Source organism: Pyxicephalus adspersus, chromosome 2 (assembly GCF_032062135.1).
Source record: "Pyxicephalus adspersus chromosome 2, UCB_Pads_2.0, whole genome shotgun sequence".
In the NCBI taxonomy this organism is placed as follows: Eukaryota; Metazoa; Chordata; class Amphibia; order Anura; family Pyxicephalidae; genus Pyxicephalus; species Pyxicephalus adspersus.
Window position 1 is genome coordinate 33,189,960 of NC_092859.1, and position 72,089 is coordinate 33,262,048.

The following is a 72,089-nucleotide window of genomic DNA, read 5'->3' on the forward strand; positions in this document are numbered from 1 at the left end:
GATCCACACCTACAACAAACATCAGGTTCAGAGGGAAACACAAAGTGTAATTTAGCAGGAGTCCTGTACCATGTGTAAGGATTTTATACCCTGTTTCCTGTGAACCGCTATGTATAGAACTTTTATGGCAGAGACGCAGTATCTCTGTTCTTTCTGAGCCTGTGAGAGCTGGGTCCCCAGTTCCCGCTCCCAAACCTGTAAGTAAAGAGGTGAGTGACCTTCCGGCTCAGCATTAAGCATTGAGTATAGGACTGAAAGGGCATGTCAAGAACTTAGTTCACCAACACACATTCGTTCAAACCACATCCCCCTTCCGCCTGCAGCATTTTAAGAAATAAATGGGACAGCTGGGCTGCTTTCCAGAAATCCAACTCAAATGGAAGAGAAGGGTTTCGTAAATCATTCTGTGTGTACCAACATCAAGCTAACAAAGTGCCTAGCTCTCGTCAAACCCTTTTCTCTGGGACCATCAAACCCTCCCCCCAGCATCCCTGGTGCAAAACCTAGATTGTCCAACATCCGTGTGATGGGGCTGGGGTGAGGGGACAAATCCTAGTTCAAAAAATTTCCAACAAATGAGGATGGTGGCCAACAGAGTTGGGTGTTTTTTATTGAAATGTTTACTAGGAGAGCTAATCCAAGGTAATGCATGGAGGGGGACCTTGCTAAAATGCTCTTCCACTTGTACCCAGAGTTTGGAGTCCTGACTGGATCTCCAGTTCACTACCCTTACCAAATGAGCTGCAGCATAGTAAAGTGATAAATTTGGAACCCTGAGTCCTCCTGCATTTTTTTGCATAAATAATGAATGTCTGTTTAGGCGGGGACTCTTTTTGCCCCAGATAAATTTAAAAATCTTAGCATGTGATTGTTTAAGGTAGCTCTGGGGTAGGGCTATAGGTAGTGCCTGAAACAATTAGAGTAATCTTGGTAGAAGGTTCATCTTTACCACTTGTATCCGGCCTAACCAGGGAACGAAAGGGTAGCCCACTGTTCCAATTCCCTGGTCACAGTCTGGAGAAAAGGTATAAAATTAAGTTGGAAAGTCGATTGTAGATTGGTCAGAATTTGAACCCCTAGATACTTAATTGGTCTTAACTTAACGGGTCCTCCCATTTAAACGGCTCTAGACGTTTTGCATTTAGCATTTAGCTATGCTGCAATGTACTAGAGACTGGTAAACTGTTAAGTTAAAAAGTGGGTAAAGCAATCAAGACTAAAAAAAATGCATGGCAGTGTTTGCACTAATACATTGTGTACATTGTGGTCTAACCAAGCTGTTGTTTATCAACCAGGATTCCATGGAACCCTAGGATTGCACCAGAAGTTTCTAGAGGGTCCAAGGCCAATGAGCAATCAACGCCTCTCAAGTCAGTTAAACTGACTACAATCTTTTTGCTGGGGTTTCCTGAGATCTGAAAAATATTTCAAGGTTTCCCTCATGTCAAAAAAGGTCAAGAAAGGTTAATGTTATTACCCAGTCATTCTTGCTCCTATTTCCGTTCCCATAAGTTTCCCATATCTTATAATGACAGGGATTCAGTGCCCTGATCCTAGAGTAGAGCACTGGAACACTCATGCTAGCTCTCAGCACTGGATCTATAATGGCACTGTTGGGCAAACTGATCTACTGGTCTGATTATAGGCAGACGAGCATACAATGAAAACCAAATTTTAGAAGGGTTTTTTTTTTTATTGCAAACAATACATAGAGGAGGGTCATATTGCCATAGACCACAAATTCTTATGGGGGGGGCATCTTAGTGCTCTTGACTATATTACTTTTGGTGGAGGCTATCATCTCAACCCCCCCCCCAACCATTGGGGAGGATTTCTTTCTATTGACACTGCTAATGACCAATGTAAGGTCGCTACATTACATACTGCAAACCATTGAACAGAGTTGTTTGTTAAATAGGCCTGGCCTTTATATGTTATTGACCACAATAAGCTGATACATTAGTGGGGTATTAGAAACTAAAGTTTTCAGGAAACTGACAATAAAATAATTATTTTAGGACTGCAAGCTGCTGACATGACTCCACCAGGTATAGAACTGTGTTAACATATTGATAAATACAGGATGATGCACATCTAAGTCTGAGAGCTCCTGCAGTGCAACTACAAGTCCCAGTATGCCGTGCCTGCATTGCCACAGTTCATATCACAGCTTTGTATGGCACAGAACACATTTTATTACCATTATGAACCAAACACCTAGGCCACATTCCTGCAGTCAATTGATATCTGTGAAACCCCCAGGGTCACATGTCACCAGTGCCTGGCTGCCACAGGGTTAATGATAGCTTTTTCTGAATACTGTAATGTAAAACCGGGTCCAGAAAGGAGACTGGAGCCTGACAAAAGATTGTTGGAAGCCAATAATACCACACTGCCTTCCTATAAACAATTCTAACAAAGCTCTGTGCTTGCCATCTGTTTTGTATCATTCGGATTAATGTTTGCAATCCATATTAGAACAATGGGCTTTCTAAACTGCACACTTTGTAGTTTTTTTTCCCCTCTTTCTTATTTTGCAGAAACTTGTAATAACTGACATTGTTTGTGCAAAAAATACCAAACTCATGCATTTATTCTGTCACTGGAAGTGACATTTCCTCTGAAGTGTATATGTTTTGGACACAAGTTAAAAAGACAGTCCACTCATAAGTGATATTAAAGGAGCCATTCCAGACAATAAATGAAGCTATTTAGTCAACTGATAATGCCTTTACAACAAGCATTACCAATTACTAAATCTGTTAAATTCCCTGTAACCAGAATCCAGGGAGCACCTCACAGGGTCACTGGGAGTATCTGTTTTTGCCATTTTTAAACCTTCAAGATACATTTGAATCTTATCAGTGACTATATGTTAGATTTCAGCAAAGTCTGTAAGAATAAAGAGCTTAGAAATGCTTATTATATGGATCATGTGTTTTTGGAATTCTGACTGAAGTGCACCTTTTGTTGTCCCCCTCTTCTTGTATCTAAAGTCTAATGCTCCTTCAGTTAAAAAAGATGTAATAGGGAGTATACCCTTTCTTATTGGTCCCATAGGCTTTTTTTATAGTCATTTAGGTATTTACAAGAGAGTATTGCAGAATTTGGTTGGCTCAGTTTTAAGTCAGCACAATGTAAATAAATTTGTAAATCAACTTTTCTCCATCCCACTGACCATCTTTATTCATGACTATTCCCATGAAGCCCGCCCTCTTCTCCACTTGTGTAGCCATCCCCTTGCCAGTGTTATCACATTCAATGAAGGAGAAGTAATCCTGTATTACATGAGTATACATGAGAAAGTCAAGGACCTGCACACATTTTAGGGGTAAGCCAGCTGCCAGAATTATTCCTCAATTTTAAATTCCACTAGACTAAATGAGTGTTAGACCCTATGTATGGGCTAAGGGCAGCCAAACTTGTCCTGGTGGCATCATCCTGGCACATGATTGTTCTCTAAGCTGCTAATAGTAAAAATAATCATCAGGGAAAGATCTACCTGTTAGCAAGTTTTTAAAACAGCTTAGGTCCACTAGAACTCAAAAAGGCAGAATCTTATCCGTTATTTGGAATGTTCTGCAAAAAAAAAAAAAACATATTGAGAAAAGCAACAAAAGGAAACAATTATATTGCTAAAAACTAAATTAAAGCTCATGCAATAACTGTTTCGCTTAGACTGCCATGGGGCAAAATAGATCATTTCAGTTTCACACACTTGAGCAAGTGAGCTCCCGCATTATTACATAAAGCTCTTTGAAATATCAGCAAAATTAAAACCATTGCATGCGACATTGAAAATACATTGTTTCCGTTAATTGCTGCGTGGCTCTGCGGTGGAAAGAGACATTTTCCATTCTGCTAGCAAACGCTAAGGGGCTAAATGAATGAAAAGAGTTCTTGGATAAATTGTATCCTTGATTTTCTTAACAAAGGGCTGCTGAAAGCAAGTCGCCCTCCTAAGCCCACAGACTATTTTAAGACACTACTGCAAATGACAAATGTTAGCGTAAAAACAAATAGCTTTTGTCTGATGGGCGCTCTGGCGATGGCATGGGTGACATTTTTGTGAATATGTGGTCAGAATTATAAATGCTTCCCTACTCTCAATGATGTGTAGATGACATTTCACATTTCACATACTGAGTGCGATGGCTGCTTTAATATCAAAGCAGAATAACTTGAGTTCAGGACATAAAAAGAAAAAAAAGTTTAAATACAGCACTGGGAAATTGACATTACAAAATGTACCGTAACTATAGATTTGAACTATACACAAGTATGTTAATAGTCAGATAAAAGGGGGTATTTTTTTCTTTTTGGTTAAGCTTTATTATTTTAGCTTTTCCCTATTTTCTGATTGTATTAAATATAGAAATGTGTTTTTTAAACCACTGGAGGGATCAAACAGTGACTGTGCAATTATTCTTCTTCTCTCTCTCACCCTGGCTCAACAATTATGTAGCACTGAAAAGAAAGAAGCCAATCTTTTGTTTGTTATGAGCAAATATGTCTGTCATTGTAAAAATAAATATTAACAAATCATAGTCCTAAACAGTAACAATTAAAATTAAGGCTCGCTCTGTCAAGCTAATTTCTTTTATATATTTATCTAATGTGTTATTGGAAAGAATGTAAAATCCGTTTATTAGGAAGGATTGCATTAGATACGTCTCTTCCTCCTCAGCCGCCTCTGGCACTGCGTCAGGACTCTTGGTTTCAGGTTTCTAGTTCTTAGTAACAACTCCAGCCAAATCAATACACTCAATATCAAAACCATCTTGACACAGTTTGATTGTAGGGGATACTACGTTATGGCAAAACCTTAAGGATCCACCTCTATCTTGCATTCTAAAATTGATACTAAGTTAAGGTTGATAAAAAAAATGCAACTGGATGACCAAGCAGTTCTAGTACAGAATATTTGTGTTACAAAACATATTATGATCTTCAAACTTTTCCAGAAAAAAAAAAAATTCTCAGCTTGGTAATGCTACAAAATGACCATATGCCTTAATGAATAATACTGTCTTGAAACTCAGTCAGCATACAAAAAAATTCAACTAAGCCATACTTGAAAAAGAAGATTGTACAAACTACCTTTGGACAAGCCACAGAACTTCAATTTCTAAGATATATTTTTCTAAAATCCACATGGAAATTGACATTTTCAAAAGTGTTGATCCCCTGTGAGTATTGCACCGTAGCTCTACGCAGTTCCTCCTGCTGACCCCCGTGTCACTATTGTCCTCTATATTTAGTGAAGGTTAGAGAGAAGAGCGAAGAGTGTTTTGTTGCGTGAGGAAAGGAATGTGCAGACTACTTCATGTACAGGTATAGTTTAGTAGAATTTTTACTGGTGTGGCCTAGCAGAAAGAAAGATCTTTTATTAGCTGATGATGTTTGGTTTCCAACACTGTCATTGGTCTGCCTATTCACTATGTACAGTTCATTTAAATCCACCATTTGGTTTGAGCATTTCCAATCCAGGTAAATTCAAACTAAACACGTGATAAATATACACAATTAATGGCTACAGTAAAGTGCTTATCTGGACAAAACAAACAAATTCAATACACATCTCCATGCTTTTTTTTTTTAGCCCAGACATCCGACACATTTTCACACAGCACATGTATGAATTATTTCAGGGGAAACATATTGGTACATATGCAAGCCTATTTATCAGAGTTTGGCTGACTAGTTTATGTGATATCATTAAGCCATTAAGATTAGGAAAAAAAATTTTTCTGTATCAAAAGACACATTTATTTCATACAGCAAGTAATACAAAACATATTGAACAAGGCTACTTTCAGGATGTTTCAGATTCTGCTACGGCTTTGAACTGTGCAAAACATCTGTCAGAAACATGAGTGGAAAATGGGATTGTTGCAGAACTTCACTCATTATTAGAGCCAAACAAATAAAATATGCAAATGTATATTGTACGTTTAATTTCTCATGTACAAAAAGACTTTGAAGATTGCGTATGGCTGTATATATATATATATATATATATATATATATAAATAACTGTGAGTTTGTCGCATGTTATTACAATGCAAAAGTCTAAGAAACTAAAAATGGTGTAAAAAGAAGATACAAACTATTCTGCACATTACATTTTTTCCACAATTGTAAATCTTTTACCAATAATTTGCCTGTCATATATCAGGCAGTTCCAATCCAATGGAAATGCAAAAACATTAAAAAAAAAACTTTACTGTACTATAGTAAAAAAAAAAATCAGTGTAAACTCAAACAAAACCAGCTTAGAGCTTACATGGTGTCTACATGTTGGCTTGGCAAGAAAAATAAAGGAAAGGAGGTGGGAGGGGTAGGCTGTTAAGTGAATCTGTAACGTTGCCCTGATTGATCATTGTTTAGGATCATTTGATTATTTCCACTTTCTGCAGTAACAGATTACCTTTAAATAAAGTGACCCTTAAGAAAATAAACTTTTTCAAATATTTTCAATTTTTTTAGATGTCACCAATCAGCCTTGTATCTAGAAAGTTGCATGTGGTGTTCACTTTTACTGAATCATTGAAAAATTCAACCCATGTATGATCAACCTTAGTAGTAATGGAAATCTTAAAGAGAATGACATGCATTTTAATAAAGCACTTTAAATCATTGATAAATGTTTTTTTTACATAAAATATTTTTTTTCATCCATTGCTGCAACATTGGTGATTTCCTTCTGCCTTGTCTATATGTACTTCAATTTAAATGCCAGAAACCACAACATTTTTACCACCTACCTACATCGCAAAAGTAAAAGGGCCTTTTTTTTCCCCCGAAAGATTTAACTTGCGCCACAAATGAGTAGGCAGATAAGACTAGTAGTATCAGCAGGCTTGTGTTTTCGGCAAAATACAAAGCCTCTGAACATATAATTGACACCAACATTGGTTAGAAGGAAGGGGAGGAGGATTTCAGAAAGACCTGCAAAGTCCCAAGTAAATACTTTTTAACCTGGAAAACATGTTTGAAAACAGCAGAAATTAGATTTTTTGTATTGTTTTTCATTTGTTTGTTTTATTTGAAGACACGTTTCCACAATTACCCCCATCCCAACACCCTATCTCAAGCAATTTCTGGTGACAATACTATGTTCAGGGACTTTAAAATTAATTCATAAATCATATACTACCCAGACTATAAAAAAAAAAACACATGGGGCATCTATAGGCCCCCTGAACCAGAGTTCAGAATCCTTCCAATTAACTTGAAAATGTAAGCTATATTTTTGTAAAATTTCCATGATATTTTCACAATAATTATTTGCATTATTTCACAAAAATAATTTTCTTAGTTTTACCCATCCATTTAACTTTGCCTTAAAGTGGATCCAGGCCAGATCAGTTCTAAATGGGAACTATCATTTATGGCCCATCCATTCACAAACCGAATTACTGAAAGATTTTCAAATGATAAACAAGCCAGCATAGGTGTGTTGATGCAGACCTCCCCCCTAACTATGGGTCCTCTATTGTTTTGGGAAGGTAGGGACCAGCTTAAGAATGGGTGTTCCCAAATATACTTAGTTAATTTACTTTTTTTGCTCATCCCTATTGACGACCCATAGGTTTAGGTATTTGACAAAGGCAGCAGAGGAGACAAAGGGCCTGATTTATTAAAGCTCTGTAATGCATTTCTTCAAAATCATTTGCTATGATGGATATATCTTGATTTTTTATATAACTTCCATCTCATGCTGTATCCTCTTCTCAGATTTTTATACAAAAAAGTCAATTTTCTTGGGAAAATATGTAACATACTTTACTTATCCAACTCCAATGAACAGAAAGAGTAATGTAAGAAGGAGAAGGCAGGAGAAACTGAACAGGAACTTACTGGCCTGATTCTCATCTCATAGTTAGAACAACCATTCTTTAAGAAAGCTCTGAAAATATTTATTTTCAATAAATAATGTATGTTTTTCAAGAACAAAAAAGAGTTGAATTTAATTTCAAGTAAATTGTTATCATTAAAAAATAAGTTTCCATATCAAAAGCAACAACAGAATGTTTAAGCTTTGAACAGATTTTTAAAAATGTGTAGACTGCTGATCAGGAATAGAAAATCTACCAATTAGTTAAATGCTTGTTTTGGTCTAGAATCCCCAAAAGAGTAAGACTTTTCCCCACCTTTCTCCTCACATACCCAACAAACCGTGCTCTCCTTTTCCCTCTGAAGCTCGGGTTGTAGGCTCTCGGTACCCTCACTCACAATGCAGGAATATTGATCCAGCATTGTAGGGGATGACTTTAGAGCCTGCAACCACTGCACAAAGTGTAAAAGAGGCTTTAGGGGTCCAGTGGATTGGCTTTATAGAACCAGTCTCTTGGAAGGGAAGTCTACTGGAGCAAAGAATTAGGTAACAAAATCTCTTCACAATACCCTAGATGTAAACAAGTAGGGTAGTCCTGGTCCCAGAGTTTTCCTGGTGTTGGAACGAGAAGTTGCTATGAACTCACTCAGTGTGACTTTCCCTGGTGAATTCAGGACTATGTACACAAGGTTTCTTTTCAGAACTGCTTCTTCCCTTAAATAAGCCATCAGAACAAAGATGCAGAAAAGCAGCTCAAGAAGTGCTCACATGAATATATGAAAAAACTCACAGATCTCAAACTGATCTAAAAAAAAAAAGCCAAAAAAGCACATAGTAAATGTAGATAACCCTTAATTCTAGTGGAGGTATGTAATAAAATGTATAAATAAAATGTATTCATTAGAAAAATAATTACACACATAATTAAGTACTTTCAAATGCAACAATTGTAATGAACTGAATCTTTTCCTGAATTTACCCTCTTGTAATCTTCTGCAAAGTACTTCTGCCAAGAACATGCTAAAAGTAGGAGAAATATAACTCCTGTTTACTGCTGTTCCTTGTGTCAATGTCCAGTCACATAGGAGGTATGGTAGGTGACAAAGTGTGTTGCTTAACTGCATGCCAACTTGGTTATACTGTCTCTGACATGGCTTAATACATTTCAGGACTGTCAATGACAAAAATATAAATTCTTTGGCAGGTAAAAAAAAAATATCTTTTTTTAGGGTTTTTTTAAGCAGTTCTTTTGTCTTTTAGCAAAATACTTGAATATTACTAGAGAAGAAAAACCCTGGGTTACTACTGGAATTTGTCAATTTTTATATAAAAATAAAAAAAATATATGTGGTTTTACTATATATATATACATATATATATATATATATATACACACACATATATATATATATATATATACCTTTAGGTTACACACTTTATCAGTACAGTTGTCTCTTTAGTTTGTTTCATGGTTTGTGAACTAATGTGGGCTCTATTTATAAAATAGGGAATATAACTTTCTCTCATGCACACCCTGGTTGGAATCAATTACCGCCACTGAAACATATGGATCTGAAAGATTCCGACGAGGAAATGTTTAGGGGAATGTGTGATTCCCAGTTTTATAAATAAAGCCCTTTGTGTTTCCTGTGTTTTTAACAGGTGTAGTAGAACTTTTGCATTTAATATTAATTAGTGTCAGCTACCTAAACATCTGTGTACTAGAGCCTATTCACACACAAGGGCATTACATTAAAGATAAACTCTAGGCACATATAAAAGACATAAATTATTGCAGCTATGTATCTATTATTTCATTGTTAGATTTATTTTTAAAATGCAAGCAGTGAAAGTACCTACGTTTGATTGTGTCTGTTTTTTTAGTCTTTGTCCAATGCACAGACTAGATAATGGAGTAGCAGCACAAGATGCCAGTCAATGCATGTGTTGACAGGGAGCATTCTGGCAGGAGTAGACTTTAGAATGACAGGGAGATGCACTCATCAGTAATTTCTCTTTCACTATCAATTAGTTGTGCTGCATTGTTTCTCTTTTCACTATCCATCAGGTAGCGAAAGGCATAAGACATAAAAATGTTATTTAATAGGAGCAGGAAAAAAAATCAGATGCTAACGGTTTCCTTTTATAAGGCATCTTTTTCTATTCAAATCAGTTGGATCTATTGGATCTATCAAAAAATATCTAATCACCACCCACAAAGAAACATGTTCTTGCTTGTGTTTTCCAATGCATCCAGTGTGATTAAAACCTTGAACAACCACCATGCTTTTGTAGACATCTGTTGCAAAAATGTCAAGGCAGAATTGCAAAATAACCATTTTATGCATATTTAAAAGTACAGTCCAAATGACAATTTCAAATCTAAAAGCCCAGAAATAATATTTTAAGAATATGCTCCTAATATGTACTGAGGCAAATTCAACATCTTATTCTAGGATCATTTTCACATATATGTACTGTTTATTCTTTTTTTCTTCTAAGGTAGTAAAGCTTGGCAGTAACGTGACCCACTTAATAACAAATTTTATCAACAATAGTATTTATCTCGGGCTAAAAATGCACAATTTTTTTAGAAATCACAAATTATAAAAAGTCTATGTAGATAAAACAAAATCTTAAGTATATACAAAGGAGCAAAATAAGTAATGTATAACATCACTGGAATCTTATAATTTGTTTTGCAATGGAACTTGTATTTTCTTTTTACTATTACTTTTTTTTAATTATCAAGTTAAAATATATTGAAATTGAATATAATGTGCATACAATTTATACATCTTTTATATAGTTGAATTTGAAAAGTCTGAAAAGACAGTCACTGGCAAAGAAAATACTGTATGACAAATACTGACATAGAGTTGTTGGGTCAAAGATACTGCTTGCAGTGGAATCAGAAGTGTATTTTTTTAAGAAATGCCCAGACAGAAGGCACAGACCTTTGTATCTGTTTGGAGGGGAGATAAAGCTTATATAAGTTTGCTGAATTTAATAAATAAGAACATCTTATAATATATAAACAATATAAACATTTATATGCTACATGCATATTATATAATTTAAAGTAATAATTTATATAGTGAAAAGTTGAAGTTATGTTCTCCCAATTTTCCTCGATAATGCGCAAACGCAAGATGTGTCTATCCTGATCCACCTCCATCCCACCAGTTTGTTGTTTTCAGAAGTCAATGCCCGGACATAAGTTTGGGATGTTTTACATTGAGAATTCCAGTGTTTGTCATCAATGCCTCGGCATCCATTTTTGACCGGCCTTGCATCCTTACATCGCGTCTCATAAAAATATTGCTTAACCGGTGAATTGCCAGACTTAATTTCCCCCAAAACAGTTACTTGGTGCCCCCGAATGTCAATGGCATTCGACTTGTCTGTTACCCATAAGCTCTCGCTGTCACACACAGAAAATTCTCCCCGGTGACTCCTGTGCTCTGCGTACCTTTTCCTCCTTGACGTCCTGTTCGTTGACAGAGAGTGTCCTACAAAGTCATCCATTAGATACAAGGGTGGAGGTTCCATTGGTAAGTTGCCACTCAACAGAACACGTGGGGAATTATAACGTCTCTGTCGCTGATGCTTAAATAGTTCTGCTTCCAATGAAGCAACAGGAATAAAGTCTGATTTCCCACTTTCGAGGCTGTCTTCAACCATATCTAAATCAAGGATTTCTGCTTTTGGTATTGTATTTTGCTGGTGGCTTCCCTTGTCATTGGCCACCTGCTTGGAAGCTTTATTTTTTACAAGGTCAGCTTGCATGAGTTTTATAAAAAAAGAATTCATTGAGTTTTCGGGCAAATTCCTCTTATCCATGGTGGTAGCGTGAATGCCACAAAGATAAGGAAGAAACATCACACAGAACAGGATGGACATCACCTTATTCACCTGTAAGATCTAAAAGAAAAAGAGATATTTAAAATCAGGATTTAGTTGTATCTTGCCTGGCAATAAAATAGTTCAAATTCAATATTCAAAGTATAAGGCTAGCCTCTTTATTCTGGCTTTCCCACCTATTATGTCACTGTTTTATAACAACCATGCACAAATAAAATCTGAACAACCTCTGGCAACACTGCTCCTCCATAGACACTTTAGAGTGAAAATTATTAACCTATGACAGGACAAGTGAAGAAGAAAAAGAACTAATGCAGCCACACCAATAAAGGATAAAATAGGCCACTATGTTTATTACATCTTTGTTCCCGGGTTTAGATATAGTTTAAGGTTCATTAGGAATGAATTAAATGTAAGCTTAATTGAATTATTTAAATTACATTGGCAGCAAAACCCCTAACATGCAGCTTGTCTGAACTTCACTAGCCATCAGTAATGATTGTTGGGAATAAGATGAAGGCTAAAACTAATTAAAAATCTGGAAAGTAAGTGAACACAGTTTGATGCTTTCCTGGGAAAAGAAAAGATTTGATACAATAATATTAAGTGTGAAAATTAAGACATGACAAATAAACCATGTGTTATTGTAACACAAAAGGATAGTATTCCACAAGTATCATATTTTTCGTTCCCCCAACCCCAAGGCTAAGTTTGGTTCTCATAAACCTGGATAATCCTTTTAATAAACACATTATACTTAAGTATCTCTTTTAGGTGGCTATACCAGAAACAGAGAGATATTTCATGTTGTGGTACATTCTGGCTTTTGTATTCATCTTAAGGTCTAAATTATGGTTTGGAAAAGGAAAAAAACATTCTGCTTTCTGCCACTAAATAGACTGTTCCTGAATCTTTTTTGGCAAGGCATTAGAATATATATAAAGACAAAAGTAAACGTGGTCACTCCTTATGAACACTATCGCCTGGGCAGAAAAAGGGAAAATCCACCACTAAGTTATCATCCACTAAGAGCAATTATTCTGGTGACAGTTGTCTAAGAGGGGATTTCTTTAACCAAAGAGAAATTTACTGTGCAATGTGTTTCACTTGGCTCATGAAGTTACACAGCTGGTGCGAATGGTGGAAGGTCTAGTAGGGGGATTAGACATTTTGTCCTGAATGTGACAGTGACAGTGACAGTGCACATCCACTACATTACAACTACCAAGAGGTAAATGTCTTTAAGCATATGAAAAGTAAATGTGAAATTGTGCCATAGTATTTATGTATAAAGCTAACTTACCATGGTTCTGCTTTTGTTAATAAGCCCCTACAAATGACCTCAGTATAGGAACAATATTTCATGTTTTGTTTCTGTTCTATGGGGAGTGGAGGGGGAAGGACTGAATCTTGGAGAGGGGGCATGTCAGACCAGACCTGTTACATTAGGTGTTGCTCTGAGTCTTATTCTAGTACCTTTTAAACTGCATAGTTATATTTTTATGCCCTGCCACTATAATAAGAAGTTTCACCTTGACCTTAAATGAAATTAAAGGTTGCTAGGGTTGTTAGTACAAAGTCTTTTTGTTTCCATGACTTTTAAAAATGACTAACTTCTTACCAAGGTCTTTTCAAATCAAATATGTACTTATCCTTTTGAAGTATAAAAGTTCCCATAGGTAGCATTAACCAAAAAAGAAATAGATTTCAGTTTTACCACTTCAAATTCCATCTGTGGTTTCTGATGTAAAGTTCCCTAAAACACACATGGCTCATTTCCAAGTATTGTGCAACTCTATGATCCCTGTTTACAATTTAATTTGCTGCCTAAATGGCCTTGGATATTTATGAAACAAAGAGAAACGTTAGCCGGCTTAACGAATGTCAACATTTGCCGCAACTTCAATGACTGAGATAAAATGTGACATTGGAGTTTTGAAATTGTTCAGCTTCCCCAAAGGAGCCAAAGCTTAATATAGCAACCCAGCAATTGCAGATATGAAGATTTTGCAAAACACTCTGGTTCAAATCAGAATACATGATTCTCTTGCCTGCATTGTCCTCATTTCAACTGAGGCCTTCAGTCAAGGCTTTGCCGGTGGTGTTCACATGAGACAGAGGCTTTAGTAATTAGGTCCACAGGGTGTTCTTGGACCAGCTTACAAGGACTGTCATTGAAGTCTGATCACAGATGGGCATGTACAAGACGTGAGACTGCGAGTGCATTATTCTGCAACAGGACAGCTTTGAAAAGTTTCTCAAACTTTGCAAACAAATAAAAAGTGTAGGTCTAGGCAAAAACATATTTCCATATAAACATTTTCTATGCTTTGACTCTGAAATACAATATCCCAATAACCACTAACCTGCTGGACATTCATTTAACTACCTGTATGAGCTGACAACTATGTGCAGCACTGAAATCCCAAACAGTGTTGTCACTCCTATCCAGATTACCTCTGGTCCCCATGGAACTGATCAACGGGTAACTTTTTGTATTTGCAAAATATGGGAAATGTAAAAATATGTTTTTCTTCCCATAGATACACTTTATGATAGTTAAAATCAAAAAATGTGTTCAAGTTGTCTTATCAAACTGCAAATCTTTTGAAATCGTAGTGCAAGGTGGGTTTCCAGCCTTCACGTGTCGTTGCTGCAAGTTGGCTATACATGGGTAAGCATGCACCTTAATCAACTGTGCACACTTGCTGGATCTGGCAGAAACTCACCATCCACCAATACATTTAGTTCCTCTTTAAGGCCTCTGTTGTGTATCACTGCAATGCAAACTCACGAAAAGTTAGGCTTTTACAGGTAAACAACATAAAATATGTTAAATGCATTTAACAAATTAATTATGGAACGAATATTTCTGAAATGAATGGTCTAAATTTTCATTAATGAAAAAAAAACTGACATGGGATTTTGTGCTCAGCATTCCCAGAGATCCTGATGAATGGAGTCACTCCTACAGAAGTTAATGGTGGTGCTGATATATAAAGCAGAATTTTACATCAAGGGTCACTTATAGCTTCAGAGTTGCTTTAGGAAATGTAGACTTTTGAGGTTAGTGTCCCAATAACTGTTGATCCACATGCATTAAAACAATTAGTGGGTGTAGAGTTTTACAAGAATGACTTTGGCTCCCAATCGAGATGTATAGAATGTTCATATAAATCCTGGTTCCACTGTAACAGTTTCCTGTTTAGAAGTAAGAATTAAAGGCTAGCCTGGCTGTATGAGCCTTTTAAAGAGTGAGACGGGTCACTACACCAATAAAGCCCCTGGCTTCCAGTAATGAGATTACCACCACCATTTCCAGTATCCAGGTGCACCAAATGGACATGTAATTAAGACAGCCTTCTAATTGAGACTACAAGTGTTCTGCTGATAAATGGGGAGATCACAGGCATAAAGGGAAAATAAAGGGGTTTTATATGCAGATCTGATCATTCTAATATAAACAAACTGATTACAGTGTAATATTCTGAAGTGTTACATTTTATAAAAAGCATTTCTCTTTCATTATATGTTACATGTAAGCATGGTAATTTGTATGAAACGTAATACTTTCAAGTGTCAGGTATGTAATACTTTACATAAAACTATTATGGATTTATTTAAATGATTGATATACATTTTACAACAGAACAAATAAGTTTATATAATGTAAAATAAATAGGATTACTATAATTTTATTTATTATGATGTTTTTTTATATATCTACTTGGAGTTCAGCTTTATTCTCTATTCTAACTTTTAAACAACTCTGGTCTGCCTTACATACATAGGCAAAATCTTTATATAAAGTTTAGGAAAAGGCAACAACAAGCAATCTAGCACAAGCCTTTCTCCCTATTTGCACTATGCATCACTTTTTTTCGGTGAGTGTCCAATTGCTTCCTATGCTGGCCCAGCTCCTCCCTCCCTATGTAACCTTTTGTGTAGCAGCTGGAGAAGAAAAAAAGGCAATACTTCAGTGTGTAAGTGACAGCTTTAACAGGTAAAAAAAAACTTGTTAAATGTACAAATACTCTTCTGGAAAGGTTGTTTATTAAATAAATGGCCTGTAAAACGATCTATTTTTTGGCCCAACTTGCAGCACATGGTTACCTCAATGTTATCCTTCTGATGGGATCTGACAAGATGAGGGGAATGCAGAGAATCCCAAATCTATCAAGATGATAGATTCTTGTGAGATTTGAGAGCCTCATAATTCCCAAGAATTTGCTGTAAGTATTGGGACTATTGTTTAGACATAATGGGAAAAAGCCAGAGTAAGATATGTCATATTTTTGAAATTTTTCCATTTACAAATATGTTCTTCTGCTGCTCTCATAGCCATTATAGCATATCATATCATATCAGTTTGTGAAGGGGAATGATTCCTTATAATTAAACTGTGCTTGTTAGTACAACGTCATTTTAAAGTGTTTTATGTCAAAGTGTTGTCAGGTGTGCTACTAGCTACACACAGTAGTCACCTACTTGTTAACACAGTTTGGCTCTGGTACATAGTGGCATACCTGACCTCAATGAAGGTTATGTGAATCTGAAAAATGACTTTCCTGTCTAGTTGTCAGCTTGAAAAAATAAAATATAAAATAAAAAAAAATATATAAAATATAGAAAATTCAGAGTTCTTCTTTTGTATGTAAATATACAGAGAGACAAAGGCAAAATAATGGCTGACAGTGGGAGAGAAAAACTTGTGCCATCAACACTTACATAAGCAGGGACTGACCTGATGTCCACCTTCAGCACACAGTGGCCCCTGTAATACGTTTTTCCACCATATATGTCCTCAGTAACTAGACAACTGTCACCCAACCCCGAGGAGTGAGAACAATACTGTGAATATAGGCAACATGGGCCTGACTCCTCAGGGGTGTAATGGCTACCATTATTCATAATCTGATGATACAGAGAGCTGCACCTACATTATCACATCAGCCCTGCTCTCTGCATTATAGAGGACCTTCCGCCTTTCTGCAGTTAGAAGAGGACACAGCGTGCCATGTGGAAGACTGTTATATATACTGTGATATTATAACGAGTGAGAGTATGGGCTGGGCCCAGAATAAAGACATGGACCACTATCACAAAAAAAACACATTATTCTGCTTTGTAAACAAATTAATTTTATACAGCTCTGAATGAAAATCTACTGAGACAGCGCTGTCCTAAAATTCCACTGAGGTAAAACAATTGAAAACAAATAACACATTGTTGACTTTGAAAAAAATAAATGTATATTTTTCTTTTAACTAATGCTCTATTATCTATTTAGAATTATATATGTATATACAGTTTTTTTCACATGATTTTTTCCTCCCACTATTGTACTATTATAGTGCTAACATATTACAGTGCATTTTCACATTTGTCCCTGATTAATACAAAAGCCCCTTCCATAGTCATACAAACACACACTCTCAGACCAGTTGCCTATCAACCTACCAGCATGTTTTTGGGTTGTGGAAACCAGAATACCTGGAGGAAACCCACGCAAACACGGGGAGAACATGTGATAGCACATAAGGCCTGCTTAGTGTCCACCCTCAGTTCCACTGTTTTGTTCCCCTTCACGGCTGCTGTAAAAAGAAAAAAGAAAAACAGACCAGCCTGCAGTTTACTTTATTGGGTACATCAGATCTATCAATCAGGAACAAATAGAAACAGCTGAAACTTGTAACCAAGCAAAGGACAATTTAAAGCAGCGGTCGCCAACCTGTGGCCTGCGAGAAAATTTTGGGGGTCTGCGGCTCTGGTCAGGGAAAGGACCACGCCTGGGGGGACGCACCGGCCAGAGCTGCAGACCACGTCCCCCGTGCAGTTCCTAGGCTCAGGGAAGTGGGCAGGTTGTGTTCCTGCACACAACCCGCCTACCCTTCCATTGCAGGCTCAGATCTGTGGGGCGGGGTTATGTCATAATGGCGTCACACTGGGTGAGGTTCCTCCCCCTTTGAGTGACACCCAGAGTGGAACCGAAAAGGTTGGCGACTGCTGATTTACAGCATATCTAAACCCCCAAACTATTGTCAACAGGACTGGAAATTATGGCAAATCTAAACTTAAACACTTTAACACTTAACTTAAAATCTCCCACTGGATATAGAAAAAAAATGGAGATCTTTCTATTTGAATGGCAAATGGCACGGAAATCTTCCCAATGGGAAGAAAAAAATTCCAAATAAAAATATCCAAAAAATTATATCCAAATTTTAAAAAATGCTGACGTTATATATAGGTTAATCTTCTTCTATTACAATATAAATATCCTAAGGGCCTGTGCCAGAAATGAAATACCTACTATAGTAAATGATAACTAGCTGATACTTTTATCTGAAAACAGGGCAAACATGCCTTACCCCAACACCATATAAAACTATTTTACTATTAAAACACACACACACACTTATGGGCATATTTATGATGCAACCGAATGGCTCTGTATAAACCACCATAGTTTGCTTTATAGTTTTTTTCTTCGTACCAGGTTCAAGACTCTGAAGCTGGTGCAGGTTGACAGACCTCCATGAGGGCCTATGTATTAAAAAAGCCAGTTCCATGTGGCTTTACCTGCTGAAATGTAGCACAAAGAGATCTGTGATTGGAGAATAGCTTGGTTATGTGACCAATAAAAATCACACAATCTCTTCCAATCACTCTGCTTTGCTCCACTGGCAGCAAACCACTGCTCTGAGCAGTGTGAGCAGTGAAGTGAAGTGTAAATGAGAACAGATAATGATATCCATTTTCCTGGATAAAACCAGAGCAAAGAAGCAAAGCAGGGTTTTTTTCGGTTTTATTCTTGTCTGCCCTTCCTCCCACATGACAGTGCTGATGAATGTTGACACACATGATCCTTACACAGGTTGTCTTCTCCTTGCTTCTGCATAAGAATGGAGGAGCAGCCTCCAAGTAAAGAAAAGATAAATATATGTAACTGTGGGGTTACCTTTGAAATTACTTCAAAAAAGCTTTAAAAACACACATACCACACATGGATGTTGTCATCCCATGGCACACCACAACACACTCTACCATATGCATTACTGTACATTGCAGAAATGCTTGTTAAGGCATGTTATACTGCACACTATCACAACACATAGGAGTAAAGCTGGCTTAAAACAAATAGTAGTAGGACGGATTTAGTGTTTTGGATTGAGAAGTGAAAAGGTAAAAGCCCTGACTGGATATACTTTGCTTTTTTGGGGAGATTTTCCTTCTCCTCTCTGGGAGATGCAACGGGATAAATAAGGAAATCTCGCAAAGTAGAGCAATTTTCCTTTTAAACAGTTACCACCGCATCAAGTGCCACCTTATATTTATCCAATATTTAACCCTTATACTCACCCTTTTTTTCACAAAGTGCATTGGAGCTGAGTTCCGTTTATATTAGGGTACCATTCAAAATTATATTTTCTTGCATTTCAGCACTGCATTTTATTATCAGTTCAGATGACAGCTGTCACCAGGACAAGTAAAGGGGTAACTCTCCCCAAAGGTGACAAACGCAACAACAACAGAGGGTCATAATTTACCCAACTATGCAATACCAAAAAGAACAACAGAATTGCCTTTATATGCACCTTATGCTGTATTTACCTTGATCATCTCATTATATGACTTTATTTTTTCATTCTTCGGCCATGATTGGCTGTTTAAAGCAGGAAAACATTGTCAACCTCCAGTATGTCTACACAGAATATAAATCTCTGGGATTGGTATCTGGGTCTGCTTATTGTTGGAATCATGCTAATGTCAACAACATAACTTTGAACAGTCAATTAATACGAATAATCTGAACAATTTATAGTGGATTCCGCTTCATCCAGATTGCTGGTGTGTGTTTTATCCCACAGGAACAAAAATAAATAACTGTGACTATAATAATACATAGTTGAAAACCACAGGAAATCACAAGTAATAGAAACCAGTGGGCCTCGTGTGCAAAATGTAGAGGAAAGTTGTAACCGTGCCTCTCGCTACCAGTCAGATGATGTCAGAACTAACTTGCTCTAGAAATACTGTAGATGAAAACCAAATCTGATTGGTTGGCTAAAGAAAAATGGCCTACAGTTTTTGATACCATTACAGTGATTGAATTTCACCAGCGATGCACCAAAAACCTGCCAGGCTGCATTATCCTTTAGGTATTAACAGCATGCTGTAATAAAATATGGTGATAAGGTTCGCTTTAAATCCCAGTTCTAGGATTTTTTTTGCACTCACAGTAATTATTTTTGTCACCTGATGCCCTTAGTTCAAAGATGTCCTGTGATTGTAGCACACCATTACAATGCTCTGCACTCACTGTCAAAGGTTTATCGGTTGATGGCACATCAACACTGATCTCAGCATCATTGAGGACCACTTGCAACTAAAAAAATATCCCATAAAGAATGGAGTATCTGAAGTTTACATGATCAGCCTGAGAAAAGGGGACAACTAAGCCCTGGCAGGAGGGAGTACTAGAGTGACTATTTAAAGCTCCACCTTTGGGTATAAGGTTGAGAATCACAAAAGTGGCTGATTAGAATAAAAACATTTATATGTTATTAGGTTTTTACTTTTAATTTTTATTTATATATTCAGCTGATTGGCTGTTTTACTTTATGACTGATTTGCAATGGTTGAACTGCAGGGGTGACTGCTCAAAAAATTTTCCAAGACATATGTTGCAGTCTAAACAAATTTTGCAAAACAATTTGAAAAAAAGGTGGTGTTGTGGGTGTGGGGGACCTTTGTGAATGCATTTCACAGCAGGTTGTCATAAGTTGTCCTGACTTCCCCAGAAAATTTGGTGAGAGTACCATATTCATGGGCTTTGTAATTACTTCAAAAATATGAAGGCTTTAAAATTGTACTTTCCTGACTATACCTAGATTTACAAAATAACTTCATGTTCCATTCACTCAAATGGTCAGTGGGTGTTTATTAAATAATTGTTTTCCTAACTATTCAAAGTTGCAAATGGTTGCAAATTGGTGACAAAAAAAAAAAAATTCTCTACTTGCAAAAAATACAATGTTTGTGGTGAGAACATTTTTGCCAAAAATCACCAAAACCATCTCAACTCACCACAATCATACTCATTACTACTGTGGCTCTTTTTCTTACAACCTCTGTGATATGTCACAACCCACTACTTTTGTTTTTACATCTTTAGATCTGGAACCATAAATCTAGTGGTCCTTCTTGGGAGCCAGTTAGACACCTATAAGAATAAAAAATGTGTGAAGATCGTCCAAAGGGAATAACAAAATTTATGCCACTGGGTGGTATTGTAAAGTTTAATTTCTGTATAATGTTCTTCCCATGGTCATGATGTAATTTATGTTTTCTGTTGTTACCAATAAAACAAGAAGGGCTTAGAAAAGTGTCCAACATTGTCTTATAGGGTAAAAGCCATATCTTCAAACAATTTCCAGCAGCCTATGGGCCCAGCTACAGCCAAAAGATTAAACACGTTACAGATAGGGATACAGTTCAGGACTTACAACACAACAGTCTCTGAATGTGGGAAAAGTCAGATAATATATATGATGGCCATTAACAATGGATTTTCACAGTTTTCAGAAATGTAAATTAGTTTTCAAATTGTGCACATATGCATGTTTGAAACTGTTGGAAAACATGGAAGGAGCTCCAGAGCAAGGTGGATATAGGGAGCTGCAAAGTGTGCCACTGCATGAGGGCCCTGGGATTTCTTCAGCCAACAGGTCAGTTCAGCAGGGAAGGTGGGGCAAGTCATTTCTGAACAGGGGCCAAATATTGGTTATGTCTGCCACTGCTACAGAGAGTACATGAGACAATCAATAAAATCTACAGAAATCTACAATAGACTAAACTTATGAAAGGCCATTACGTGCAGGACTATACCTAGGAAATAACAGAACAATAGTGGTAGAGACATTATCTCTCAACTAACAAACAACTAAATATAAATGGGTTTAAAGCCAAAGTTTGTAGGACCCAAATAGAAGATATGACTTATGGAAAACTATTAAGTGGTGGAGATAGTATGCTGTCTATGCAGAAATAGGTGCAATAACCAATCCCATAATATACTGTAATTATTAGTTTTGCCACTAGGTAGCAGTTTTATGTTTAGTGTTGGTGTAGTGTTTATGTTGTAATTTCTGTCTCTCTGTTTCTGTTTACCATAGTAAACTATTGAATAAGATTTATATCTGCAGCAGCTTTTCAATAAGACATAGGGACTAGATTATTCTTTGTATTGCACAGGAAAAATTAAAACACAATTACTGTAATTGCATACTAAAACTAAGAAGACCCATTGAGAAGCAGAGACCCATTGTATAAAAAAAAATCTGACTGTCTCTATATACATATATAATTATAATCTATATTCAGGAACATGTTTTTATTTAAAGTAATTTATACAATAATTTCAATAAAACTGATCACAAACACATTTGCATATTAAAACCATTGTGGATCCTGTTAGAAATGTGATAAATTTCTGATAACAGAAGGGAATAGATCTTTAAATAGCAACAGAATCTTGGCAGGAAGTGTAGTGCGGGATAGTTTATTTCCCTATGATATCATTAATTGTTGGCACACTCGGGAAGTGATAAGAACTATGAAATATGCACTTCTAGAATCTATAATCTGCACGTGGGGATGTGTTCTTTTCTCATATCTTTTTCTGATATTACACATTAACAGTACATGTACAGGATCTTTTGACATGATTTTTAACTTTACAATTCTGAATCTAATGACTGCTTTGTTCTGTCATTGAATCAATCTAATCCCCAAGCTATACAGTGGAAACAACTAAAATGTTCTAAATTAAGAAGCAAAGCATAATAAATAAATACATAATACATATTAATGATTCAATCCTATTGCTCAAAGTACTATTTAAACTGAATCAGACCAATTTATGATGAGTAATGGTTGACACAGATCATCAGATCAGGGATGTTGATCTGGTTTCTTGTGAATAGGGCCTTCAGATCCCTACACCACTTAACATGGAGTTAGCTGAGAGAACCAAAACTGTCTAGGTGATGTTCACTTTTTATTTATTTATTTTTTTGGGGGTTGACATCTCACGAGGTAGGGAATCCCATGCCCCCAATTCACTGTGCCCGCTTCCAATTACCAGGAGCAAGATTAGTTTTTACTAACTCCTCAATAGGGACACATAATTCCCTCTAAAACACCCATAGTGCTCTGGAGATCATTTGTGATGTTTATTTATTAAACTAAAATACTATACAGAACATTTTTTTAAAATAACAAAACAATTTAAAAAACAAACATAAAACAAAATTGTTTGAAAATTACTTGAACCTTTTCTTTTTCGTTAACGAATAGTATTAGCATTTCTTTGATTGATTTGCTTAAATTTGTTATGCCGTTCCTGGTTAAGTATCAATCAATCAAGCACTGCTTTTCTAGTTATACAGGCTGAAATCTCCACACCGTTCCTTCCTTAGAATACATATTTGGTAATTTTCTTTAAGAAGAAAACACAAATCATTTCACTCAATCATAAAACTAGATTAAATGCAATAGCCACATACCCTTGTCTATTGTGGTGGCTTTCCACCCTATTGAAGATAATCTTTACCCCCCTCCCCAACCTGGTGATCTTTCCTCTGACATTGGGCCTGATTTAATAAAGCTCTCCAAGGCTGGAGAGGATACATTTTCATCAGTGAAGTTGAGTGATACAGAAAACTTGGAATGTATTTCTTCAAAGTAATTAGCTATTTTCTAGCAAATGTTTTAAATCCTGGACCAGATCTATTCCAGGTTTGCTGGACCACCCAGCTGTACTGATGAAAGTGTATCCTCTCCAGCCTTGGAGAGCTTTAATAAATCAGGCCCACTGTTCTAGACCAAGGGTCCGAGGCCTGCTGTCTGACAGGTGGGCCACGAGAGCACAGAGACCTGCGGTGGTCCGTGGCTCTGGCTGGTGCACCCCCCAGCGGGGTCAGGAGAAGGACCCCGCTTGGGGGTCAAAGTGGCAGACCATGTCCCCCGTACGGATCGCAGACTCAGGGCAGTGGGTGGGTTGTGTCTCAGACCTGCAATGGGAGAGTTGGCAGGTTCTGGCATCATGACGTCACTCAGGGAGAAGTTTCTTCCCCTTTAGGTGAAACAGGACTCCTGTCCGGAGTCCGTAGATTTATTGGTCCGCAGGCTCCAAAAGTTTGGGGACCACTGTTCTAGACGATTAACCTTTATAGTGACCCTCCCCGCAGCCACCCCTCTCATTCCTGTAGGTGAGCCATACTAATGGCCTCTTTAAGCATTCCTTCAGGGTCGGGTGTGCACAGGATCAGTATAGAAAGCAATCATGCAGGATCATGTCAGGATTGAGGAACACTGGATTGGGATGAAGACAGGTAACATTCCAGATGGTTTTCATGCAGTGGTGTGGTGGTTGGTTGGGGGGTTATATAATAAATAAATTGATAAAGTTAAATTAGGATGCTTTTTACAGAATGTTCACATACGTTACTAATATCCTTTTATGAGGTCATCATATGCCATCTCCAGTGCCCCTGATGCTTAACAACAACCAAAAAATGAATTGGTGGTCTTTAAAACAAAATAATGTAGTTATAACCTGATAAAAAAATGAAGTTGTGGTTGTCTCTAGGTCAGAAGGCTAAAAGAACAAAAACATTTTGTGCAGTTTTTACCATTCACTATGTTAAAAGTATTTAGAGATATTTCTTATCTCTTAGTGCCCTGGCAAATGGACACAGAAAGCTACATAGACTAACTAGTCCTAACTATTTCAACAAGTTTTGTCTGGAGTTGGACTTTAAAAGACTATTCTGAAGTGAGGATAATTTCTGTCCTTGTAAATAAATTACTGCATGCTCATTATTCATTTCATCTCTCTTTCCAGACTCAGCACATGCTTTCATAAAAACTATTTCCCAGATTACATAAAGTGCTCATAAATATCTTTGATTTCCTTTTTGCATAACCCCCATTGGCTATTGTAATTCCCAAACATTCTAGACAGAAAGAGCCTCCAAACATCAAACACCTCTGAGTTAATCTAAATCTATGCACAAAATTGGGTTTAGAGTTTTTTTGTCCTAACAATTATTCAAAGGCACATCACTCTTATAAACAGAATCATGTGAACTATTCCAACAATTCAACAATTACTTTACATGGTTCTATTTTAGGGCCGGAGTCTATTCCCACTTAGGCCAAATGCCAATCTTTTTACAGTTTCAAGAAAAGCAAAAGCTCAGGCAATGTCTGTACACGGCTGTATAAAGCAACAGCATAATACACTTAGATATCTGTTAGAGGACAGAAACATGCACCACAGGTTGGTGAGAAATGTTTAAATACTACAGACAAGTGAATTTGTAAATACATTAATTTAAATAATTGTCTATTTTCTCCAGATCTGTGCAATAATCCAGAGTGAAACTTTGCTTATATAAAGACTGGTCACTGCTGATCTCTCTTCTTGTGTAGAGTGACCGGTCTTGTATCCTCCCACCTCCTGAAGTTTTCTGCAGGCAGCCTGTAGTGGGTGGAATTGTTGTCCCCCATCACAGTTCTGCCTTGTGCAGCAAAATGATGAGGTCTGCACTACTTTTACCTGGACATACCTGGGTTTGTAAGGGCATTTGTTGCACACAAAGTATCCTATTGGGGGATGTATAATAATGAACAATTTATGCCTGGAGTTGAGTATTAAAGATTCTGTCATTGGGCCTGATTTATTAAAGCTCTCCATACCTGAAGAAGATACACTTTCATAGGAGAACCTGGGTGATCCAGAAAACCTGGAATAGATTTCTATTTATTAGCAAATGTTTTCAATCCTGGACCAGATCATTTTCAGGATTGCTAGATCACCCTGGTTGATCAAAGTGTATCTTCTCCAGCCTTGGAGAGCTTTAATAAATCGAGCCCATTTTGTGAATGTCTATCTGACACTTATTTCAGCAGTCTCGTCAGACTTGCAGCCTTTTTATTTAAATGTATGAAACTATATATTTGCTTGGAGGAAAACATGCTCACTTTTGAATGCAATCACAAAGACAAATACTGGAAGTCCTGATCCAGTGATATTTACCATGTGGCCATGCTTTGAGCTGACACATTCTTTTCTATAAAAACTATATTCATGCAACTAATGGAGGCTGCCATAACCACAATATATATATGTGGCCCCTGGGAACTGTTTGTGCTTGGTGCTTAGACACAGGAACTCTATGGACACAGGAACTACTGAGCTGCTGCTACTACAGCCTGGACTTGTTGGTGAGCTGCACAGGAAGAGGGTTGGGATTGGTTGCAAGTCAGAAGAAGACTCCGCCCCCTAGGAAGCGAGAAGGAAGTTCCCCTGATGTGAGGAGGAGGAAGGGGCTGCATCTATGGCTGTGTGCTGCAAGATAATGACTGAGAGATTGTATACAGCCCGCCTCATATCCTGTATTCAAAAAGGAGGGAGAGAGACAGTGTGCAGTTTCTACTCCTGCTGCTACCCCTTTACCTACAGTGAGGTGAGAGGCCTGTGGCCATCTTGTTTGATAGAGTTTATTGCACTGACTGAGGTAGTGTAAGGGAAATGCTCTGCTTCTCCCACAGTGAGTGTTCCAGACCTTTCTTCTGCAGGGCTGTTTCATCTTTACCCATTTTGTGGGTTACAAATATTCCTTTTAGGAGCTTGGGTGCACCAACTAACATTAAGGGCCCTAGCACAAGACACACTGGGACTTGTAGTACCACAGACCAGTCAGATCAGACACTTTATTGCCCTCCATTGATAATTGTGACTGTATTGGTGCTTAATCTACATTGCAGAGTAACCCTTGATATATATATACATTTATAAAATTAGGTATTATTTTTTACCATTGTATATTACTTCTTTGTCCTTTCTGGGCCTGTTGCCCTCAACTAAACGTATTTTTATCATGGCTGATATATGAGCGTTACTGGGTCCAGGGTTTTGGGTGGGTCACATCTGTTACCCTAAGAAAGGAGGAAATGTAGAATCAGCCGCTACTACAGAGGTGAGTGCTGCATAAAGTTAAAGCATTCCTAAATTCAGAATTTTCTCTTTACATAAAAAGGTAAACAACCCATTTATGTAAGGTAAAAGTTTTGTTTGTTTATTTTTTAAGTGCAGCACCGCCGCCTAATTCTTGATCGCCTAGAAAATCGATAATGAATGTGAGTGCAAAGCCTACCAGGATACCTACGTCACGCATCCCCGGAGGCTCTTGGGTGCATTTCATTCATGTGCAGAAAGAGCCCCTTCGTTCAAAAGAAAAAAAAATGGCCGATCTCACGCATGCGCAGTGAAATCGGCAAGTTTTTTTCCCATCTGCGTCACCCGACCCAGGCGAGTTCGGGTGACGTAGATGGGGAAAAAACAAGAACCTGGAGATGATGATGTGTAGATGATGGCAGCGCCCTGAAGACGGATACCGGGATGACACGGGACCCAATAGAAGAGACTTCGAGACTGATCGACAGCCCTGTGGGATTGAAGGTATGTGTATTTTTGTTGTTTTTGGAGGACTTGTGAGTTTAGTTCCTCTTTAAAAAGATAAAAATAAAATCCCCAAAATGCACTGACAATAAAACACTAGAGTGTAAGCTCCTCTCCCCTGTTTAATGTACAGCACTGTGTAATATGTTGGTGCTATATAAATCCTGTTTATTCATAATAATAGTACCAACAATACTCAGGGGTTGGCTCTTCATAGTTAAATATCCAATCAGAGGCTATGCACTGCAATGATTGGTTTCACCATATTTCTGGTTGAGAACCAGTAAAGTTTTCAAACTTTGCTAATACTAAGAATTTGCCAAAAACCTGAACCTCAACCCTAAAGAGTCCCCATGCAGATATTTAACCTCAAACTATACTATAAGATTTTCAATATGTTACACAATGAATATATGAGGATTTTACTTTCTGTAATAAAGACATACTTTCTGTAATAAAGACACCTATGGATGTTAGTGGAAATCTTGCCAAAGTAAGGGAAAACCCCTGATCTGTCAAAGAAACAGAGAGATCATTGCATCACACAGTAAGGAAGGGTTCTTTGCATCATGCTAGCAGGAGATGGGCTTTACAACTGTGGCTGCTTTGTAAATAAAACAAACTGTAAGACACTAATTGTTGTTTTAATAAACCTAAAGTGCAATTAACTGAATCAGTCCAAGGGTAGGTTAAGACTTGCCTCAGGATTGAGTGAATCCGTGTGGCTCCTCGTGCTGGCACCTTGCCAACCATTTTCTTCACAGTACTAGTTCTAAATAAACATCATCCGCACACTTGACAGCTGGCAGCAGCGAGCGGTACTGTTACCACTGCCCCTATTCATCCCCCTGTGGAGCTGCCACAGGACTACCATGTAGCACCTCCTGAGAGGCAGCAGTTCCTGGTGTGAGGAAGGTGAACACCACAACCTAATGGCCAGTGTGAACCCAGCCTGTGTGACCCAGTGTGAGTCCAGTTGAACTTTAATGTGGGACAATTACTATCATTTGCTTACATTTAGACTGCTTGTTATTTTTAAGAAGAAAATTTAAGCAGAACTAAACTAAAAACAAAAAAATTACACTTACCTTAAATCCGGTCCCGCGTAAAATTCATCTTCGTCTCAAAGTTGCCGGGTGTCTCCATTTTTAATCTTCACTTCCGTCTTCTTCTTGAGTCTTCTTTCTTCGTCACCCGATCTTGCACTGCATGGGTGTGAAATCGGGTGATGTAGTTGCTGTGAAGGGGGAAAAAAAAGCCAATCCTACTGCGCATGCATTAGATCGGCATCTCTTTCCCCTAGGAAGAAAAATGTGCAGCCAGAGCCTCCCTGGGTGCATGACGTAGGTATCCTGGGAGACCCTGCGCACCCATTATATCTTAAAGGGCCAGTGCTGCACCCTTTTTTTTTTTTAAATACCACCAACATTTTTACCTTACATAGAAGGGTTGACAACCCTTCTATGTGAAGTAAAAATGTTGAGTTTAGGTGCGCTTTAAAAAATGCAACAAAAAAGCACAAGAGTGTCACATTAAAATAGCTCAACCAAGTGAATCTATAAATTGTGTACTACGTGTGTGACTGCAATACTCCAAACATCCTTAACGTTCCCCAGTGTGTCAGAACTTGGCTGGTCCCCCATTAAGAGAAGCCGAGTGGAAGCAAAGAAGGGACCGTCTGCCATGGAATTTTGTGTAGAACACATGGTGGAGTAATAGATCACGCCTCGGTGGGATGACAGCTTGTAGTGAATAGGTTTAATAACCCAGTAAAATTCTTAGCTCTCAGTTCAGAAAGATTTCAGCGTAATTCTATTCTATTGCGGAAATTGGAAGGAGGGGGGGTTGACGTTTGTGTCTACTGACAAAAGGTATTATTCAGTGTTGGAATTATTGCTGGATGGTGACAAACACTCTGTAGATTTTTAGATTTGGCTGCAAAAATATAGCTGAACTCCAGGCAGATATATAAAAAACCCATAATATGTTTCAGTTATATATTTATAAAGAATATTAGTAATTTAATGCAATTTAAATAATAAAGCTGCATGTACAGGAAGTCTTTACTTGTATAGCAAAACTCAGATCAGGATATATATATATATATATATATATATATATATATATATATTTACATGTCTTCATTTGTTTTATTTCTCTGTGTTACACCTGAATAATGGGAACCTCAATCCAGTGAAATGCATTAGAATTACATCTTTTAATAACATTTAATAATATTCCAATAAACATGAAATGTTTCTAAACCAGCTGAAATGTTTGCAGCTCCTACACAAGTCTGTCACTATCACTGTGATTATGGTTGCATGAAGAATCCATACTGCTTGATTTTAGGGGTTTGTGAATGAACTGCATTTGTTTATTGCACTAGAAGTCAGCACACTATAATGTATTGCAGGAATGCTTGTATCTCTAGACTAAACAGAATTACAAATTTTGGGCAGGTGAAGGTTCAGTGCATTTCCATTTCTGCATTTGCCACTGATAGACACTTGAAGCATAAAAAATGAATTTTTTGGCCAATAAACATTGCACAGATGTGAACTAGCATCATCTGAAACAATGAATGGATAATGGGATATCTGTTTGAATAGGTTGGCATAGAAATTCCGTCATCTTCGCAAGCTTTAGGTCTCCATAGAGTTGATATAGAAAATGTTTACTTTGTAGATTGAATATTCACCTAATGGAAAATGTAGAGCTCTATTCCTTTCAATGTTTTCTTTTATCTAGGCTTTGACTATTCTGGGTAGTTAGAGTGAATGCAGTTTCATCTAATTCACTAGCCTTTAGTCTAATTCAGAAGCCTTGTTGAATTAACCTCTCTCTGTTAACATAGTGTGGAGTATAAAACATTCAGCTATTGGGACGATTTATCATAGTGTGCAATTAAACACTTTTCCACTTGATAAATCACTTTCTAAAGTCAACAGGGATTACAAAACTATGTTTCACTGTTGAGAATGTTTGGCACTGCCGGGTCAAACAAGGCCATAAACACAGCCATGATTGCATGCTGTGTGTTGGGTGGAATGTGGGTGCTACTGCTAACTAGCTGAAATACAAGAAAAGCCAGACAATTTAAACTAGATTCAGTTAACTTTGTCTTTTTCCTGGGTGGCAATGCACAATATAATAAAAGCAGATTTAAGCATTTTACTGGCAGTTAAGCTAACCCTTCAAAGTACTTTATTATTACATATCATGGTTTACTGAACTTTATAAGCTATTTTTTTTTTCATAGTCAATTTTCCAATAAAATGACCTTGTCATAAAACATTTTTGGTAGAACCCCCTTAGCTCTAAAATAAGGTAGTAAATACTCTTCCTGATGATCATACTGTCAAACACTGAACTCACATTATAACTGTTCCACCGATACAGATGGTAGTTACGGTATGTGAGGACGCAAAGTGTTTTTAGTAGATCCTGTTCTTACTGCTTCCCACTACAGGGCACAGTAGTGATGTGGAAGTCAGCAGAAAGGACCAGTAAAGGTTCCAAGGAACCCAAAAGATTGGCACTCCCTGAAATAACAGTTTTCCAAGTGGACTTGTAGGAAAGATAAGACATTTACATGTATCGTTTACAGGTATTGTTGTAAGTAATTGTTCAGGATTTACTTTAAGTAGACTAGTAAAGGGCAATAAAAGTAACTGTCCTGAAATAACACCTAATACAGGGTACCCCCATGACACAGAAATTACAGACCAGAGAAAAGCTGTTTGCTATCCATCTCTAGATAAAACTGTTAGGGAAGCTATTAGAAACAAAAAGGGGCATGTATGTGAAACTAAGCTGGAGCTATCCAGCCCTGTAAACACCTAGATTTTTTTCAACAAAGCAGATAATGATAACTCCACCTACTGGCTGTATCTGAAAAAATGTGTACTAAAAATCTACTGTGCTTCAATAAATACGGTTCCAAAAGACATGTTGCAATTGAGCAGTTGAAAGCCTTTTTTTAAAAAAAAAAATAAACATTTAATTAAAGGTTTCCAGAAGATAGTTAACGGCCAAAAGTTCAGTCATAATATATTGATGTAAAATACCTTTAAATGATTCCACTTACTACAATTGATATTTTTTTTATTACTCAATTTGCTAAGTGTGTTGTATTGATCTAAATGTCCAATGTTTTAAAAGGACACTTTATTTGTTCCGTGTAGGTGTATTAAAGGATTTAGTAAAAAAAAAAAGAAACATTCTCCTAAATATAAAGCCACTTGAAAAGACAATACAGTCTACAATTAGAACTCCAGGCCAATGATTTAAATACATTTAATTTTTTTCCAATTCTATTCTTGTGATATACATTACACTATAAATTTATTCGCTCTGCATGGCAAGGCTGGTGAAATTGGATTTCTTGAAACTTCAACTTATATCAGCTTTTTTTTTTGGCTTGATCAGCATCATGACCTCTGTCCAATTAGCAGCAACATAAACCAATAGACAGTATTGTCTACTACTGTGCAATGTGCCAGTATTATAGAAGGGTATTTAATAATATGACATGTCCTACTTTATTCTAAAGCATTTTATTTGGCCTGGCTCTGTTCAGATGCATTTTCCCTGCATGACTTCTTCTAGAGCTCAGCCCAGTCACAGTCTCCCCTCCACTTAATGCTGTAGAGCTGCAAAGCTTACTTCCCTGTAGTCTTATCAGAAGCCCATCATCTTGCAGAAATGTTTTCTGTAATCTCCCCTCTGAGTACTGGCCAAAAACTGCTGGTACTATTGGATAACTTCATTACTATTATCTATGAGAGTACACCCCACCCGGGAAGGTGCTTATATGAAAGAACTACTGTGGGATTTCTAACAAAACCATTGAGCCTCTCCATGACAAACAGTTAGTGAAACTTAAAAATTAATTTCACCAAAAGTTGTAATGAATATTTCCAGCAAGGAATGGTAGTTAGACACAAAAAGCACAACAAAAACAAAATACAACATTGCAACATTGATTTTTAGAATTTTGCCTGCTTTTCCATAATTATCAAAAAGGAGGACTTTACAAACAAAGGTGAATGAAAACATGTACACTGTTGGCATGTTGTAGAAAATACTTCTGCAAAAATATGTTATTATGATAATGGAAGTGCTGTATATGTACACACTTTAATCTAGCCACCCATGCTCATATTGCTCATATTTTATTTAGGTAAAATAGAGGTTTCTGAATTGATTTGAAATTCTAGTATGTTTATCAGTCAAAGTTGATTGATCCCCTTGACATCTCCTATTCCATTAGCTCTCATTCAGCTTTTAATGTCATGTAAAACAAGGACTCATAATGATCTCAAACCAAAAATATATTGTATAAAACACTGCATACTTCAGGATCTCTTGGAAAAGAATCTGAACCTTGACGAGTTGTCAGACAATTCGTTCTTGAATAAACCTGGAACATCTGATTGACAACTATCCACTCATGATTCAAAAACAGATGCAACAATTAGATTGAGGACACCATGAGTAATAATTAGTATTGTACTCAGGGATCATCATTTTTATGATCTAATAGTATAATTTACTCACAGTAAGCATGTTTATAACCATACGGTAAATATACATCCATTATCATACTGTATGCCATGGTCATTCACAAGTCATGCATAATGATGCCCCAATAACTATCCATCCAAAAGGGCAGAACCCCATCACACTCTGCCATTGGCTGCTGGATCCTTATAGTCTCTCTGCTCCCAGATACCAGTGCCTGTTGTAGTCTTTAGCTGGGCTGATTTGTTGCTGGTGTTGGTTTTGCTGGCTTTGTTTTATTTATTGTTGCTGCCCATTGCCCATTGCCTGTTCCTGACCTTTTGATTGTATGCTCCCCCCTCAGGCACGTTGTCTTGGTGTCACCCTTGACTCGGCCCTCTCATTTACCCCCCATATTCAGAATATTTCCAGGTCCTGTCACTTTCACCTACGCAACATCGCCAAAATCCGCCCCTACCTGTCCCCTGAGACCACCAAACTCCTTGTACATGCTCTCATCATCTCCCGTCTGGACTACTGTAACATTCTTTTCGCTGGTATTCCACTAACCCGACTCTCTCCTCTACAATCTATCATGAATGCTGCAGCCAGACTCATCCATCCTTCCCTCCGCTCCTCTTCCGCTGCATCTCTTTGTAGTTCTCTCCATTGGCTTCCATTTCACCTTAGAATCAAATTTAAGCTCCTGTGCTTTGCCTTCAAATCCCTACACAGTTATTGTCCCACTTACATCTCTGACATGGTTAAAAAATACTCCCCCTGCCGCTCTCTCCGCTCCTCCAATGACCTACTACTGACTTCCTCACTCATAACCTCATCACACGCCGGTTACAAGACTTCTGTAGAGCTGCTCCAACTCTCTGGAATGGTCTTCCTCGTCCTATTCGGCTTGCTCCTACTTTCTGCTCATTTAAAAGAGCGCTCAAAACCCATTTTTTCAAACTTGCCTACCCGTCTTCTTCTGTCAATTGAAACTACCACTACACACCACCACTACATATTTCCCATCCTATTGTGTGTGAAATTCCCTCACCTACTAGATTGTAAGGTCTTCGGGGCAGGGTCCTCTCCTCCTGTATCACTGTCTGTATTTGTCTGTCATTTGCATTCCCTATTTATTGTACAGCGCTGCGTAATATGTTGGCACTATATAAATCCTGTTTAACAATAATAATGCTGCCTGGACTGACCTATTGCCTCTGCTTTGTGTTACTTCCTGGGTACCTTGTGTATGAGCTTGGCTTTATATTCTGGGTTTGCCTTTGTAGAACCTTGTAGTGGTTTATCTGTGGGCTCCTCGTGCTCTGCCAGCCCTTCCCCACATACCATACCTTGCGCACAGAAGTCCTTGGGGCAATCGTGTGCTGGGAGACACAACCAGTTTCCTGAGACTGAGCAGGGGCTTGCTATAAGTGATGAGTGAGAGATGGTGCTGGACCAGGGCCTTACAATAAGCATTCAGCATTGACATTTTACAAATTAACAATAATAAAGTTTCGATGAAGGTGATGTGGCAAAATACAGCCTTTGGCTGTGCAATTGTGCAAGGCATCATTAAAATCCGCTAACAATGATGCACATTACCCCTACTACTATTACCCCCGTTCCCCCAGCAGTCACAAAAAATGGGGGAATGGAGGGTGAAGCTCCAGGTAAAGACTGAGTTGAAGGCTGCTCGTTTCACTTTCCCTTGCCAACCATTCCCACACTTGTACACCAGTGGTCATTAGGGAGAGATGGGAGTGTAGTGGGTAAAGAAGTACAGTGCTTGTGATGAATAACCACAGAAAGGTGGGGGGGACATAGGTAGGAAGTAGGTAATGCATTTTAACATCGTCTTATCAGATTATAACTCAACTGCTACCCTCTGGGGTGAAGCCCCTTTCCCCTCTTAATCCAGTAGAAAAAAAATAAAAATGTCTTTTATACAAGAACTTTTGTTAATGAAGTTGTAAAGCTTTTATTATGTTTTTATTGGATTAGGACCCAGATGAGGGTGCACCGAAGACTAATTTTTCATAGGGTTTTCTGAAACCTAAGGACAGTCCTAATAACACTTTTTTTTGCTTGTTTTTCATATCCGTGGCATGAAATGGTCAGGACTTGCTGGGCCTATGTCATCCCCAGATGTCAGAACTTTTGCCAAGACTGCGGTTCAGTCACATTATATTAGGACACTCATAAAGGATAAATTGATTAAACTGCTGCTTGTGCCTCTCCCAGTCAGACTTCTGCTTTTACAATTTAAATACAAGCTGATTTTGCGATCAGCAAAATGCTCCCATCAGGAGATTATATTCACACTTCACAATCTGATTAACTGGTGACTCAACCCCGGTCTGCTGGCAGGAGAAACCTCACTCCAGATCTCGCCAGTAATGCCTACAGATGAGGAGACAGCCACATAATACGGCTGTCACTGGAGCTGTCATTAGGATGAACCTGTCAGCACATCTTTGTCTCCCATTATTTGCAGCTCTCCTGATATCCAATTGGTATGTTTCATTTTGGAGTTATACATTAGGCATAGTATTTTTTGAAATGTTGGCACCAATTACATTTATAGATAACACATGCCTAAACTGAAATATTACTTTTTAACACCAACAAAATTTGGCTGCATGGTGAAAGTTTGAAAACAGTTTACCAATCCACACTTGCAACATTCTAAAAGCAGGAACAAAAATGTTATATGATCCTTTTTACCAACCCTTAGCTAAGGTTGCTGAATTATTATTTCATCTTTATTTTTGGTTTGTGTGTAACACACTTCCTGTCCTAAGGGGCAACACTTACATACCATGCTGTGTCTCCATAAATTAGAGGAGGTGTTCTGTACCCCACATAAGGAGCAGAGAAACAATATAACTGAAAGAGTGCAGTACATGCTGAGAGCACAGGAAGTTATCAGCTGACAAGGTTTCCGGCAGAAATTATTAGGCTACTATAACATATATTTAATTGCCCTATTTACCAGAGCAAAAGGGAGCAAACAAGAGAAGTTCATTGTCACATTTCAACCTTAACCTAACCCACAACTCTCAATATGGACCTATGCAGTGCTCACGTAAGGCCAATCCATGGGTTCTTTTTATTTTATGCATACAAAAAATAATATACTATTTGCCTTCTCTCTATTACACCATCATAGACTAAGTAGTACGTTTAGTGTTTACTACAATTTGCCAAATTCATAGCTTACTTACAGAGCTATGGACTATCCATGCCTCAGTTCTGATTGGTCTAGTGTTGTCACATGGAATACACTAATAAGCTAAAGTATTACCATTGCAATTAAGCATGATGATCATTAAAATGGCCCCCATTAAGGGATGGCATATATTATGCAGTAAGTAAACAGTAAATTCTTTAAGGTAATATGTTAGGAGCAGGTAATACTGGAAAGGACTTTATATATATATATATATATATATATATATATATATATTTACAGCTGTGCTGCATATTGGCTTTGTATGGCAGGGGAGGGGAGCAGATCATTTCCTACTGCAGTTGATTAATACTTACTGGTCTCCTTCCTGCCGTGAAAATAAAAGCAGAACAATGATGAACTCATCTCTCACTTTCTTCTTGCCTTCTTTTAGCATAATACTAGCACTGCAGAGCAACAATTTGGCTTCTTGTGTCGCTCATCCCTTCCCCAATCTGAACTCTGCTGTACAGAGATTGCAAGATGGAGATGGATTTCAAGTCAAAATCAGATACTGTAAAGTGTTGACATGCATGTTTACTGGCACAGTGGCTGGGGTGACTGAATGGCTAGCCATAGTGGTTGACAAGCACATGCTTGGTTCAAACTGGTCAAAGAGAAAAGTGACCGGCAGACACTGAGAGCAGCATCTGACAAGGCAGTATCTACCATGTCAGTACCTGTCAATCGTCTATTTAAAAACTGCCTGAGAACGCTGATATTCATTTCACTGATGACAGTCAACTGCCCTGTAATTGCAGGCTCATTGTGTACATGTGAACCAAGGCTTCCTAGACTGGCATTTTGTTTTATGAAGGATTCAGTTAAGGTTATGCTGGAAGAAACTAGACAGGGCAAAAATATCACCCACTGCCCTCCTACTCACTGGCTTCCCAGGCCACTTGTACATGACAAACAGCCGAAATGGCCCAGCTCCCAGTAATTTTATTTAATAATAAAAGCTATTTGACATTAAGTTAATGCTTTTTCCACAAAACATACTATTTTTCCAGCGGGTTAACCATATTTTTATCATCACATGAATATTTACTGTGGGTTAAGCAAGATTTGATTCTGTCCTATCAGAAATTATATTAAAAACAGAAAAGAAACTTTCCCACAGAACTTAAACGCACATCCTACGACAAGCTCCTTGTATCTTTCCTTAATTTGTCCACATGTGAACTTTTTCCAAGATAACAGAAGAAAGCCATGCCAAATACATTTTCTGCACGGTCTGTGGGACTGCGGACCTAGAATAACATCTAGAGCAGGCGGCTGTCTTCAGGACTACATGCAGCATATGCACCAGATCATTTTCACCTCCATGTTTATTTTTTATTTGACTGCATCTCTGACCTCTAAATGCAGGAAAAATGATCAAGCAGGATATTATCTGTGCATGCCCACCCAACAACAGTTTTTATCTATGATCCGTTAATCCATAGGAAACCAAGCCAACTCCTATTACATGTATGGCCTCTCACTAACTAAAGGTGTGTACACCTGACATTTGCAAAAATGTCATGTGAATATTCATGTCAGTTATCCAATCATGTGAAAGGCATCTGCACACAATTCATTGTAAACAGCAATCCAATATGATTAGACATTTGAAGTATTCATTTTTTGAATGAAGATTCTCAATTCAGTAAAGCTATGTTTAGACAGACAGTTTTTAGTAATACACCTGGAGTTCAGCACTGTCAACCATTCTTCAACTGCTCCAAAGCCCTGATTATCATGGGAGCAAATGGAATTGGTTGAAATACCTTTTTGCCCAAAACCACTTCCATAGACATTCAGCCTCTTCAGCAAATTCTCGCAAACACCTTTTTAAAAACGCTATTGAACATTTCCAGATATCTGGTGGTTGTGAATGAGCATGCAGGGGTAGTTAAAAGCTTGAACTTAATCAGCCCATATATGTCATTCTGTAAATGCTTTCTAGAGCTAGGATAGAAAAGACTGAAGCGGCCAGATGCTTTGCAGGGGCCAAGATAAAAGATCTTTGCAAATGAGCAGAAATGTGAAATAGATCAATCATATGTTAAAGGATTAGTGCACCCAATTGTTGGTATTGATTACTGAACAGTGAAATTGCCTGGAATCTATTATTTTATATCTGTGCATCCGTTTCCCACCTCCAGCCAACTTAGTCATATTTTGCTGTATTCATTGCTTATATGCAAACTGAAATACCACAACCTGCCATGAACAGCTTTCTAAAAAAATTCTATCTGCTTGGCATGCTGATATCTTGATTTTAATACTTTTAAGAGTCACTGATGTGGGACAAATTTGCAGATACTAAAGTCAGAATAAACATACAATATTTATTGATGTGTACTTTGCTAGAGGCTTTGTTCCATGTTTAGGTTCACTAAAAATACAGCCGGGCACATTGCTAGGGATTTGGTCTTGGTCAAAACTGACTGGACATAGCTTTTAGCCATTTAAGGCTGGGTCTACAAGGAGGTTTTATAAAACGCATGTAATTGTTCCTATTGCATTTATATGTGTTTTTATGCACTTTTATTGGCGTTTTAGAGCTTGCCTTTAAAATATTGGGTGCTCAAAAACACTTTTTATGTATTTATTTATCTGTGTTTTACCATGTTTTTGGGTGTTTTCCAGCGTTTTAATTTTTTAAACGTTGCAAGCAACATTTAAAATAAATGTCATAAACGTGCTTCAAAGAAACGTCCTGGTGTAAATTTACCCATTGTAATGCATGGACTTTAAAAGCCTCAGGTTAAATGCTGGGGAAACAATCCATGTAGACTGAGCCTTAAAGTATTTTACTTGCTATCCATATTGCAAAATTCCCAAATACACTTGCTGCAGGATTCTAGCTCTCTATACAGAAGGGCTTGTTAAGGCTTAATTATTATTTTAGGGCTTATATCAATGAGTCAACAAGAAAATTCCTTGGTTCCAACAATCAGATCCAAACCTATCTTGAATTTTGACTCTTATGAGCAATAGAATATTGTCTGTTCAATTGGATTTTGGACCATCCCAAGTAGTAGAAGTAGCACATCTCAGACGAGCCAAAACATATTTTCAATTAACAATCAAGAAATGCAGGATTTTTTAGGTGCTTAACACGCTGATGCAATTACATAAAGTTATCACATTTGTACTGTTTCCAAAAGACACAACATATGCGCATAAATCAAAACACTCCATCTAGTTTTATGGGCAATACATCAAATGTAGACAATAAAAAGTTACACAGATTAAATTGCAGAGGCAGAATTTCTGCATTTTGGTTGCAGTAATGCAAAATAAATATTTCTAAATACCCAACTGCAGACTATTTGCTGTCTCCCATATATAGAATACCTTTTCAAGTGTCAGCACTAAAATTCCCTCTCAGGCTCCAATAAAATTTAAATCTGCATTAATAAGTCATACACTGAATACATGGTGAGAGAGAATGGTATACTCCACATGTACACTGTTCTGGAATCAAGCAGCAGAGGGTTACAAATAACTCAGAATCAGACATTATAGAGTAAAGTTTTGTGCATTGGAACACTAGGGTGCATGTATTTTGAATGGTTCCTCTATGCACTAAGCCAACAGTGCTCCAACGTACATGGGCTACAGTGCACCACAACACAATAGGATGAATCATGGTGTGTTGACCAGAGAGAAATGGTAAATGCTAGTTTTCCTGATATTTTGTTGCATTGCCAGCCCTTCCAATAAACCGGGTTGCTTTAATGTAATGCACCAAAACACCAACATCTGATAGAGTCTTTAAAATGTTGGGGTACAGAGATCTTACACAGGTTAATGTTTATTTTTAAAGTTGTTTTTGAATCAGTACAATAATAATACTTGGTGATCACTTTCAGGTGTTCCTTGTTTTGAAGGACTGTCTCTCTAACAAACTTAAATCCCTATGCCCATTATTTTGGCCTGATATACAGGCCTCTGCTAAAAGAATGTACTTTTGAACTACCAAAACATGTTCTACATTAAACATTTGCTTGGTTTAACCAAATATTTTTCCCAGATTTAATATTCTTTGTCTATAAGCATGGCAGAGGTGTATTCTTTGCCCACATACTTCTACAAAATGTCCCCTTTTCTTATATGATAAAGTTGGGAGCTATGTAATCAGGCCATAAAAATCCTTGTTTAGATATTTTCTGTTTTTTTTTTTTTTTTGGTGAAAACAAGTATTTCATGGCAGAAATGGTAGCTGTTTATAGTACAGGGTGCTTTAGCAAACTAAAGTAATTCCGTAAGGGTTTGGATTAGAATGCACATTTATCTAGATTGAGATGGCATTGAGACACTTGAAAATGACGTTTTGAGCATGAAACATGATCGGGAGTTCTACGGTGAATGCCATTAGAACGGCTGACATGCAGAACATAACTGACCCCTTTCTGAGTCAGGGACTGTGATTGTTCAGCTTTCTCATGGGAACCTGCACCAATGTCCTCGATCAAATGAGGATTCAGCTTGTCACACAGCAGAGCTATGTCAGCCTCTGTTCCAAAACATGAAACTAATCACCAGCAGGATTTAAAGCAGGGGGAAATAAAACAAAAATCACTCTTTCAGATCACTTATTTATTTTAGATCATTATTAGGAGTACCATCAGTACCATCCAGAACCTACTCCTACGCAAAATAACCAATTGGTTGCCTTTAGTTTATTGTATAGTACAATAGTAATATAGTTTGTTCATTAACAGGACAGAAAATGTATGTTTTTTTTCAGGTTGGGACATCTCATTGTGGCAAAAGGTAAACATATTCAACTTGCCAGTTTCCTAAATATATATATATATATATATATATATATACACACATACATAATCACAGTGGATCTGCCTTTAAGCCTAATTGGACCCACTGTATTTATTGCTGTAATGCATCAGGACTGGATATGTATTCTTTGCCCACATACTTTGTACTAAAAAATGCCCCCTTTTCTCGTCTCAGATAAGTGGGAGCTATTATTATTATTATTATTATTATTAATAAACAGGATTTATATAGCGCCAACATATTACGCAGCACTGTACATTAAATAGGGAGCTATGTAATCATGCCATGAAAGACCTTGTTTAGGCATTTCCTGTTATAAGATGACTACTATCTCTGAAGTGGACTTCATTCTCTCCTTATCACACTCGTATCTGGCTACAAGCTGCCATGCCGACACACACTGCACGGGTTTGCCCCACTCTTGCAATTTCTCCAATACCTTTATAGAAAATAAAAAAGTCAGTTCTGAGCAATAAATTGCAGCTGAGGCTAGTGCAAGGTTAGCGTCTGGTCCATTAGCTCTTTCAAACGCTTTGTGTCCTTAGATGAAAGGTTATGATTATGATAAAAGTGTACCTGTAGTCAAAAAAAATGTTAAAACACTCTAAAGCAGACAGAATTCTTGCATTGTTTATGCTTGTCTTAGGTGAAAATCTAGCTTTAGTAGAATAACTGTTTTGCACGTCAATTACTGGGGGTCTGTAGATTTAGAATGATATCATAAATTATGACTAAAATATTGTACAATTTTCGCTCATTCTATATGTTTCAATAAATTAAAATAGTTCAAAATATTTGTTAATCTAGAAGTACTCTCATATACACTAGACCCACTTGAAAGCCCCATAGCGGACAGTCCAGGTCTTTAAAATGGAAGAAAAGGTATGCAATTCACATTTCATTCACAAAACTGCTTTGGTTGGATGGGCCCTCTGTATTTAATGACAGGAGATGAGACTGTATCTTCATTTAATCAATGTCAAGATGGGAGTTTATGACTGTACTGTAACTATTACACTCTGTTTCTAATTAGATGCATGAAAATTAATTTTGAGTGAGCTATGCTGATTATAGCTAACTGGGACATTGACATGAAAATAAATTTTGAAATTAAGATTATATCAGAAGAATTACAGAAATTAGTTAACTGTTAAAATTTTAGGTTAGCATTGCCATCAATCAAAGCATAAATGGTAGGCAGTAATATTCAGCTCTGCTTTAGTTTGGATGCATACAGGCTGTTCAAGTTATTTTCAGATGTGATTACAGTGTTGTATATGGAGATAAAATTTAAAAACTCCTATACTGACCTTCAAGTTGACCTGGTATGAGATAATTCTTTTCAGGTTAAGAAGTATTTCTGGCCAGACTTTAAAAGCTGCACTGCAAAAGTGCACAGAGCACAGTGATTTCTGATCTGTGTCTTACTTGGGATTAATGGTGGTTTACAATCTGTGTCCTATTAAGAAGATTTCCCATCACTTCCTGTCATGTCCAGGCAATAGAAGTTAGGGGTTAATTCTTAAATGCAAAGGAAATCCCTACTTAGACATTCATCACAGAGAACAAGTGTCCCCATTGGAAGACTTTCCCTTTATTCCATTTCTAATGACAACCTAAACTTTTAGATCTACTCTTACTTTCATTTCCCATAATCAAGACAATTAGAGAGAATAAATCTCCCAAATAGGGACACAGACAGCCATTAAAACCAGACAGTGATTCTAATCCCTCACTATTCTACCCAAACCTAAAGTTATCTAAATCTTTAGTTATACATCAAATTATATATATATATATGTGTGTGTGTGTGTGTGTGTATATATATATATGTGTGTGTGTGTGTGTGTGTATATATATATATGTGTGTGTGTGTGTGTGTGTATATATATATATATATAAAAAAATAATTAGTTTTTTCCTTTTTTCCAGGATGACCAATGATACAGTCCACTGTGCACATAAAACAAATTAGTCCTAGTTAGAAATGTTTTTACCCATGATTTGCCAAACTTTTACTTAAAACTTACAAAGAGTAATTGTAATTCAGTAAAAGATCACCTACAGGTAGACCAATAGTCATACTGGTGACTGGTAGTCTTTACAGTCATACTGCATCTACTTCTCTTTTGGGCATAGTTTTAAGGGTTAAGATCCTCTTTAATGGTTTTACAGACAATCTGTATAGTTACAATAAATCAAATTCTAGGTGGCCTTGTTACACAAACTGCTAGACCCATACACAAACCAACCACTATGTTTTCAAAACTGGCAAATAGAGATTTCATCTACATCACAACCACTTTTTCTGCTGTCATGGCATGACCTAAAATCTCAGTTGCTTCCTAAGAGACAGCTGTATATTGACAGGAACTTGCAATAAATGTTAACATTTCTATATAATATATATAGAAAAATGTGAAAATAGTGCTTTTCCAGTCAACATAAAAGCAATTTACACCTGATTACTTTCTAAGTTTGTTCATCCGAAATGATGGGAAAATTGTAAAATACCAATATTTCTCATGTACTTTATTTCCAGTATGTACAAAGGGAAGTACGATGGCTCAGAGGTAGCACTCTTTCCTTTGCAGCACTAGGTCCCAGGTTCGAATCTCGGCCAGGACATTATCTGCATGGAGTTTGCAGGTTCTCTCCGCGTCTGTGTGGGTTTTCTCCGGGTATTCTGGTTTCCTCTCACATTCCAAAAAACATGCAGTAAGGTTAATTGGCTTCCCCTTAAAATTGACCTTAGACTACAAATAATGACATATGACTATGGTAAGGACATTAGATTGTGAGCTCCTTTGAGGGACAGTTAGTTAACATGATGATGATATATAAACAATCCCTAAATTCATTGTCTATACTTTTTATCTTTATGGCAAATGAAAATTAAACTGGACTCCCAGCCATACTTTACGAATGCTTTTTTACACTTAAAATCATCCAATGGGGATGCATGTTCTTGGGACCTTTACTATAAGAATTTTGTTCACTTTAAGGGCAGTTGCTACCCTGCTTTGTCTTTAAGACAGAAAGTGAACAGAAGAAGATAAATAGCCTAGCAAGGGTTTGAACACTTCATTACTCTTAATATAAAATAGGGGCTATGCATTCATTTTATTTATAATAATACAGGTTTACAATGATCATTTCATCCTGTATTTACCCATCTCAAATTCAACAAGTACACCACACCATCAACAGGAGAGTAAGTGTTGTGTTTGCATTCACAGAATCATTTTTATGCAACACAGTAATCCTAAACTGATATATAAAGCTCTTATTAGAGACCACTGCCAACTCTCAGATGTCATCACCTTTTCTTGAGCTCTCATCTTCACCTAGTTAAAGGGTAGCGGCTACAAGTCTCAATGATGTTTCCTAACAGCTTTCGAAAGCCAAAAACATGATATTCCAGACAGGAAAGTAAGAAACACATCTCTATATCTTAGTAAATAGAAGCAGTCTATGCCAAGTCCACTTAGTAGCTAATGGAAAGGAGAGGTTTGAGAGGCTAGAAAAGCAAATTTGGGATGAATTTGTAAAAGTGCTGTTAATGATTACCTTTTCGTTACAATCTGCTGCAAGCCATGATATACTAAAGATGTTCATAAACTCAACTATATTTTACTATCCATCGCAAATACTATTCAGTCTCCATGAAGCTGAATTTAAAAAGATGGGAATCTTCACACAAAGGATTTTGTTTATATTCACTAAAATGATCCAATCATAAAAGAATATTTCGCAAGTCATCATTTACTTGCTCCTGTAACTGGTTTGAGTTCTGAAACTCCAATGATGGAGAATATGAGACACATGCATCAATTGGCTGCCTGCTTTAGTATCCAGTATGTGCCTCGACAGGTCATTGATCATGGCTCAGACCAGGAAGGAACAGGAGGAAGTAGCAAACTGCTGGTACACAGAGGGAGCCACTGCAGGTGAGTATGTAGAGGTTACCATGAAAAAAGTGCCATTGAAGAGACATTGACATAAGGTGAAGGGGTTAACAGCCTTCCAAACCTTCCCATCATGAACCATTGTGCTAAGAAAATTTTTTGAAATTTCTAAAGATTCAGTCATAATAGGGTCTCCTATTCCATATAACTAGAAAAGATATGTCTGTGCTTTAGGTGTTCTATCTTAAAGACTGAGACTTTTTCTAATCTTTCCCCAGGGGGTTCATGTCTGCTACTTGACTCATGCCTGAACTTTTTTTGACCTTTAAAGGAACACTGTTACTGCCACAAAAAAAAGTTGTTACCTGTAAAAGAACAGGTAATAAACTTGCCTCTCCAGCAACCCATCTCTTATTCCCCTAAAGGAGTTAGTGGTTACCACCACAGTGCTGTGTGGACATGGTATTGCCAACAAAGTTGTGGAGGGAAAGGGACATGTCCTAAGTTTCTTTTTTTTAATTTTATTTAGAGCTTGTAGTTTTATATTGTTTTTCATTCATTAAAATTCCATCTAGACTATGTCCATTCAAACTACTTGTCACCTTGTTATATAGTCATAAATAGCAGGATTACCATATAACAAAACTATTTAAGAGGTGGGACTCGGAGACACAAAAATGGTTGTGATAAAGCAAAAACAAAATACAAAAAAGTGCAACACCTTTTTTTTTTTTTTAAAAAAGAGTGCAGTACCGCCCCCTAATTCTAGAGATTGATTGGGAGCGCAAAGCCGCCCGGGATACCTACGTCAGGCATCCCAGGAGGCTCCTGGGTGGTCCTTCTGCACATGCCCGAGCATCTCGGGCATGCGCAGAAGAAGCCTTTTTTGTGGCGCATGCACAGTGAGATTGTTTTTTTTAATCCTTTGTCACCCGATCTAGATATTTTTTTTTAATCCTTTGTCACCCGATCTAGCGCCTGGGTCAGGTAACATAGGATGAAGAGGCGAAGGTGACGGATGCCAGAGCGCCGGCTCTGGGACGGATGCCGGGACGACAGGGGACCTGATGCAAGACACCTCCGGATCGAAAAGACAGCCCTACAGGATTAAAGGTAAGAGTGTTTTTTTTTTTTTTTTGCACTTTTGGGTTTAGTTCCTCTTTAATTATATATGTCATTTTTTATTTTATTTTTTTATATGTCAATATTTTTTCCACTTTAATCAGGCATTCCTTGGTCCTCTTTCTTTTTTCTGCATGTTGCCTAAACACCTCCTTCTTCAGGCTTGAAGTACCTGAAAACATATTAAACTAATAACTAAACTAATCTGCAGCACGGAAGAAAAATATTGGCTTACGATCCAGATTCTTCCACTCTCATTCTGACATCTGCTGTGCAAGGGATTATGGGAGGATGATACAAAGATAAATGTAGGCATTTACAATGGAAGCATTTTATTAAAAAGCTAACAAATATATTTAATTTGTAACACATTTACTTGCTAGAAAATATGATATTTGCCTGAAGTTCTACTATAGCTTGGTAAGCATGCAGTAGAACAGATTTAATGATGTCATTCATGTTTCCTGGAAAGTGATCACTCTGTGTCAGAGTGATTAGAAGGGGATACATTGACACAGAGTGATTAGAAGGCGATACATTGACACAGAGTGATTTTTTAGTATTTTGTTCAGAATCTTTTTTTCTAGGTTTTTCTCCTTTAAAATTGGGTGCGTCTTATAGGCCGGAGCGTCTTATAGGCCGAAAAATACGGTACCTGAAACCATATTAAACTAATAACTAAACTAATCTGCAGCACGGAAGAACAATATTGGCTTACGATCCAGATTCTTCCACTCTCATTCTGACATCTGCTGTGCAAGGGATTATGGGAGGATGATACAAAGATCAATGTAGGCATTTACAATGGAAGCATTTTTATTAAAAAGCTAACAAATATATTTAATTTGTAACACATTTACTTGATGTTCTGCTAGAAAATATGATATTTGCCTGAAGTTCTACTATAGCTTGGTAAGCATGCAGTAGAACAGATTTAATGATGTCATTCATGTTTCCTGGAAAGCTAAAGATTTTCCAGGTCCAATACATTACAACAAAAGGACGGTTACAGATTTCGTGCTGCACTGAAAGTCTTTTTCTAATGCCCTATTCTTCAGGTCACACCTAGAGCTATTGTGCGTCAGTGGGGGGGCGTAACCAACAAGGGTGCAACATAAAATAAAAAAGCTTTTTAATCTACACAAGCATGGCAAACCTTGTTCATGAAATTTGACTATCTTCAACAATATTAGCTGATATGTAACACTTCGGGTGTACCGGATGTAGCATAAATAAATACGTAATAATCTAAAAATAGCATCAAGGTCTAAAGTGTAATTATCTCTTAAATTTAAAAATATTTTATATGTGTGTGTGTGTGTGTGTGTGTGTGTGTGTAAATATATATATATATATGTATGTATATATATATATATCCAGTTCAAAAGTGTTCCATCTCTTTTGGGCTAGGAAATGACATCTGGAAAAATTGTTTATAAAAAAATCAATTTTTGTGGTTACTTAGCTACTATCTTCTGGCACATGTTGTCACTTTGGGCTTGATTTATTAAAGCTCTCCAAGGCTGGAGAGAATACACTTTCATCAGGGAAGCTGGGTGATCCAGCAAACCTTGAGAGGATCTGGTCCAGTATTAAAAACATTTGCTACCAAATAGCAAATAACTTTGAAGAAATCCATTCCAGGTTTGATGGATCACCCATTGTGTATCCTCTCCAGTCTTGAAGAGGTTTAATAAATCAGGCCCTTTATGTCAAGATTTCCCAGGTTGCAGGCTGTTTCATCAAAAATCTTGTTCATTTTTAAAGCTAGACTCCAGTACTTCAAAAAAAAACTTTTGTATTTAAAAAAATGAATAGATATAGCTTTAATGCTACTGCTGTAATGACCGGAATTTAACTTAAATCTCAGAACTGCATGAACAGAAATAAATTTGACAGGTTAAACAGCTCTCATATAAGTATTTCAGCCTATTGTCTGCAGTCCTCTTGTAAACCTGTGACCCCAGAATTACATGACAAGTACTAACTCCCTTGTCACCATCATACCCCTTGTCACCATCATACCCCAGATCTTTGCTGCTCCAAAATGCCAAAATTATTTTTCTGCTTGGCTGAACTTTGGCCATTATTCTGCCCTATAAAACAAAAATATTTTTTCCTGGCTATACTTAGGTCACCATACTGTCCCAAGAAGCCTAAAGTATCTTTCTTCTGTTCTGTATACATTTAAGCTAAACCTTCCCCCTGTGAGATTACCTTCTCTCCTCCTAGTCTGATGTAAGAAAAAGAGCACATTTGCATGTCTTTGTAAACAATCTTGCTCCTATTAATACAGCTGCAATATGTGATACACATCTGCAAGCTTTTAACAACTTCTCAGAGCTCATTAGCATAGCTGGAGTGATCCAAACCCAAGCTGATTTGTTCTAATGGCAGTAACTGACAGTGACTTTGGGAGTCTGGTATATTCATAAAACTCAGAAAACCCAATTCAAGCAGATGTTATTAATTGCTTCACTTGCTACTATATATTGTTAATTAAAAATTATAGCTTGCATTCTGGATTCCATTGCTTTACAGCATAATCCACTAATCTTCTCTTCCTTCAGAAATGTGTCACACGGTTTACACTGACCACTAATGGGTATTGCTGATCAGCACCACGGTCAGAGAGCATATATGTTCTTATTGAAGAGGTTAGGTCAGCTGCCATTATATTCTTTGTTTAATATAAAAACAGCTTATAGTAAAACTAAAACAATTACCGTCCAGCAGAGTGCCACCCTCCTACTTCAGGGAACATTCACTTTCTGGAACTCAGTGTGAGTGCAGTAATTGATTTTCCTCCAGGAGATTTTTAGTGAATGTCACTTTTGCTTCTTTACAAATATGTTCCTTGGAGACCAAGCTTAAAAGATCACCTTTTTAATGGACAACATGGTATCCTGGAAGCCTAAACTAATCGGCTGCCACTTGCATGTTCCCACATATATTATTATGGGGGCGTAATATTAACGCTGCTTGTTTGTACTCAAAGTAAATAGATAAAGTATGTTTAGTTTTGTTGCATCGGATCACCAAATCTTTGGCAGAGTGGATACTTTCCCCCCCCCCCCCCCATGCTGTTAAATCTTTGCTGTAATCTTTGAGGATACTTGAGATGTAATTACTTCACAGTAGGTTAGGGATGGCTTATTTTGAAGTTCTTTTGATGAATATTAAGAATATATAAATAATTTATCTTCTATTGTCTTGGCGTAGGTGCACATTGTACAGAAGCAGTATAATTTTTATTTTTTTTTCCCTTTAAAGCTGGTCCAGTGCAATAACCCTTTAAAGATTTTACAATTTACACTTGAGGCTTCCCCATATTTTTATATCTGGAAAGTTGAGCACTGTTATACAGTATAGTATATTGATTTAGTTTATACAACTGTCCATAGGTGGTTCGAAGAGAGATATGAGACAAAAGTATCACAGTTCCGAAATTTTTAAACTTTGTGTTGCCATGCTCTTCCCCTCCAATTAGTCTGCTCTCTTGGCACTGGCCTACATGTGCCATTATGCTAATGTGTATGTGGGGCCATCGTGTATGAAAATGAAAGAAAATCCACGTGTTAATTGTCAACCAGTGAGGACGCCTGCTCTAGTGACAAATCTTTATACAAAAAAGCAAATAAACTAAAAGAGCTTTTACACATTCTCTTCTCTGGTAAAAAACATACACTTTATGTATGGTCCTGGGCCTAATGGTAAAAATAATTCCAGCCTCAGATATTTGCAAGCTTTATGTAGCAGCCATATAGCATCAGGGACAGAAAGCCCCTTTAAAAGTGCTTACATTTTTTTAACTGGCTCTCGTGTTTTATAGCATTTTTTCAGCTCATGTTTCCTGACTTTTAATGTGTTTGAAGGGTTGAATAGGGAAGGTTGATTTGAATAGTGCAGATATTATGGTAAAGGGTTACCGCAGACACTTGAGGTTTAACGTTTGATTTCACTGTGGTCAATTTCAATTGAACTCAAGTGAATTGTGAATTGTAAACTATAACAAGGATTTGTTTAAACTTCTCTTAGTCGGCTTACAAAATGGATGAAAAAGTATGCTTTATGTGCTTTTAGACTTGGCAAAAATAGCAAGCTGTTCTTTAACAAAGTATATAAACAGTGTAGACAAGTACATTGCAATAAAATATATGCCAGGCATTGCTCTTTTACCTTTTCTGTCTCCTATGGCCAGAACATCTAAGTGGAATTCAGTCACCATGTTTGCAGTACTTATTAAAGAATTAAATGTCTGTGGGATTGTTGCAAGTACTGGACTGTATGAAGATGTAGTGTGCTTTATAGAGTACAATGAAATTGCTGCCCTAAAATCCCATTATGAAGCCTTTGCTTTACACCTTTCCCCAGCACTAATGGAAACCAATGTAAGACCTCATTAGCTGCATTAAGTTTAGTCTCAATCTTAAATTTTGTCAAAGCCCAGTTTTAGTGAGAGTTTTCATAAAACAACCTATTGTAATACCTTCAGTTATGGTCATTGTAGGACAAGGGTTAAGGTATAGGTAAATATTTAGCCCCTGCATCAATTCTAAAAGATAAGTTTGACTGGTGACCCTGAATGGAGTCAATTTACAATTCAGACAACAATCAGTGTGGGATTTACAGTTGGTTATAGCATCATAGCATCTGACAGAGGAAATTCTTCCAGCACCAACTTCCTTCGAACTGCTAAGAGCCACAATGAAATCTGGTGCTGGTAAATGTAAAAGAGATTCTTTACATTAAACCATGTCCTTTAGGAACACCCACTTTTCAACATAGCCATCAAACAATGAGCACCATGGTATGCTTTCACTGACCCACAACAAAAAATCCCTACCAATAAAATTAGTTGGTTAGGTTTTTCCCCTGAGCCAAGGGTTTTTAATCTTGTCCTGGTGGGGATATGGAGCATCGGGCTGCCATAAATGTAATGCTGCAGTTGAGTTCTGGTTCTGACCAAGCATTGTCTTTCATTTATTGATCTACTATATAATTATTAATTTATATAAAACTAAAACCTTTCCCTTTCCCATGCGATTTAAAAAAAAATTCAAATGCACATTCACAGCTTTTTAAAATTAAATCCTTCTTTCTCCAAAATGCACATTCTAAGCAGGCACAACACAGTTGTTTCTGATATTCATATTGTTTTGGTAAGATTCAGTTGGTAAGCTCCAATTTTTATCGTTTCTTCAAACAAAGTTGTCTTGAATGTACAGGCTGTGATTGACAGCCCATTGATTCTTTCCCTTTGTTAAATTAGAGGCAGAATAGTGGTACTTTATGGATAAATTATTGAGCCTACAATAATTGGAATGATAGAACACTCCAAATTTAGGTGATCATTGGAACCGTAGCCAAGGGGAAATTATGTCTCACTTCTTGTTTTGTCTCTGGGAAGCAAATAGAAATCTACCCAATGGGAAAAATTGAAAAAATCTACCCAGAAAAAAAATTCTTGACATGGGGGTTTGAGAAATTTCTACTCATATTCATGATAAAAAAAATGTTTTAGATGATATTTAACTTTCACTGGATGTAATGAATTATGCAAGCAGTAGGAATGCCAGATTTGTAAGGCAAGTAGATTTTCATTTGCCCTATGCAACACTTTCAACTTAATCAGTTTGATAGAACATTGGGTGGATAATGTATGCAATTGGCAGGCATGGGAAAAAATCAGAGAAGTGTTTCTAAGTTGTTTTTAGTCTATTTGAAATTCCAGTGATAGTTGAATGTCTTAAAAACTTCAAACTTGCAAAACTTCTGGGTAGGTATGTCACTATTCTGGCTATCTAACAGGACAGGTATATGCAAATCACAAGATTGCTAAACAGAAAAATCAACAAAACAGTTTATTTCTCTGAACATTATATTCAGACTTTGTCTTTGGCACCACATTGCTATGTTTTTTTGTCCAGTTTTAGCCAATTTACGCAGATGCAGCTCTGAACTCCCATGTGAGGACCCAATTAACCTTTCAAATGCAAATGCAATTACTAATCATTTTAGGTAGTGATCAGTGATAGGGCATTGTAGCAAAATCATTGTCTGTGAAAGGCACAAAAAAATAAATGCATTCCACATGAAATACTTAAAAGTATTTCCTTCTACCACTCCCAGTGGTGAAAAAGAATATTTAAAGACTAAGGCAAACATTATGACTAACTCCACAGAATAGTAAAATAGAATGCTTTTAACAACTATGTCGGTGCCTATTAAAGGGTACAGGGTACAGCAAGCAATATCACTATAGCAACAAGCAATTGTGATCATCATAACAAGTATTGTAAAACTGTGAAGTAGATGGTCCAAATTCACACATTGCACACAGAAGTGCACTTAATAGCTAAGTCTTGGGTACCGCTAACAAACAAGAGCCTTTCTTTTGGATTTACTCCAACCTTTACAACATAAATGTAGGGATAGTTTTACTTCCACCCCTTAGGGCATTCTCTTGTAGACAATAGAGTCATAAATTAATTTCAACTTTTTGGAATTCCTAACAGCACATCTGTTAATTTGACTTCCTACCTCAAAATTGTAATCCCCAGAGGAACAAGCATAGGTACTACTGATAGAGGCTACAACTGTATTGCAAATACAATAAAACTTGATAACATACAAGTCATTCCAGGACCATTATAAGACTTTTTATAGAACGCATGTTGTAAGGTGTAGCGTTAACCAAGGTTATTGGTAGCCTAATATTGGAACATTTCAGAGTTTTATATGGAACCATGTCACAGGGCTCTGATGCTGGTGACAACTCACTAGCTGCAGGCTTGCCAAAATGTTCAGTGAAAACACTCACCTAATTGCATATGACAGTTTGGCTGCAGGTAGATCATAAAGACATGGGCTGATAAAATCTCTGCAAAAGGCAAGTTGTCAGCAAGACAGCAAAGCCTTACTCCAGAGGTCCCCAACCCCCGGGCCGCGAACTGGTGCCGCAGGTAGTGGAAGCACCAGTGGCCCTCCTTACACTGCTCTACAGCTAGTGACAGTGTGATGACAAGAGGCAGATTTGCTGAGAATGGCAGAGTGATATATGTAAGGCTTACACTGCTCTGCCATTCTCAGTAGCTCTGCCACCTGTCAGCACACCAGCTCTCTTACACTGTTCTGCTACTCCCAGCTAGTGTGCTAACAGGAGGCAGAGCTGCTGAAAATGGCAGTGTAATTGTTGCAACATTCGTTCCCCCAAAAAAACTCTGTGCCATGGCAAAATTTTATTTATTTATTATATTACTATAATTTATTTTATTACTGGGCCATGCTGTCAGGTTGGTGACCACTGCTCCACATGACAAGTGAGTGACACATGCAAGAAGGTGAGCATTTGACTGGTGTGTGCATAGCAGGTTTGCCACTGGATAGTCTTACAAACACCTTGCTTTGGGGTGGGCCACAAAGTGAAGTAAGCAGGAACTGCTTTGGAGAGTTCAACCTCCTGGGCGGTTCATTTCTGTCTGGATTTATATATCTAAAAGCAGTACATTGTCTTTCATGAAAATTCGTTTTACAGTATAATATAATAGTATGAGTATAATAAAGTTTGAAACACAAAATCATGACAACAATGTAATATTACATAAATTTTATTATACTCATACTATTTTATACTGTAAAATACATTTTCATGAAAGACAATGTACCATTTTTAGACGTATAAATCCAGTGTATTGCATTCAATACAGTTATTTTATATTGAATGCAATACAAAATAGCGACAGCTGCACACACAAACGTCACCGGGAACTCCTGGAAAACGTCAGCGCACTCGCCAGGGGAAAAGATCGACGAAGAGGACGCGGCTCCGAGTGTGGATCGGGGTTACCGCTTTCAGCTGTTTTTTTTTACCCTAAGCCACACCCGGGCTTACCACTCGGGTGCCTTGCTGTCCAGTGAGTAAATAGGGCAGAAATAAGGTCCTAGGTAGCTTTGCCTCTATTTCCTTAATTGAACATTAAAAAGAAGTAGACACAAAGAAACTGTCCCAAGTGCATTATCTATATTAAAATGGCCCAGCCCATCACACACCTACTGCCTTCATTTGTATATTACCTTATGAAATGAAAGACAGGTGCACAGCTTCGACTAGTTGTGCTATCCCCCTTTGGTAACTGCAGGAACATTAATGTTGTGTCTGCCTTCTTCCCCTGACATCCTCTGGCCCTAGGTTCCTGCCTAGTTTGTTTATGTTTCCGCTCTAGTTCAGTGATCAGTAACCATGCAGGTAACTTGTGACTTTACCAACTTATTGGCTAACAAAGCTGAAGTTATGACTATTACTATCAAAAGGCTAGCATTTTCAGGCAAAGTGTTAACTTCATATTTCCCTCAATTCAGGTTTCTATTAAAGAGCCTTAAGGTAAGATAGAGGTTTAAAGTATGGTATGCAGGAATTACAAAATAAAATGAAGGTTCCAGCTAACTGGAAGATAATATGACAGCCCATGTATGTACAACAACATAAGGATGAATTAATGTCAAAAAAAGCCAAGTGGACAGTACCCAGCCATGACATACAAGTATAGATACAAAGACCCTGCCTACAGTAAATGATAATACATGATCAAACAATAGCTGATTAAACAGATTGTCATTAGCAGGCAGCCCTTATATATGGGCAGAGCTAAAGCCAGTATCCCATTTTTATGTCCTAAAGTGTTAAGATGACTTTTACTAAAAACCAATTGGTATTTTGTATGAAACTTTTGATTCTGTACAGCCTTGTTTTGCCACAGATTAATCTAGAAACCATCAACATGTTATGTAAGACAAATGTAAGGCTTTATAAAGGCTAATCTTTGGGCAAACAAGATACATGTTCCAACTACTAGCAATGAAAAGAAGACTAAATGTTGACTTTAAACCAAGGTTAATCAAAATTCGAAGTATGTCCTTGTGCCTTGTTAAGCCATCCTATATCACAATAGAAACCTCTTGCCTTCCAACATCAGTCATGGCTTTTAAAGGTTGGACTTACACCTTTTCTTGCACATTTTTACATGTGTTTTTAGTGGGCCCCATAAAAACTAAATCTAGAAGAGGACCATGCACGCCAATGTATTGCATAGATGTAAATTACCATCATTTAAAACAATAGCTAACTTGTGTGTGAATGGGCCAAAGTAGAGACATTTGGTCAAAAAGGAAGCTGACTGGCAACAACAATGCTTTCATTACCCTGGATATGCAAACTGGTATACATCAAATAAACACACTCTGTGAAGACAGTGGGAGTCTGTTTTTTCAGATTTTCTTATATTCCATCTTTATAAGTTCTAAACTTATCTTATCTAAAATGGCAAGCAAATCTTTATATCAAAAATGACACATCAAAGATATACTAATGCCCTCAAGATTAGACAGTAGAGGAGTATAAACCATTACATGAAGGGACAAAGTCACAACTGCCTACTTGTACCTTGTTGCAGGTTTTGAACCCACAACAAAGAGGAAATCACCCAGCATCTCTCAATATCTTTCTGGTTAAAATTTGGTTTAAATTTTAGTGAAATTTTCACCACATTACCCACATTCCTTAAGTTAATTTTCTCTTGCAGAGTGAACAGCAAAAATCAACTCAGTAAATCAGCCCCAATGCAACAACAGAACACCTGTTCACAAAATTGCCAGTATCAACCTTTACCAGTTGGTATTAGAGATTGATTTACCAAAGGAATATAGGATTATTAATTTAGCAAAATGAATTTTGCCTTAGCAAGGGATATTTTACATAACTTAGTGAATGTGGTAAAAGCTCTGCTGCTTTTTTTTTATTTCTTTACACATGATTGGATATTCTTTGTTACTTCTTTTGTTATTTTTACCTAAGCTAAGTAAAAAATCCTTTGCAAGATGATAATTACCTTTGCTAAGTGATCAGCCTCAACTCCCTTAATAAATCAACCCCACCATGTTGTAAAGGGGACTGGTTGCTTTTTAAAGGGGAATCCGATAAAGTTAACCCTGGAAAGAGTTTTTATGCCAAATACATGGCCACTCCCCTGCTACTACTGTCATCTGCCACCAGACAACATTTCTACCCCTTGATTAGGTGATTAAAGTCTTACAAGTGTGGGGGACAATCAATTTCACACATAACTTTATTTAAAGTTAACCAAAATTTCTTGTTTTAAGAAAAGAAAAATCACATTCTTACAACATACCACGTAAAAAAATTGGAAATGTCACTTCAAACCAAAATTCAATTCCAAATTTTACTACTCTAAAAATAAACACATGACATGATTTCCACACACTGCAAAGTGCTAGTGACTACACTGAACTATCCAGTACAATCCTATTAGCGGAGAATTACTAAATGGGATTCCAGCACAGTGTATGTCCACAGCCTTAAGTTATTTCACTAGGAAAATAGGAATAGAAAAAAAAGCAACAGGCCAAGTCATCATATGGAACCCTGACGTTCAAGTTACCGATTGCAAAAACACTTACATTTCATTTAATGGTTTTTCAAGCCAGCAAGGTAATTAGTTGAAATCATTCATCGTTATTACACTCCTAGCTTCCTTTTAGCACTTAGTCATAATAACCATCTATTATGCCCGTGCATGTAGAAACAACTGTACCATCACTCAAATTTATGATTGTGCATGCCAAAGATTTCACACTTCCAGTATTTTCGTTATAAACTTACCATGTTATCTTGCAGTCACAATTGTTACATTTATCACTAAACACTAGTGACATTGGTTACACAACCATTCAGCATAAACTGCTTCTAGACATGGAACATCTAACAGTGGCTTGGCCCTTGAGCAACCAAACTATAATACACTTTATTTGTATGCCACTTTAACTGCTGCCCGAATGGCAAACCTTAACTACCAGTTTAACAAACCAATACAGCAGTGAATACATCTTAAAAAAATTGACTCTTTTACTATTAGCAGAAAAAAAATGTAAATTTTTCTGTAATAATATTTAGGTGAAAAGCTTTCTTTTAAAAAAAAAAAAAAAATTGAAAAAAAAAATCCTGCAATAAAACAGCCTGACATGTCCCCAAGAAACAGGACGTTATTTTTGGATACTACACTCTATTAAGTAACAGTTTATGCCTGTGGAAATGGTATGTTCAGAATTAGTATGCCCTGGAGATTATTGCAATAGTAAATAACCCTAACACTGCACTCCACAGGAACACTTACAGTATCCAGCACATGTGGAACTGTGTGTTTGAAAAAAAATATACAAACAATGGTGGCAAATATTTAGCTAAGCTGGAAGCTTAAGTGTATTACCTGAGAAGAAAAACAGGGAAAGAAACAACATTTTAACTGCTTTAGGGCTAAAATTTGCCTCTGGGGTGTACTAGTTCTACATTCCTCATGTGATTGAAAAAAAAATAGTTTTTTTTTTCTCTTTTAAATATATTTTTCTTACCAACTTCTATTTAACATAAGAATTTGTTCTCCTAGTCTTAGCATTGACATCCATTGCAACAATATAACAAACATTTTGGACCATCTACATTTTAAATTTTTAATTATTATTTTAACTTTTCAAAATTCGAATTTAAACTATGAATACAATATATTAATTGAAGGTTATAAAGTTCCTAAGACCTCCCAGTTCTTGCCTTTTCTCTAGCCTACACATTGCCTTCCAGATCATAGGTATTTTGTCTTACCGTGGCGGTTGGATTAACCATGGCATCTGCGTCAGTCTGTGAAGAAACATTAAGTTGTAGATTTCTGGAAGTCTATTCATTCAGAGTTAAGAAAAAAAAAAGTTGGGTTTTCCTAGCTTTGTAGGAAGATTTCTGAGTTGCTCTATGGGTGAGGAGTCTTAAAACTCTGAGTCTTGTGAACATAATCTGCTCGATTATACCAAACCAGCCCAGCCAGATGGCTTGGTGCTCTGCAAAGTAACCCTTTCCCTGCTGACTGCTTGTGTGATACTATATCACATATTCACATGGTTTTACATCATTAACACCTGGTAAGATTTAATATTTTAATAAAAAGGTGTTGCTTGTCTCAAGGACAAAAAAAAAAAATAATTTGAAATTTAAATTTTGCAAAGGTGATTTTTTTTTCTGAACAATTTTGAATAATCTAAGGTAAATATTAATTTCTTGTTGTACCAGCTAATATGGTCTGTTTTCATACATTTTAAGTTTAGAATCATTTAATTGGGATTATAGATCGGGAAAAAAAAATGTTCCAGACCTGTTTTGTGAGAATAAATATTGGGGTAACCCAGGTAGGATTTTGGTTTTGTACTTTATAATTGAGGGAGAGAGACAAAATAGGTATACAGACCTACTCTCTTAACCTGCTCCAATTCTAAATCGCTCAATATGTTTTATTATAATATTTAATATTTGAAAAATAAAAAAGAAGCAAGAGTTATCAACACATTTTTCCCAATAAAAAAGCTAAAAGACATAAAAGAAAACATTCATGATTTTATACAGGAAATCTCCTTATGGGTGTGTGGCAAAAAAATGTGTAATTGTAAATTATGACAAAATTGCAACCAGTATTTTATGCCACCTTTTCCTCAATGAGGCATGCACAAAATTTTACACAGGTTACTTAGATTCCACCAACAAAAAGCCCTTATCTCGAAAAGCATCAGAGTACTCTAAAGAAACTACCATGCGTGTCAAAATATACATGTGTTAGTATCAGTTGAATAGCATTGATGACATGTATATTCTTGCATTTGTTAAGTGGACCTTCAAATACCTTTTAGAGACCGAAAGAATTAGGTTACAATGAAATTAGGATCAGTTCCTTCTATTCCACTTTCCCCAAACTCCTTTTGTTCCTCTGTATCTCCATCTCCAGTTTCCCCCTTATTTTTTTATTTGCATCTTCAAATATCTTTTGCCATTTTGACCCTACCTGTTTCCTCTTTTCAGGAAATCCTAAACCCTCTTCTGGGTCTAGGTTTTGTAGTAGGGTAAGTTTCACTTTGAATCAGAAGAGCTCTCCCAATCAGATGAAGAAAACAAAACAGCTTGAAAAAAATCTTCTCTATACAAATTGCCCTTGTCTGATCATCCCTCGCTGGTAGACCAATTATCACCAATGGAGGCTCGCAGTCAGATAGAGAAGAGGTATCGAACACAAGCTCCTTGGCGTAAATTCGTTCAGAAAGCGACTTCTCAGTAGCTAGCAAAGTCAATGGTCTGAGCATTTTTCTGAGTCCTCAAAAGTTGAAAGAACAAATTGCGAACAGGGCAAAGATTTTCCAGCGTAGTGAGATTGACTCCTCAACATGAGTCCTAACAACCGATCAGGGAGTTTAAACAAGCCAAGTCAAACTTGCTGCTGTGAGAGAGGTGCCTGGCAAGTCTCAGATTATGTTTTCCCACTGGAATACACCACTCCCTGGGTTGTGAGTGACAGACTAAGCCATCCAATGCTGAGTTTGTAGTGAGAAATGACTACAGCCAAGTAAAAAGATCACAAGTCACCAAGCGTTGGTGGCAATCAGAAGGGTTAAAGCAGGCAGAGATAAGACAGAGCTATGAGCCTCTTTCATATCACCAAGCGTTTTAAAATTCTGGCTAAGAAAAGCAGTATACACAGCTCAAAGCTATTTCAGCTTTCTCCAGAGAGAAAAAGGGACCAGAAGAGGCATGCTATTGCATTAGGATTGTTAAGAGATGGAGGGTGGGGGGATCATTCATGAGCATAAGTGTGTCCGTGTGTCTGAGCAAGGGGAACAAGTACGTGTGTACTGTACACATTTGCATGCAAACAACACGCCTTGTAATTTGAGATCTGACAGCTTTATCTTGCCAAATATGTGTGGAGAAAAAAAAGGCAAGAAAATGTCTAAAGCAGAACAGAGGACCCATTTCAACACAAAACATGTTTTGCATTTTTTAATTTATTTTCAGAGTTATTTATCTTTGATCATATAAAAAGCATATGTTATCTCTTTAGAAATGATTCTGGATTTTATTATTTGGTTTTAAGGAACATAGATTTTCATTTAAAATCTGTTGCAGTAGAATAGTAACTAAAAAAGTGAACAAGATTTAAAAAAAATAAATAAATAAATAAATAAATAATTTTTGCAGATAAAGTATAACATCATTTTGCATGTGATTAACTACAAGATTGATAGGCTGGGGAGAGGCAGCTAAGACGTGTTATAATCCAGATCCGATTGAGCTTGGCCTTTCCTTGGGAATTAACTTTGTTATATTTTTAGGCACCCAGGGCTAACAGTGTCAATAAACGTAGAACACATAGTGCGTGGACTGAAATAATCAAATATAACTATGTTTAATTTTTTCCTGGAAAGGAAATGCTGAAAAAAAACTTCTGTGCCTCAATTCACATATTTGTTAAACAATGCAGAAATTGGTTGTATGTTATGTGTTTGGGTTTGCGCAGTTTAATTAACTGGAATTGAAAGAAAAACTACCAGCATTCAGTATATTCGTGTTAAGACTTTGGCTTTAGCAACAGTGCCACTCTGTGGCTGCAAATAAAAAAGTTAGAAAGGAAATACTATAGAAAAAGTCCTGCAGAAAGCAAAATGTGTTTGTTTTCCTTCAATGAATAAAAACTGGAAATGAAGTGAAAATGAAGTAAGAGCTCATGCACATGTTCAAATGAATTCAAAAAGAGCCTGTCAGTAAGTTTAAATTTAAAAAAATCTTCAGCATGTGTCACACTTTTGGTGGCAAGATGCCTGTTGCCCCTCTAAATGATGTGGTTCCAATCGGCAGCCTTTGTGCCACTTGTCTTTCCTGCAAAAATGTAGGGACTGGTGGAAGGAACCATATGCAGAGTGGGACCAGGTAGCTTACACTCTATGTAGGATCTGTGCATATGATATTGTAGCTAATGTGATCTTGAATGCAGCCATTATTAACAGAACTTGTGATTGAAGGACTAGGTATTAATCCCTTTACATTTAGTGACAAGGTCTCTATAAAGTATTAGTAAGAACCCTGCTATACTCTCCTGTCCCCATACTGTTGAAGGACACCTTCTTCCTAGGTAGGAACTTTGGCCATCTTGATTGGCTGGGCTGGGATAACCCCTGCCCCCGGATAAAAAATAAAAAAATAAAAGAGCACCTGTATGTTCCAGGCCATTGTCTCAGTTTTAGTACAGGTGTTAGGTGCTTAGTCAAACATGCCACTTTTCTTTTAAGCATTTACAGGTGCAGGCCATTTCTCCAACTTAAGTGTTTTTTTATGGTGAATGCATAAGTCTCCACCTGGCTGTCTGGGTTCCTGATGACATGATCAGAAGAAGAAGAAGCTTAGTACACCACAATTTTACCTAACTTTAAATAATAAACATCATGACCTGCAACCGTAAATAATTATTCAGAATGGTTAAAGCTTTCCTGAAAAGTGTTTTCTGTAACATTGTTTTACAGATTGTGATAATGATTGTGTTTTGCATTCTTCAAAACCATCCATGATGAAGTCTGGTCCAATGCTAAGTAACAGAAGATTTTTCAACATCTGAAAGGGCTTTTCATTGGGTTCTTGAAGGTTTATTTAATGCTACATTGCTCTCAATGGAATGCTTATGGTAGCTAAATCAAGCATTAAATTAGATATAATTATCTTGATTTTATCTTAAATCAATTTGATGATCAAAGTACATTTCCTCTAATAAGTTAAGGCAGTTCTCCTGCTTACCATGTGTTTAAAGTCATATGTGGTAAGGAGAATGCAAAGCATTAAAAAATTATACTAATTACTTCAATATCTAATTTATATTTGATAAAACATCTAAACCTGTATAATAATATTATAATAAAAAACCTACTAGTAAAACTTTAGGGAACTGGGGGACCACACTGCATAATGACCAGCAACCCAACACAGCTGGATACCTTGCTTCACTCATGGCACAAGGACGTTTTTGATACAATGGCTGCACTTATGTACACAACATACTTTTCAATGCGAGGGAAACATTATTTTAATACTTTTCCCACCTACAAAGAAAAACATATTATGAACCCATGTAAAAGATTTACAGTAATTCAAATACATGGTGTATCTTTGTTTTGTTGGATACAGTCATAGGGACTGACCTCCCAGATACAGGTCTACATGCTGCATTTAACATTTTCAAACATTTTCTGGGTGGATTTTACCTGCAAAAAGCGTTAATCCCGAGTCATACTCGGGGTAGCTTTTAACTAAAAAAATACACACTTACCTTGCTCCGTCGCTGTCCCCCGGCCTCCTGCTGGTCCCCGCAGGTCCTGGGAACACGTCCTGCTCCTCCAATCTCCAGCTGCAAAGTGCAGAGACGAGATCTACGGGAATTTCCGGTGACGTTGGTACATGCGTCGGTGCGGACAGGAGAATCAGCGGGAAATTCAAATAATTTTGTTTTGGATTCAATACAAAATAGCTGTATTGAGTTCAATACAAAGAAATATTCATATAATATATAAATAATTATATATGCTACTTTACAGTTACATTACATTTTTTAATATTTTTTTTATTTTTTTTTAAAGATTTTTGTGTTTTGTTATTTAAAGTTTATTATTTAATTTATTTAATATCAGTGAGTTATGCTTAAGAATTACAGCCTACAATGAAAATTAAATTTCCATGCAAAAAATTGTACCGCTTTTTGCATGGAAATTTAGACGAAATTAGACCGCTGGGGAGGGTAAAGCTCTCCAAGACTTGAGAGGATAGACTATTGTGGGAAAACCTGGTTGATCCAGCAAACCTAGAATGGATTTCTTACTACCATTTTTTTTTGTTTGGCAAATGTTTTCAATCTTGGACAAGTTCATTTGAGGGTTTGCTGGATCACCCAGGTTCACCCATGCTAGTTTAGTTTTGCTAGTTTCCAGTCTTGGAGAGCTTTAATAAATCAGGCCCATTGTGTCTGCTTTATTTGCCCTCTGCTTCACTTCAATCATTCATTTTTACACTAGCTATTTAAGAATTAATATTGCATTAGATACATAGATTTGTAGATAATCCCTTAGAGGTAGCTTAGATTACCACAACATGAGGATGTGGTTTGTTTTGTGTGGGATAGTTAATTTGTTTACTGTATGTGAACGAAACGGGACAATCATTGTATGCTACTGCTGTGTAGTTATAAACTGCAAAAAAAAATTAAGATCATGTAAATCAAGCTGATCTCTTTCACATATATATCCAGAAAATCAATAAAACTTTACATTTGCTTTAAAATAGGTTGCTGTCTTTAAGGACAGTTATATTTGTGTGTTTTCTCTATGAGTAAAAAAAACAAAGGGACTCCAGGAACAAAGTGTGACATGTGAGAGGAAAATTATTTCTGCATTCCCAGACGTCTGCTTAGAGCATTTGGCCTCTAAAACAATGTATTCATCATGATAATTTTTATTGCATTAAAAAGCCAATAATAAAAATATCCATGGAGGCTGCCAACTACTCAAAATCTTTAACAGAAATCTAATCAACTTGTAAGTCATTTTAGAGGTTTAAAAAGTTATTTCTAGAACTAAAGCCGCACCCACACATGCAGTAATAGTAGTTGGAAAGGATCTTTCACGATCCTTTCCAACGACTAGCACTGCACGATGCATGAACGGTGCTGTACATACAGCACCGATCTGCTCTATGAAGAGGGAAGGGGGAGAGCGACGGAGCGCTACCCCGCTGAAAATGTATTCTTAAATTATTGGTATGTAAATATATTGTTGTATAAATATTATTATTGTTACACAAACTTAATTAGGAAACGTATATATATTTACCGATTGTATGGCCTTTGCTTGAGGATGACCCTTAGGCTGGAGGTCACCGTTGAGAGATCCCCTGAGGTCTGAGAGTTGCTTGACCTTATGTTGTCTCCTAGCTCCTAAGTACCAGTGCCCAGCAGTAGTATAAATTGCTTGTAAATCTTTTCTAAACAAAATGTGGAAGATAACCTTTTAAGAAATGCTAGTTGACTTGCTGTAAAGCTTACAACTCAATGCTTTAGGAAAATCAGAACACATGTTAAAGTCTTCATATGTGTTTTAGGGTATTTTAGGTTAGTAACTCGAGATATTAAAACCAGAAAGTCAGTATGGCAGCCAGGCATCTAGGATGTGAAGAATACCAGGTCAGAAAGAGCAGGCACCATGTTTCTCCAAAGAATTGATTCCATTAGTAAACAGTGTTTGCTATAGAGCATTAATAAAGAAGTCCATTGCTAAAAATCCTTTATTGAAACAAGAGGGGTAAAGAGAGGGGTGTTTTTTATATGTTTGCCTATTTTTATAGTTATTTATTTTTTTCATGCATGATAACCAGTGATCATGATAATGCATGACTACCCACTGTGTCTTAAAATGTTAAAATATGTGTGCTGGTAAAGCCTGCAGGCTCCTTGTTGTCCCACAAACACACAAATACACCAACAAAGAAAAAAACAATACTAAGAAATCTCACTGCCTCAAACCGTAATTTAACATGACTTGGAAATTTGATTGTGATTGGTGACGTAGAAAGCTACACAGGACAGCCCTCGGGAAGTACATTCTAGTTTGTGATTAGTCTGCAAAAGAATATGTAAAACTTAGATTCGGGATAATTGTGTTAATTGTCTATTATCAAAATGTATTGCAGAATAACAGTGCCTGTGTAAAAATTAGAAGTTAGATATCACTTCTGACCTATTTTGTATAAAAGAGATGACATATCTAAAAAAAGAACTAAGAACAGAAAACTTACAATCACATCTCTGGTGTAAAAAGGGCCCCCTGTACACTTTTAAAATACAATGATTCTTATAGAGACAGAAAAAATTGTATAGTTGTGCAGTAATACTCTATTTTCCCAGTGGGCAGTGCTACACTTGTAACAGTTTCCAATCCTAATGATTACACTAAGGGAGGGATAAACAAAATGGGTCATGGTTTGCTTGCAATTCTTTTTAAAGAGAAACTAAACTGAAAACTGCCTAAAACAAAAAAATACACCTACCTTCAATCTCGCAGGCAGTCCGATCCATCCAGAGGTGTCTTCTGTCGGGTCCCGCATGTGTATTGCATGTATTGAAAATTATGATGTGAGGTAGTAACATAGAGATTCATGTGGATCCTGCCATTGTGTAAGGAAATGAATGGAGATTCTCTGCATGTTCCAGCACACTGTAATAGTTCCTCAGCCTAACACTGACTGTGTGTCCTCCCAGCTATGTACTACAATCATAGAAATACAGTTGGGACGATATAACCCATTGTTTTCCTGCTGCTGGTACTGCCTGATATAGAAGATTCAAATTAACCGCTGTGCTGCTTCTATCATTTGCATGCAGGACTACAGTTACAATGAATTACTGTAGGCGCCTGTAATGTGTGAGAGGCGGGCAGGGAGGGGCAGAGATATCTGACCTCCTGTTCCATAGATGCCTAGACTACAATTCCCGGCATTACTTGCGTCTATAGAACAGTCAATAGAACAGAACAACAATGCAGGACCATGCATAGGCCGCTGGTCTATAGACGCAAATGATGCCTGGAATTGTAGTAGCCGGCGGGAAGGTCAGATGTAATTCATTTTCGGAATTCTTTGGGGGGACAAAAAAAGGAACTTGCGGGCCAGAGTTTGACACCCCTGGCCTAGGGGATCAAGTATTAGAGGGTGGTGCTGCACCCTTTTTTTTGTCTACCCATTTATGTAAAGTGAAAATTCTGAGTTTAGGTAGTACGCTTTAGTCTCATGCATAGGGCTAAACTCTAAACTAATCCCTGTACTAAACATCTCTTGACTTGGTTTGAAAGCACACAATGTTCCAACAGGGAAAATCTGATAAAATCATAAGCAAAGGCTTAGAGAGACACAAGAGATAAGAAAGTCATTTACAGATATTAGTGTCTGTGTTCTGCTATGTCTGCTGAAATATACAGGAAATTGCAGTTTTTTTATATTCTCTTGTTGAGTATTTTTGATCCCTCCCAAGAATTTATTGGGATCACTGAATATGTTTAAAAGGTCAGGATAACAACATTCATAGCTAAATATGTTCCCTGAGCAGCTAACAGCCAGACAGAAAAACATAAGTTGATGCTCATTTCTACAACTCAAAATATGTTTACAAGTAGAACTGTTTTAACAGTAATCTATAGTTTTGCTTTTTTTTATCCTTGGGTGCTGCACCCTGCGCTAACTGTTCTCCCCATTTACACAGCATCCAATTCTCACAAGATATTGACCTTATCGAAATTATACTATGTTGAATGCATGTCAATTTTCAAAGCTAGAGTTCATCCAACTAAATATTGTAATGTGTGGCTTTTTTTGGTCATTCAGTGCAGAAAAAAAATTTGCAGATGTTTTTCCCTAACATCAGTAGTCACTGGAAGCAATCAGATGTAAAGCCTTTAATTTGATGATCAGTGTGGGGTTTTATTCACTTTTTCTTCATTACACACTTTTCTTCATTCAATGTAAGCACTAAGTCTTTAGGACACACTAGGAATGAGTAAGCACATTCTACTAAATATAGAGGAGGCTAAGGGGGTGCAGGGGCTGTCAGCTAGCCATTCTATAGATTCAGCCTTAGTGGTAGAAAAAAGTGCCCCAGTATCAGTAATGTGTGGGAGGAAAAATTACCATCAGTGGTTTTTGGGAGGAAGAACCACCCCAGTTAGGGAGGAAGTGCAGATGAGTAAAATATGGTATTTGTATCATGAAAAGGAGACACTAAGCATTACAACAATTAAAAACCAGAGCTCTACTTTAAGGAACACTCCACACCCGGGTCTCTGTCACCTACAACAGTAGCTGTTGGTATCCCTTTCATAAACACTTTCTGTGTGTCAACACTGCTCTGTACTCACAGCTTGGATTAGCTCTGTGGTCTCTGCGGGTAAATGATGCAACATTTAATTTCCGGATCAGTGTCGCTCTAATCCCTCCTTGTCTCGCACTCCTCTTCCAAACAATTGCATTTGCAGATCTGAGAATTAACTTACCAAAAAATCCCTTTCTATTATATAATGTTAAACAGTGTGTACATGTAAAAAAAACTACGTCTAACTAATTAAATAAAGTGCTGTAAGGAGCAATTATAACGTGAAAAGGACAACATCCCACAATGATCAGGTGTTTTGTTGAATTGTAAGCAATATAATAACAATATTAAAAAAATATATAAGTTTTAATGCAACAAGTGAATTTGGCTTTAGATTTTCTTTGTGTAATGCCCTGTACAGTAGCACTCACACTAGGAAAAGTGAAGGCTGCCAATCAGGCTCTAGTTTACTGTTCTACACGAGATTATTCATTATTATTATTATTATTATTATTATTATAATTTTTAATTAAAGTAGTGAAGAATTTTAATTCTTAGTGTCCATAAATGTTCTTTTTAAAATATTTATTTGCTTTTTAAATGCATATGTGTTTGATGGCTTTTCAAATAGAAATGCATGTGCAAACAACATTTGACAAGCAAAGGCTGCATCTGCAGATCTAAAGTTTCACTTTTAAGATGACATAATCAGGCAGGTCATTATTGCACAAAGGAACAGGTGATATCCTTTTTGCAATCGTCCCTCCTACCTGCCTTATTCCCCTGGGTTTTTGGCGAAAAGCTGAGCATCTTCACAGCACAGTTGGCTCAGAGATTAGTATTCTGACCTTTGCAGAACTAGGTCAAAGGTCCGAATCTCGTCCAGGACTGTATCTGCATGGTGTTTGCAGGTTCTCCCTATGCTTGCATGGGTTTCCTCTGGGCACTTGGGTTTCCTCTCACATCCCAAAAACATGAAGTTATGTTAATTGGTTTCTCTCAAAAATGAACCTGGTACTGTGTTAACGACTTAAGCCTGTGGTAAACACAATAGATTGTGAGCTCCTTTGAGAGGCAGTTAATGATATTACAATAGACGTTATAAAGTGCTGAGTAATATGTTGCTGCTATATAAATACTTGATAATAATTTTAGTTGCTGGCATTACAAACTTTCTCATGCCAAGAATAAATAATTTCCTGCAAAATTACATCACCATGCCTAACTGCGCAGAAGTTATTCCAGCAGTGCCCTGGGAGGGAATGGATACAGGTGAATAAGGTTTGGTTACTACCCCCATGCTGCATCCAAAGAAACACAGAAAACACTGCAGGCCAAGACATCTCCATAACTGCCATGTGCACTGCTCAAAGAAAGTTAATGGGATTTTGATTACCTGCAATGGAGGTGCATTCCACCGACACTTCAAATGTAGGAAAACGTAGATTTGGACACTTACATTTCTAAAAAATAACACAATAATCAAATTTGACCACCCTGGGCTATGAATTAGGAGTGGTCGGGTGGGGTGAATGTCATGTTTTGTATTTAGGCATTTTGAACTAAGAAACGCTCCTCTTTTCCATCTCTAAATATAAATGTATTTATATCCAGCCACACAATACAAAGCCTAAACTTTAAAGATTTTTAATCACCGTGTAGTATGAATTTAACCCCTTGCTTGCAGAAAGCTTATTGGCAGCAAATTGTAATCATATCTTATGAAGTAGACATTTCATATACAGGCAGTCCCCAGGTTAAGGACATCCAACAAAAGGACGCCTCCTAGATACGAATGGGGCTTCCTTGCTTTCTCCTATGCAGAACAGAAGCTTGAGGGGGGAGGCGCCTTGCATGACTTTGCTAAAGAAATCTTTTGCTAAACACAGTTGAGTTTGTGGGTGATCTTAGGAGAGTGAGCTCTTTCTACAGCCTCTTGTAACTCTTTAATGACCAAGACAAACTCTGCAGTTGTTTCTTTTTGCATATCAAAGCACAGCTTGCTCCAGAAGTTATTGAATGTCTAGGCTCAATAAAGATTTTCTTTTTGCATTGTTTGTGATTAACTCAACTCACAATGAGGATTTTATACAGTAACTGACACCATGCTGCCTAATAATATGTTGAGACAAACATCTGTCCTAATTGCATTTAATAAAACAATTTTCCGACTTACATACAAATTCAACTTTATAACAAACCTACCGTCCCTATCTTGTATGTAAACTGGGGACTACCTGTAATACAAATTATTACTGTCTCTTGGTATAACCCAAAATAAAATACAAATCAGTTTATTTGATAGTACCAGACTCTATTATATTTATTAAATACCTTTTGCATATCAGTTTCATCCCCTCTTTTGTAGTTTTTCTGAGATCAGAGTGCGCATTCGAATTTGTAAGCCGAACAGTTCACTGGTTACCATGTACATTTCATTAATCTCCTACATTCTGGCTCATCTTCCCGCAGACTGATAACCTTGAAACGTCAATGGCACAATGGCCAGGGGAGGGAAATCCCAAAGTTTTTTTTCCGTCATGACAACGACCTGCGTCTTCTATTTTTTCCTTTGGCAATTTTTTCTTTCTTTAATGGGCAGTAATTGTTTTCCATTGTATTTCTGTCTTTCTGATGCAAGAGGCCCGTGTATCCAGGAGACAGAGGCAAGGTGAGACAGGTATATGCTGAGGACACCTAAAGAGAATATATCCAAAGGCAAAAGCTGGCAAAAGGGAAAACATTTCATTCCAGCACTGCACTATCATTACGGAAACAAGGAAGAGAACGCTCATTGATAAGTATGATTTGATTTCTTTTCTTTTTTTTGATAATAATAGGATGTAGTGGAGTTTCTGTAGCTGGCTACAGATGGTGAAAGAAACAGATTAAAGCTGAACTCCAAAAAGATATGAAGGGCCCAAATTCATGCAACTATAAAATCATTATTCAAGTAATAAATGTATTTTGTTGTTGTGCAAGTATCTCAATTCAAATTGATATCAGACTCTTGCAGTCTACTGTACAGCAGAGCGTTTAGAGAAGAGAAGCATCACTAGATAAGTCTAACATTCTGCTGCTTCTGCTTTCACTGTCCAAATAACGGCTGGTGGGCAGGATACTTTTAAGTGGAAGATCAGGACCCCTCCTGTGCTGAGCAGATTTGGGTGGACAGAAATGCAAATCCTTGGGCAGATAAACCAGCTCTCATTTATGTTACATAGCTTGAAAAAAAACAAAGTCCATCAAGTTCAACCGCTAGGGAAATAAACATACTACAAATCTTCATATTCCTAATAGAACCATATATGCATAGTTGATATGTATTTTATTTGTGTATTTACCTATTTGCCTGAACTTCAAATTTAAACCTTAATTCCAGATTTGACCAAAATTAAAAAAATCATCAGCAAGGGCCAGAATCTATCATCCTCTGGAATAAATGATGTCCATCTTCATCTATCCCACTTCCTGTAAACCCATGTTGCCCTGGGTAAAGGAGGAGGGGGTTTCATACCTGTGTGGGCAATGGCAACACCTACATTTCCTTTGGTGTTGCCACTGCCAACACAGCAGGAGGAGAAAAAGGCCCATGTCATCACCAGACAGTGTACCAGATGATGGATTTTAGGTATTTATATGGTGGTAACTTATTAAAAAGTTTTAGCTTACACTTTATTACATAAAGGTGAAATCCACATGTCACCTGATAATCATAGGAGGTTTTATGAAATAAAGTTCTGGAACATAATTGTTACCAAAAATTAGAGCAAAAAAGTTGTAATTTGGGAAATTTTTAGGTAAAACATGAAGTATAAAACACCTGGACCAACTCAATTTGCTTTGCTAGAAGATGGGGTTTGGAAAAGCATAAGGGGGCATATAAATTGGCATATAAATTGGCATAGCAGGTAAAACAGTGAACCCTGAAGAAAACATGTTGTATATACATTCATTACTTACAAAAGGGGCACGTTATATAGCCCTTTTATTTCGTTAAATCTTTAAATCTAAACCCAAAAATGAGAAAGTAATATTTTGCAAATTGCCAGTGTGGTAACACATTTATAATCCTAGGATGAACACTTGCAAGCTTATTTACCTTTCTGTATCGGGACAACAAAAATAATACTATTGAACTTGTCTTTCTCCTATTCTTCATATCAAGCATGTAAAATAGATCACAAAATCTATAGCAGAATGGTGTTTGATTGAACTGATCAAACAGATGTAATACAATTTTTTCAGTTGTATACAAACCAAAAGAGGTTCATTGGTAAAATTTCTATACCCTTTGATCTGACCCACTATTGAGGTATGCCACCCTGATGAAAATATCAATGTTCCTTTATTTAAAGCATTTCTTGCTGAGACTAGTATTGAGATAACATTTATTTCAGGATTTATGTTTACCTCTGCTTTTCCAGGGCCGATAAATATTCCCACGTGGCTGCCTAAAATATCTTCTGCAGTATTTATAAGCATTTTAGTCATAATTTAGTTGGCAGGGGAAAATCATGATCATTTATCTTAGAAATACCTGCAAATGTTAATACAAGATGGAGATTAACTATCCCACACAACCATACCATTTGCATGTCTATTTGAAAGTCCACTATCCATCATTAGCTTAAGGCTGTAAGCTTCCAGTTTGCTTATATTGGCTTATGCTTTTGGTTTCCATACCTTTTCCCTTTTTTTCCTTTATTATATTTTGCTTCATTTCTTAAATGTTGCACAACTGGCAGCTCCTAGTTAATTCCACATCAGATGTTAGCAATTCCAAGATTTATCGAATGTGTTTTCCATTCAAGGACTGATAACTCTTGCAGAAAAGAAAAACGATGGTAGAGGAAGAATTTGCATTTTAGGTCAGCGGGGTGACTTAGAAGGTTATACAAAGAGTAAAGTAAGAATGAGCAAGCAATCAGCATTTAGGAATTTACCATATATATATAGATAGATATAAAATCAACTCAGTCAAATGATTTTTGATATTTGATATTTTTGGTTACTGTTTGCCATGTATTCAATTCATGGTTCAATTTTCAACGCATCTTTTAAAGTATATGTATTACTAATTCTTTTTTTTTTGGTTTAGGATAGAGTAAAAATGAGATAGAACCGCTTTATTATTTCTTTTTTTCTATCTGTCTTATCTGGGAGGTTTCATGGAAATGTAACAGGAAGTGGTCGAAAATCTCTCTAAAGTGAGTGGAACGGGAACATGTTTCCTTATTGGAAGATTTACCCTTTATTTCTGTACATATGACATCTCAAAATGTTTGAATTTTTCATCACTTTTATTTCTGTTGGCAATGATATTCACCAAATATAAACAAAGTGAATCTGCCCAATGGGAACACAGACAGCCATAAAAAACTTAAGCAGGATTTGTAACTTTTAACCACTCATATTACATATTTTGAAATATATTTCACATATTTGAAAACAAAAGAATTTGGATTTAGATAAACCTTAAATCTGAACTCCAGACAAACAAAGTAAAGTTCATACA

At 37.0% G+C, this 72,089-nt stretch overlaps 1 protein-coding gene across 9 annotated transcripts; it reads right to left on the reverse strand.

Moving 5' to 3' along the window:
• Positions 1 to 10,164: 10,164 nt before the first annotated feature.
• Positions 10,165 to 59,453, reverse strand: NTF3 (neurotrophin 3). Of its 9 annotated transcripts, none has more exons than XM_072400331.1 (3): positions 58,691 to 59,453; positions 57,469 to 57,504; positions 10,165 to 11,764 (listed from the first exon to the last, which is right to left on the reverse strand). In XM_072400331.1, exons 2-3 carry the CDS (start codon positions 57,487 to 57,489, stop codon positions 10,952 to 10,954), a joined length of 834 nt encoding a protein of 277 aa, XP_072256432.1. In that variant the 5' UTR covers positions 57,490 to 57,504; positions 58,691 to 59,453; the 3' UTR covers positions 10,165 to 10,951. The 9 variants fall into 9 exon arrangements, with proteins under 9 accessions (XP_072256432.1, XP_072256438.1, XP_072256434.1 ...); XM_072400337.1 differs by lacking the exon at positions 57,469 to 57,504 and adding an exon at positions 17,165 to 17,295 and having other exon boundaries at positions 58,691 to 59,452; XM_072400333.1 differs by lacking the exon at positions 57,469 to 57,504 and adding an exon at positions 17,165 to 17,298 and having other exon boundaries at positions 58,691 to 59,452.
• Positions 59,454 to 72,089: the final 12,636 nt, after the last annotated feature.

Coding starts and splice junctions, on each gene's coding strand:
- NTF3 (XM_072400331.1), bottom strand. CDS start 57,489: ATGGTTAATCCAACCGCCACG. Junction 11,765..57,468: donor TGGTTAATCCAACCGCCACG/GTAAGACAAAAT, acceptor TTTTTCTTTTAG/ATCTTACAGGTGAATAAGGT.